Source organism: Lepidochelys kempii, chromosome 4 (genome assembly GCF_965140265.1).
Source record: "Lepidochelys kempii isolate rLepKem1 chromosome 4, rLepKem1.hap2, whole genome shotgun sequence".
In the NCBI taxonomy this organism is placed as follows: Eukaryota; Metazoa; Chordata; order Testudines; family Cheloniidae; genus Lepidochelys; species Lepidochelys kempii.
The window spans coordinates 60273722-60345810 of NC_133259.1; the positions used below are offsets into that span (position 1 = coordinate 60273722).

The following is a 72089-nucleotide window of genomic DNA, read 5'->3' on the forward strand; positions in this document are numbered from 1 at the left end:
AGAAGAAACGAAACACTCTATTCAAGATATTGGATTTCTTTTAAGAATGTTTCTTCTTAGATAACATAAGGCAAGTGTATCTGTTAGGGGTTATATCCTGCCATCAGTCCACACACTGAATTCCCAGGTAGAAAAAAAATGAGTGTTTTGTTGGGGGGAAACACAAACAACCCCACCCTCCAGTGGTGAGAGATGACCCATATATGCAGAACTTAATGTTTTTGTAATTAACGGGGAACAGGAGCAATAAGTGAGGGCTAGCTAGTATTTGTATTGGGTTCTCTTTTCTCTTCATTTTTCATAGGCATTTTAATGTTTCAGGGAATTAAGAAACGACAGTGAAAGACAGGTGCTTGGATACTATAAGGTTGAGCATAGTATACTTTTAAAATAAAATAAACATAAAATCAGTTCTACATCTCTCTCATATTTAGTGTATTATTTTTTGCTTAAAATAGTAAGTTCATTACAAAAAATTAAGATTTCCCGTTTGGCCATCACATTTGCTTAATCACTTATGGAAGGCTTTGCTGCTACATTGTTTGCCAGTTCATTGCAGATGAAGGCCTGATTTAGTAAGTTCTCTGTGTGAAGAATGCCAAATGACTTCACTGGGACCTGATAATGAGGAGGACTAGCAGAACTGGGTCCCGATATTATTGTCACCAGAAGTGTACGTTTTTCATAGCCATCAAATATAGTTATAACCTAGTAATGGAAGGCTGGTCCCTTTGAAAACCAGTTCCCTTACACGTTTTGAGTTGGGTAAGCTTGCAATATCACCTGCTTTACTAGTTATTTAATATGTAGCACACAAGCCAGAGTAATGTTCAGATTTTGGGCTCATTCTTCACTGATCCATTACTAAAAGCTGTACAAGAATGTCCAGGGAGGTGCAGTTTTTGCCTGTTCAGGGACTGCCCAGTTCTCCACCATGAAAATAATGAAGCAGAGGGGTCAAGTGTAAAGATCTTTCTGGTAAGCATTGTTATTAACATACAGAAAAGAGTGAACATACTGGTCCAGATCCTGGTGTGGGACCACTTTCCACCACATTGTTGTCAGACTCCGGATTACAAACTAGCATAGTCAGCTACTGGAGGATGACCCCAGCATTAAAAAAAAATTCCTCCAGTGGCCTACATCACTTCCCCTAGCTGTTGGCATAGGGTGTGGCCAGAGGAAAGAAGACATGGTTGGAGGATCCCTGGGTGCTGTAGTGATTCCTTGGCTCACTGGTAGTTGATGTAATTTAAGGTAGCCTTCAACTTGCTTTAAGGTATACGGGATGGGGGGGGGGGGGGAAAGAAGAGAGAATGGGTCAGCAGTACAGCTGTGTGAAGTACAAAATTTCCATCCTGTGGGAAACTCTGACACGTCAACATTTTTCATCACAAATTGTGATAAGTTGAAATTTCAAAATTTGTCATGCAATTCCAAAGTTTCAATTTGACATTTTTGATCTAGACAAAACACTGACAGTCCCAAAAATCAAAACATTCCATTTCAGTTGATTGAACTGACCTGAAACTCTTGTTTCGAGTCGATTAATGTGGATTTCCCCTAGTGATACATTCCAAAACAACATCACCCATAAGGCACCCTGCTGTCCCTATTCTCCCCGTTGGACTACAGCTTGGCCAAAAGAAAAAGCCACATTGAATTATGGGAGATGTAGTCCTTCAGGGCAGTCCAGGAGAGAATGGGGGCGTGAACTACCCATAAAGTAACACACCACAAGGGAAAGGCAGTTTAATGTTTTGTTGAACTGATTTGAAAAACAAAACATTTCAGGTCAGTTCAAAAGACAATCATCCCATTTGTGTCAAACCAACCAAAATGAAATATTTTATTTCTGTTTCCTGATGGCGAAACTATACTTTCCATCAAAAATTCACAAACAGCTCTACATGGCACACAACCAGCCCAGCATCAAGGCAGTGCAAAGGACACCTTTGCATAATCCCTCCTGAGCTGTACGCATGGCCTAGGGTCTGGTCCTTCCACCAGGCTGAAACTCAGCTACAACAGGACTTCCCATAGTTATAGTCCAACAGAAACATACATAATTTGGCTTCATTCAGCCAAGGTCAAGTAAAAGGGCAAGAGGATATAACTTCCTTTAGCTAAGCCCCAGACTAAAAGCAACAGGAGTTTCTAATAACCAATCACTCCCCAAATTCAGCCTCAGTGCAGTTTTCCCGGACAATGATGAGATACCTTCCCCATCTCTTCCCCAGCAACTACAGTCAGGACTTTGGATGCAGGAGCCTCCAATTTCCTACCATGTAGGAGGAAGAGAGATTCTCTTTCTACTCTCTGAGACAGATAACATAGGACACCTCCTTTTTTATTTCCTCTAGCTTTAACAGATGTCACAGGACTCTTCCTCCATGACTGGCAGCTCTGGTAAATGGAAAGGGAACCAAGAAAGAGAGGAGGAGGAGGCAGGAACAGGTGGTAGCTGGGAGACAAAAGGATCAGTAAAAAAGCAGTGGATGAAGTAATGGCATTTGGGAGAGCAGACGTAGCAGCAATGGGGAGAGTAGGGCACAGAAGAGGTGCAGATGCAGGTTGGGAAAGAGAAAGTGGGAGGGAAACAGTAGAAAGCATAGGGGAGAGAGAAGAGGAATAGGGAGTGGGAAGGATGCAGCAATGAATAGGTGTAAAGAGGAAGGAGATGTAGCATGGAGGCACCAGTAGATGGGTATGGACAGGGAGTAGGGGAACTGGAGGGTGAGGTGTGTCATATTGCAGGGCTAGCTGCACCTCTGACTCCTGTCTAGCCTAAGTGCACACCTTCAGGTGCCAGACCTTGTGTCTTTACTTCTCCAGGGGCAGAATCACATGATTCTCTCATTCTTAGACTGGGTGCTTGGATACAGTATCCTGTGTATTGTTCCTCCTTACCCCAGCAGGTCCAACTGCATTTGGCACCTGCGGTTCTTCCCTTCAACAGTGACCATACAGCCTTTTTAAATTCAAAGTATTGTTTAATCGTAACAGTAGGAACAAAGCATAAGAGAAAAAGGATTTTAAAACAACAAAGGGACTACACATATCTGGCTTACCTTAGCTCTTCCACCTTGTGATGGGAGCCTAGGAAGGCCTACCTTCCTAGGGGGACATGGTAAAAGTCTTCAGGTACATAAAAGATTGTTATAAAGAATAGCGTGATAAACTGTTCTCCTTATCCACTGAGGCCAGGACAAGAACTAATGGGCTTAAATTGCAGCAAGGGAGATTTAGATTAGACGTGAGGGAAATTTCTGAACTGTAAGTGTAGCTAAGCGCTGGAGCAAATTACCTAGGGAGGTTTTGGGCTCTCTGTCACTGGAGGGTTTTAAGAGCAGGTTGGACAAACACCTGACAGAGGTGGTCTAGATAATACTTAGTCCTACTTCACTGCAGGGGACTGAACATGTTCTACATTTCTGTGATTCTTCAGACCCGCCAGTGAGACTCTGTGTGTGAGGGAACAGCTTCCCTTCTTTCTAGGGAAGGCCATAACTGCCTCCCTTCCCTAGAAAGATACTTTTCATTCAGACAAAAGTCCTTTGTCTTCTCAGTTTCCCAAGGTTGGTCCTCCCCCTTGACAAACTGGTCCAGTGAGCTCAGCAGGAGGCTGGAGGTAGAACATCATCCTTAGGCACCCATCTACCCACCAACAGGATGATATCTGAAGCCATTGTACTTTTCCCTGACTATGTGCAGTCAGCTTCTTCTTGAATTAAACCGATAAAACTCCTTACAACAATCAGACAAGTCTATAATACTCATAAAACATACACAGCAGTCCCATTTCTGTCCCATGCTGCCTGGAACCAGGTAAGGTGAGGGAAAGGGGAAGGAACAGGATAGGAGAACAACGGCTGGCTATTGGTAGGGAGGAGGATGGCTAGGGCCTGGAATGGGGGCTGGAAGGAAAGTGGCAGCAGAGTATTTGCAGTGCATCCTACTTCAGCAGTAGAGATCTAACAAGTAAAACATGTATTGTGGAGAAAGGTTAAAATGGTATATAATCTGGTTCCATTTATAACCCTTTCCCTTCCAGATCATTTTAACATAAACCCAGTGCTTGGATGAAGAATCTTTTCCTAGCAACCTGTCCATTGGATGGCACATGGAAGGCTTCATAGGAAGCATTGGAACATAAATCTTTTCTTGACAGAGCTATTAAAAGCAATGCAGGTTTTAACTGTGGAAGCTCTTCCAGGGTAATTTTTCTTCATTGGAGGGACCTTGGCATTCAATAGCAGGAAAACATTGCACATAAATAAGCTCAGAAGGTGTCCTACTTGTCAGAGCTTCCTGAGTAATGGACTTTAAAAGAAAATATGTTCAGGAGTGTTCAGATACAGAGGACATGTGCTTACCTATAACTTTTGGTGTCTCTCAGACAATTGTCTGCTTCTCTCTAATCTCGGTACTCCATTGTTTTGCCCAGTTTACTCTGTTGCTTCTCTAGTTTAGCCCTTTTCTGGGATAGACTAAAAATACTTCCCTTTGCTGTCTCTTCCCTTCACTTCCAGTACTCACCTGTCCAGCTAGCCACATCCGGCCTGATTCAAAGCCCCTGAATTTAATGGAGTCTTTCCAATGGGCATTATATCAGGCCCTTTATCTCCTGTCTCCTGCTCAGGGACCCAATGCTGCAAACACATATAAATATGTTTAACTTGATAAATTTATGAACAGGAGTATATGACATGGGTGCCTGTGGTAGCAGGGGACTGGACTTAATGACCCAGAGGTCCCTTTCAGCACTATGTTCTTATGTTTTCAATGAATCCCATTAGTTCTTTCCCCATTTTTAATCATCTATATAAAAAAGACTCAAAACAAATTATGCTGATATAATATATTACATCATTTTGCTATTCCACTCCTTTCAAATAGTTTATATTCCCACATGTGGGTTATGTGAAGTTAGAAGAAAAGGTTAGTGAATTTAACTTCTCCTAGGGCATATCATTAGGCCCCATACCTATCCCTTGATTATCTATGAAATTAACATATTTTCTTTAATTATTCTTATTCTTGATTTTCCTTATTTGCAAGTTTCATAATGAACTCTACAAAATACCGTGTAGCCAAAAATGCACTGACAAAAGATTTTATCATATAAATCATATAATTAATTTATAATATAAAAACCAGTCCAAAATGATTTTCAACCAAGTAAAACATGATGCTGCATGTTCCAAGCTTATTTTTCCATGTGAGAAGCAATGGAGTATCCACTGTCGTTCACTAGATTGGTTTCATTGGGGTCTTGCGCCAGTTTCTCAAGTAGGATGCACATTTATAACAATTCATAACACATAAACTATTTATTTTGTTCTTTAGAATTTTACTCTGTCTCATTTCAGGTTTGTTTTCTGCTGCAGAGGCCCACAAGCTGTGTCGGCTAGGGCTAGGGAAGAGGTTCTCAATCCATGGCCCGGGGGCTGCATGTGGTCAATTTAGCACAGAGCTGTGTGCTAAAGGCTGTCGGGCCACACGGGGTTCGGGTTCCTGGATGCTTGGCCACCCAGCATGGTGGGAGTCTGGCACTGCCGGCTGGCCCCATGTGGCAGGGGTCTGGAGCTGCCAGCCAGCCCTTTGAGGTCCAGTTGCCACCCAGCCCCACAAACTCCAGGACTACTGCCTGGTCCTGCAAGGTCTGGGGTCTGGGCTTCCACCCAGCTGCCCTACCACCCAGCCCCAAGTGGCCGGGTCCAGGATCCAGGCTGCTGCCTGGCCCCACACAGCAGGGTCTGGGGTCCCTGCTGCCCAGCCCCCCCCCCCCCAGGGCTCCACTCCTGGCCCCACTCTGTGGAGGGGTCTCTTGGCAGGAGGCGCTAGGAGGGCACTCTGTGGTTCTCAACCTGCAGCATATACAGCCCACAGTGATAAATAGGTTGAGAACCACTGGGCTAGGGGAATCTAATGGACTCAACTAGGGCACGAACTAACTCCTCAGGGGGATTAGGAAGAAATTTTTCCTGGTGTCAGTTTATCCCATAACTGTCCACTGCAGGACATCTTTCATCTTCCTCTGAAGCAGCTGGTGCTTGCCATTCTCAGAGACAGGATATTGGATTAGATCTGATGCAGTGTTACAATTCCTGTTTCCCATATGCATGAGCAGAAGTCCATGTAGATGGCTTCTGCTTATACAGATTATGGATGCCTTCCCAGCAGATTGCCAGGTTCTGTAGAGTTGGGAGGAACTGCCTACTGCGAACCTTGCAACCTCTTAAGCCCTCCTGTTGAAGAGGGTACGCTGTGGGAAGCTCAGCAGGGTGGAGCTCAGGTTTCTCAGGGCAGGAAGAATTTGGCCCTGAGCTATTTAACTTTCAAATGCAGCTACAACCATAAATCCTGCTTTTTCCCAAGCATTTGTGATAATATTCAGTAGCATGTTTAAGCAGTTTGATATAAGAATGGGTGAACCAGTGTGGGCTAATTCATGCTGCAGGTATTGTCCATGCACTAGGCATGAGTAATGCACAGTTATTGCCTGTAGAGCATTTTATTGTGACAACAAAATATTCCCTTTTGTAAAATATTAATGTTCATTAAAGGCAAACCCCAACCACTTCTCTCCACAGACAAGGAGGATTCTGCTCTCAGGGAAACCAGTGTAGTTTTACAGCAGGAGGGCAGCATTTCAGGACCCCAGAATGCTGTAGCACTGAGTTCCGCAACATGCAGGGGGTCTTGGAGAATAACAGATAGGCAGAGGGACCACATTCAAATCCACTGGTCATTTTCTTTTTCTCCTCTCCCTGCCCTGCCGTGCCCCACCCCAGCAGAGGGGAAACATGCTGGCTGTGCATGTTATTCCAACCCTGTAACCTCCACCTGAGCAGGACACCCTTGCACAATATGGAGTGGTGCAGAAGTAGTGGTATGGAATTGTATTCCTGTGTGATACAGCTACGAGGTTCCAAGCAGTGACTGTAAACAGTCCAGTGCATTGTTCTGAACTTCCTAAGTTCAAGACAATGATTTTTGAGTATTATAGTCATAGCTCAGAATTCTTTTATCAGCCAGTGAAATTCCATATTCATTTTTCCTGCCCATTTAATGGTCTTTTTTATATATGTAGGTTGTAGATAGCAGAGGTCACAGAAATGATTGTCTTATAGCACTGAGGATATTTCTTAAATACATACCTACTGCTGGACCAACAAGAATTCACTATATATCACAGATCTTTATACTCTGACTATTCTAACCAGTACATACAACTGTTGAAGATCTGGGGTGGAAAGATGAAAGTGAATCATAAAAAACTGAGAGTTTGTAACATGAAATAAATTTAACTTGCAAATGTGTGTGTTGGCTTTCTGAAAACACTTAACATGCACTTTGCTACGTTTAGCACTGTACTATTAATCCTGATGTTTCCACTTACTGTTGGCATGGTGTTGTTTGCACATAATCTCACCTTTGAAATGCTACTTGTCAAGCAAGCCAAATTTTATAGATTGCTAGTCTTGCTCTGAGCAGGTTACAAGTTCACAGCCATTTGCAAACCGTAGTTCTTTAATGAGAGATTCCAACGTTTTTGTTGATGCACAAGAACAAGACAAACTTTTCCCGAGCAGAAGCTAATCTTTGCTGCCAGAGAAAGGTAACAAATTGTTTCACCTACCACCACTGTAAAAAAAAAAAAGCCTACATAATTAATTGATGTTGCATAACTATTTAATACTATTTGCAATATAATACCTAAGACAGATACTAGGCCTCCTTGAATAGAAGGCTCTAATATGAAGTTGTTGGATAATACTGATGAATAAGAATGGGCAGAATTTTTCTAAGTTAGAGGAAAGGATAAGAATCTTGTGGCACTAGAGAAGGGGAAACCAGTAGAGGTATTGAAAAAGGGAGCTTGGGAACACAGTCAGAACAAGGGGCAGGGAAGGTGATCTCAGAGGCTGTGTTTTGTGGGGGTGGTACGATGGTAGTCAAGAAGACTAATTGCTGTGACCACTTAAACCAAGATGGAGAGAGCTTCCTGTGCAACAGATCTGCAGATGCGGTGCTAAGACCACTGCCTATCATGCAACCCAATATCACCTCATTGTTTCCTTATGCTCCCCTATCTCTCTGTCTATCCAGTACTTGACTTATACTTAGATTGCAATCTCTTTGGGGAAGTGACTTTCTTTTTGTTCGTTTGTACAGCACCTAGCTCCAGGACTCGGCCTCTTAGGCTATACTGCAATACAACTATAATACTAGTATTACTGATCAACTTGTAAGGGCATCCATGCATTTAAACTTGCCTCACCCTCTTAGACTAGGACAGCTTCAACCTAACCTAATAGGTTTCAGAGTAACAGCCGTGTTAGTCTGTATTCGCAAAAAGAAAAGGAGTACTTGTGGCACCTTAGAGACTAACCAATTTATTTGAGCATAAGCTTTCGTGAGCTTATGCTCAAATAAATTGGTTAGTGTCTAACCTAACCTGAGACACTGGAAGTATTTTCATTTTGCTCCCTGGACTTCTACAATTGAGGTCCTAGCTAGCTCCCATTAAAACCAATGGCAAAACTCCCCTAGTGCTGCTAGATCAAGTCCTTGCTGAGCAGCAAATATCATCTCAGCAGTGCTATACCGAGATAAAAAACATGGGGAGAAGTGAGGTGTCCATGACATAGAGTAGTTGGTTGAAAATAAGTCTTTCCACTGTTTTGCCCACAATCGTCAGTGAAGAGATGCTTCTGCTTTGGAGAAGAAGTAGTCAGTGTGGCTGCACCAGGGTAACAGAATGGAATTTGGATCCCCTGTGTCTCCTAAAGCCACTTCAAAATGGAACTAATCATTCTATCGAACTGCAGAGATTTATGTCCAGACATATATAAATGGGTTCTAAATAGCCTTCTGTGCATTATCTGCAATTACACTTTCCATTTTGACAGGGTACCCATTAAGAAACTTACAGGTACTCAGTGCAGCTAAGGAAGCTTGTTCCAAAGAGACAATTCAAAATCCTGTAATATTTACTTGTAGAGGATGAAATTGATTGGACGATATTTTGGAATATTTTTATATCCTTTAACAAGTTAGTTCTTCCTGTTTTTCTCATGACCCCTTTTATCAAAAGAAACACATAGTCCAGGGCCTCTTTCTGTAATGCCGTGGTACAGATCTGAATGGAAAAGAGAAATGTAATCCCACATGGTAGTAATGGTGAATGTTGACAGCATACCAAGGTCCTGAAACAGTTAAGCAATGCAATGATCTATTTGTAGTCAGAGCAGGCTTCTGGAGAGCAGTGGTGCTTGGAAGTAACTTCAGCATCCAAGTCATGTGTTGTCATCCAAAGGCCGGACAGGTAAGTTTATTTTAATGAAAAATGTGATTAGCCTATAATGGGAATGTGATGGAAAAGCAAGGTACCACACATGGCATTTCTTTTCTAAAGAGCAGAGGAAATTTATAGACTTGGCTGTGTTTTAAACATTCCAGTCAGAATCTACCCAGAAATAAAGGATCACACAAGCAACTCATTCATCAATGAGCAAGTCGCAATGAAGAAATATACCTTGCAATACTAGGATGTTTCAATACTTATTCTTCCCTGCTGCAAGAGCATGACCCAAAACCTGTAACCATTGGTGCTATACAGCAAATATATTGTACTCATTTGAATTCACTGGTACTATAAGCAAGCAAACAGTGACTTGAATTAACTGGTAATATGATGCTGAATCAGCAAGAGAACAGTTAGGCAATCACTAGCACTCAGCACCCATTTAAGAAAAACGTGGGCACCAAAATCTTACTAACCCCTTCCCCCCCAATTTATAAATTGTTTTTTTTAAAGCTAGTATAGACTCCATGAAAATAAAAATCGACCAAAAATGTGCGGTTGTTCATAATGAAGACAGAGTTTGAAAAGGATGACCCTGGATAAATTGATTTGGGATACTGAACTTCAAAAGATTTGACCCATAATATTTGCTCTTTGGTGGTCTTAAAAGAAAAGCCTTCCGCCAGGTTTGCCAGATCTCTGTTCTTTAAATTGAGGTCTATTATCTCAAGCAATTTCAGATGATCAAAGATGCCTCAGGTATCCTACAGGGAAAGGGGTGGTCACTCAGTCAGACAAGATCCAGACTATTTAGGATTTCGCAGATCAAAACGAATATTTTAAAATCAGAACTCAATTGGTAGCCAATACATGGAGCATAGGTCTCTTCATCCCACCATTCTTAAAAAACACAGGCACTTGCATTCTGCACTATCTGCAATTTTCAGCTAGTTTGAAAGTAGAGATTGTACAGGAAAAATAAGACCTAGAAAGGTTAACAGTTCAGAGAGATGTGCATGTACATCTTATTTACTTTTTACATGTTTATTACCAACCCTCTAAAAACTTAAAACTTAATCTTTTCAAGTCAATTTTTTTCTTTTGTATTATGTAAATGGTGCTTGTTAGCTAACATCCATCATTATGGCAACCTCTCGTGCTCTAGCTCTAGAAGACTTTCATGAACACTTTCTTCTACTCCTTGAAGAAATAAGATTGTATTTAAACTGTTAAGTCCTCAAAGGTGGAGATGTTGCTGCACCAAAAGTATTTGATGGAAGGCCAAAGTCAGCATTCCATCACCAGCTGAAGGTAGCTCTCGGGGATCTGTTGCTCCTAAGCAAACCACCAGATGTCCATCCTAACAGCCCGCATTCATCCTAGCAGCAATTAATAAAGGTTTTACTACCATCTGTTTTGCCTCTTTGGTAAGCTGATCCTGCCACCAGCCACTGAAGCCCTGATTAAAAATATAAGAACCACCCCCTGAACTACTCATATGATCCTCCCCAACTGAGAAGAGCACAAACGGATGCCCCCCAGTAGCCCTCACTCTTCTGTTCACCAGCATTTGAAACATTATTGTGGTACTTAGGAGACCCAAGAAATCACATTTTATGGATTATATATCATTTGTGAGCCTACAAAGATGGCACAGCTTTATTAGTACTAGTTGCAGTTTGCTCTGCCATACTTGCTGAGGCTAATCATAGATTTGTCTAGAAAAACACATCACACCAGTGTAGCTAGAGCGATTTCTTGGCAGAATAGTGAAGGGAACAAATGTGCTTTAGTCAAACACAAGTTACTGGGCTCAAAACGGGTAGACTGAAATTTAATGGGCTTTAATATACAGAAGGCCAGAGTAGATGGGTTTCTGGCCTCAAATGCAATGAAATCTTTGAAGAGTTCAGGGGAAAGATGGAAAAGTATCAGTATAGTATCTTTCTTACTCAGAATGGGGGTGTTGGATAAACATGCATGTTTAGAATCCATGGTCTTAAACAAAAAAGTAGATTGTCCCAGGCACTCCTCTATCCTACATTGCACTTGTTGATTTACTTAAACTTTCCTTTGCTGAGCAGATCCCCAGTTCTGGAGCAAAAGGGGTGGGGAATATCTGTCCTTCCCTTTGCACTGGTAGGGACACAGAGCCAGCATACCATGATGTTCTTTGGTTGCTATGGCTTGGAAAGCATTTATAGTTTAACTTGGTCATTCATTTCTACTTTTAATGCATCAACTTAGAAGCTTGACTGATGAATAATATACCTGGGGGGAAATATAAATCAGATGCTGCTCATATGTCAGGTACATAACTTTGAAACACTGGTGTTTCACAGTGGTTTCTTTGTATTGGAACGGAAGTAACAGAAAGTAGAGTCAATGAGCCAAACAACCCTAGACTCCTAGCATGAAGGATGGAATGAAAGGGGAGTTCTGCCTCCAAATCTGAGGCCTGGATTTGTCCCTCTGTTCTATTTATAATATTAGCAATCATGAAAGAATGGTTTGTGTTCATTGAAACTGATTAGGTGATTTAAATACATAGAAAGTTTCTAGTAAGATTTCATAAATTAATTTAAAATGAAACCACTGATTTCACTATATCAAAACAAAATTTAATATCAAAATATTTTCCCTTATGTACAACAATATATTTACAATATTTGCCTAATTAAGGTAAAATGAGAAGATTTTATACAAGTTAAAGTACATTTATTTATGCTTTTATCAGATTTTTCTTGCCAAGTACGTGTCAACCTGTAATTTGACTTAGCACTTAGAAGATAAATTATACAGAAGTCTCACAACTGTTCACCATAATATTTGAAACACTGAATTTGACACACTATAGATGCCTTTGCATGTCTATAATACTTCTTTCATCAATGGTAGAAGTATGCTCTTTGTAGCTGATACCAGTGAAATTCCCCAGATTCCACTTTGTATTCCTAATCTCCATTTTGTATCCCTAGCTTCCTTCTTGAATAAGCAGGAGTCACTTCACCACTGAGAAGCTGCAGATCACATACCACTGGATGCTTTAGGTCACAAGACTGGTGCTGCAAGTAGAATGAGGTATGGCCACAAAGTATTTCTGGGCTGAGCATGCCCAGTAGAATGTAGGTTACTTAATGTTGCATCTGAAGAAGTGGGCTTTTCCCACAAAAGCTTATGCCCAAATAAATCTGTTAGTCTTTAAGGTGCCACCAGACCCACTCATTGTTTTTGTGGTTACTAAGGTATGGCCACAAAGTAATGGTGATCTGGAGCATGGGAAGTAAGGTCAGATGAGATAATCATGGCTCCGAGGAAAAGCAACACAAGTTAGTATGTTCAGAATGAGAAAATGCTTGGGAATGAGCACCTGCAGTATAAGGGTAGAGAGAGGTCAAACAGCTCCAGCCTGGGATGGTTTGGAGCAGCTTTGTCCAGTAGCTAAGAATGAGGTAATGTTTAGTAGTGAGCATGCTCAATAAACAGGAATGAGACAATGTTAGATTGTGAGCACGCTCAATAGAGGTCTGACAGTATCCAAAGCAGTTGTACGGTCATGTCTATAATAAAAAAAAATAAGATATATGGGGCAGGGAGCTATCTTTCTTACTTTGTTAAATGCCCAGCATGCTTCTGAACTCTACAAAACTATTTAGGTAAAACAGCATCCCAAATGTCATGTAGCTAGTCTGCATTATTTACTTCAAATTCTTCTGATCTTGATGTGCTCATATATCAACCCCGCTCCCTGTATATTTTCCATTTTCCTAAATGTTGCTCACTGTGAAGTTTATTCCCAAGATCAGCAAATCTTGTTATTGAGGGAATCAATAGGTCATTATACATACATAAAATTCACCTCAGTATATTCTCCCGGACAGCATATAAACTTCTCCATGTTTTACTTCCCTAATTAGTCAGTTAAAAAATAAAATAAAAAATGGGTATTACTGTTAAACATCTCCCCATATTTCCATATGTAATCACAACTAACGGTAGCCAGAGATTTATTGGCCAAATTCCCAGAGGGGAGGAAACCACACATGGATTTTGAACCTATGGACTGCAAAACATAATCTTTTAATACATTTAGAAAATTATAACACACAAAATATGTAGAGGAAGGGAAAAATAGACACAGTGTATAATCTAATACGAGAGATAATTATCCTTCCTTTCCATAGTGTCTGTATTTTAAAACTGTCCTCCAAAATAAAAATTAGCAAACAAAACTATATTTAGTGACAATTAAGGATGTAACACGACACACTCCATCCAACCAAAACATAAGCAAGGAAATAAAAAGTTAACAAGATAGTCCTTTCCACCTTCATATTACCTCCAAAGCTATTGACAATGCACTCCAATATTCCATGAGGCTTTTACTTCCATCTCCAGCAGATACCCAAAAGCAAGACATACACCCCTTCTAATATAAACTCTTAACAGTGTCCTCCTATGCTTTTACAGAAACAGATCAGCACATCTGATCGTTACATATTCCACACATTTATAAAGTTATTCTGCCTTAACACTGCTGAGGTCACTGTTAAGATTTTTTATTAGAGTGAAAGTCTAATGAAGCTGGGGTATGCATTGCTTTTTGGTATCTGTGGAGGATGGAAGAAAAAAAATTTATGGAGTGCTAAAGTGCATTATCAACAGTATGTGTCTCTCTCTCTCTCTCTCAAATACAGCCTATGTATTATGTATGTATTCTGGAGTCAGCCCATGAGGAGCAACAATGTAGCCAAAGGGCATGGCCCAGAGTATTTCAGATTTCTTGTAAAAAGGGGTACAAAAAAAAGAGAATTCAGCAGGGAGGGGAAAATCACCAAGAGGGAAGAATTTTAAACTCTTAAATCTTTCCTTATCAATTCATTTCCATCAAACCACCATGAAAAATTAAAACAGTGCTCAAAGCTTATATTTTATGTTCTGGTTTTTGCTATTTCAATAAGATTTTTACAAAATAAAGGTTTAATGTCAACCCGTTTTAAATTGAACTCTGCAGTGCAACCTTCACTATTACTGCTGCACCATAATCTCTCCAAGACTAACATGAAAGAACACTTCTATTTAAAGCTCTTTAAAATCTTTGATCATCTCTTTAAAACATTTTATATAGAAGACAGTAATTTTAACAGATATCAGCTCCTTAATTTTGAAGGGTTTACAAATTAGTCAAGACTAATCAAGCAAAAGGCATTAGAACTCTTTTCTCGTTGAAATTCTGCTCATACAGATTAGATTATACTTTTAGGTACAGTCTTGAGGAAGTGGCGAGACCATAAGATGCACCATCAAGAATTAGACAAAGAGGCACTGTACCTCAGGGACATCCCTCCAAAAGTACAGTTGCCTCCTTACTCTGGGATGAGAGGCAGTAATTTCCTGCTACTCTATACCAGCGTAGGATGATAATGCCCCAACAACAGCTCAGCTGTGCTAGCCAGAGTGTTCCCTTACCTCCCCAGCCACTTGATGCAGTACGGGGAGTAGTGGATGTAATATTGTCCACTTACTCCTGTGTGCTCCACATAGTCCAAATCACAACATGACCATATTATTTAGGCCACTGCTCTTCACTATTTTTGAAGTGGAGGCCACTTTGGCAAAAAACCTTCAATGTGAGAGCCATATCAACCCGACACAGATGGTTGAACAAATACCCGGCACAGACGGTTGAACACTCTGAGTTCTTTGTTGGTTGATAGGGTAATATTACCGTTATTGGTAATATTTCTTGGGGTGCAGGAGGGGGTATTGAGGGCTGGCTCTGGGAGAGGGCTCAGGGCTGGGGTGCAAGAGGGGGTATTACCATTACTAAGTTGTCATTCTGAGTCTGCTGACAGTCTAAAACAGCTATGAGGTCACAAATTCTGTTCTCATATTCTCTGGAATAATTCCAGTTATACTGACAGTTAATGAAATTACTGTGCACATACTTGAGTGTATCTGAGAATGGAATTTGGCCTTTAAAAGTTTCATTAGTACAAAAGGCTCATATCTTAGCATCAATCTTTGCACATCAATAGGAGCTCTACTGAGGCTCAAGGTAGCATATAACCAGAGGTGAAAGTAAGCCAGTCGGGTCCGGCGTACCAGCAAGAACCAGTATGCCGTTCCGGACCGGACCAGCTTCCCCAGGCTGGTGCTTTAAAGGACCTGGGGCTCCCCACAGTGGCCGGAGCCCTGGGCTCTTTAAAGCACCACCAGAGCCCTGCCGCCGCTACCCCAGCGGTATTTAAAGGCCCCACCTCTTCTGGTCGAGGCCACACGCTCAGGACTTCGGAGTACCGGTAAGTCCTTTAAGTTACTTTCCCCGCTGCACATAGCCCTATTATTATAGGCTAGGCCCATGGATCATAAAAATATACTTTGGCCCTCTTCACAGAATAAACCTAGCACCATTGATTCAACACGGACAAAGATATTTGTCCTGTTGCGAAACCTAAGTTATCCTTACATTCTGCACAACTGCACATTGCAAGTCTCATCATACAGTAAAAACCTCAGGACTGTTTTTTTTTACTTCCTTTTGCTTAATGTATTTATTCCCCCTGCCAATCTTCAGGGATTGTTTACCGGTTTATAAATAATGTAGCTCTGAAGCTATGCTTGAATGATGGTTTCAAATATTTTCTACTTCTTCACCCTGCACTTTGTATGGGAACATATCTAGCACTTGCTTGACCACTCATTTTGGGCCAGATTCTGACATCCTTACTCAGGCTGAATCCACAGGCAGGCCCACTGACTTCAATGGCATCATTTGTGGGCTAAAGCGCTACTCGTATGAGGAAGGGTTTGTTAGAGTCCGGCCCTGCGTGTCCCGAACATGAATTTTCACCAAAAGGGGCCAAATGACACAAAGTTTAACCAAGAAATTAATTGCAAAAAAAAAAAAAAATCACACAAGTTAATCTTTTGGTGAAATGTAATGGAAAAGAACAATTGAGCTATTTAGCACATACACCCAGTTGTTCCAACTGAGGAGTCTAAAAATAATCACCCTAAAAAAGAAAGGATGCAAGAGCCAGTATCAATTCACTTTAAAGTCAGTTGTTGTGAAATATTGATGATTAGCCAGTGTCAGAACTTTGGACATGAACTTTCCTCACAAAGGGTAATGGACATCTCAGTAGTTCCTTGACGAAACAGCTTTGCCAGGCGGGCTCCATGGAGGAGGGGTTTCATCCTCAAGGATAACCTGGAGCTTCTTTTGTTTTTTCTCAATCTGGTCTCTCCTCTCTTTCGTTTCCTGAAATTAGAGGAGGTTGTGTCAGAGAAGTACTGTGTCAAAGGAAAATTAAATAATTACTATTTTACAAAAAATATTAGTTGAAAGTCCATGATGTTTCATTGGTGCAATTCATAAAATGTAAAAAAAGATGAAAATGGCTGAGAACTTGATCGAAACTGACGACAAATCCCAGCGATGATTGAACCTCGAGATATTTTAAACAAAAAGTGCTCTCTTCACCCTGACTCAGACCATCTACACTTCATAGTGACACAAAGTCTGAGTGACAAGCCTGGCATCGTATTATAGAGAAGATATAGAGGTAACGTTAATGTGCAATGGTGAGTTGTGCTTGGAAGCTCATCCTAGCATCCCTTATAGAAATACAGCTACACAGCATGAGCAGTGCAACATCCATGCTACAGACTTATATTTCTCCAAGGTTCGGGTGGATGCTTGGAGCTGAGCTATGCTGTGTACTACCCAAACACGGAGCATGACATACAAGGCATAGCAAGCTAATTTCTGTATTTATCTTCAATTGCCTATTCACATCCTAATGCATCAAATATAGGACTCTTGAACTCCAATATTAAATATTGTTTTCAATAAAAAAGGATGGCATTTGATGTCTATACCTTTCAGTGCTTTCTAAATTACTCCGGCACTATGCTGTAATAAAACAGGTTTTTAACAGTTTAGCTATAACAAATCTCTGTTGTTTTAATGTCATGCTAACAGTGTCATAAGGTTCTAATGACTTTTTTATAGTTTTAGACATACCATTGGGAAATTAGAACAATGATATTGAGCAGAAAGTTTGCAAAAATATTTTCACGTTACGTGAAATTTTTAGTTTGTTCCTTTGTAAAATATTTATAATTCATTCTGTAGAGAACCTTGGTTTTCAACAGAAATTTCAAAGTGGGCAGTCAGTGAATTCCCAAACTCTGACTCCTTCTAAAATGCTTCTTGAATTAGGGATAGGCAGTCTGGTTTGGTCAAATTCACATCTAACTGTTCCACCGAAATCAATGGAGAGATGCGAGGAATATCTTGGGCCCAAATGATAATATAAGCTTTGAGGTTCCAGACTAATTGACTTAACTTTTGCCTCTACAAGCTGCCATTGCTCTTTTCTCCACACTCCAACACAAACCTTCATTTGACTGACAAAGCCTGAGCTTTTTGACCTTCAGTCAAGCTGCAAGTTACTTCTTTAGGATTTTCTAAGGGAACACTGTAGTGGTTTGCGGAGGAAAGAGTTTGTACTGTCAAGGCAAAATTTTATATTGTTGAAATACTGAGCTGCATATGAGTTTAGGACAGATACATACTCTAAAAAGGAATAAATATATGATTAGTGCACACTGTTTGGAATAAATTCACACATACTGCGGATGTATTTCAGAATTAACTTAATTACAGTCACTCTGGAATCTGTATTGAGTACAGAAATAAATTTTAGGACTGGTATTTGATATGTAATGATTAAAAAAATAGCATTTATCGTATCACTAGTAGCCCGTACTTAACAAATAATATCTTACTAAGGAATTGCACCTTGCTATATGTAACACTGTATTACTGACTACATGCTGCATAGTATGCTTGTTTAAGGAAAAACCTAATTTCACAGCATATATTCCAAGATGAGCATTAAAGCTGGTCTGGGCAGCTTAATTAAGAATTTCTTGATTTCTTGAGATTTCAGTTCCTAACCTTAATTTGCATTAATGAAAGGTTTTTGTTTTTTTTTAAATCATTTGAGTGTTCTTGTTTTGGTTTTGCTGGTTTTTAACATTTGATAAGCAAGTCCTGCCAACAGAGCGCTTCTGCTATTATCTCTCCCACCCCTTCAACACAGCCTTTTGTACAAATAGTCCTCACCACTACTCACAACCCCATGAGAAATAAATTTACCAAAAACCTTCCTCCTCCCCAAATAATAAAGAAGAAGGTTGTGTGCACACAGGTGTTGAGGGAAGCACAATCAGAATTATGAAAGAGAGATACAGTAAGAAACAAAATAGCAGCAGCAGTCTGTCATACATTAAATAATGTTTGTTTCAGAGACCCTGTGTTGGGGTATGTTTACACTGCAGCTGCGAGTGAGCCTCCCAGCCTGGCAGACAGACGTGCGTGCTAGCAGGGCTCAAGTTAGCATGCTAAAAATAGCAGCAGGGATACTGTGTGTCCAGAGGAGACTTGCCCTAGTCACCCAAGCTCAGGCACGGAGGTCTGACTGGACTTGAGAACCTGAGGCTCAACGTTCACACTGCTGTTTTTGCACACTTGCTTCAACAGACCTAATGAGTCAGTGCAACTTTTCTTCATTTACAACATCTGATAAGACCATACCCCATGGCAGTGTGGCTGCAACGTAACGATTTTGTTTTACGCAGTTAATGAAGCATTAGGGAGAAAGATAAAAGGAACAGTAGCAAAGCCCATGTTTCAACACTGCTGAGCACTACTACACCACTACTGAGCTAGATTTCCAATATATAAATTTTTTCAAAATAAGCCTTAACAACATATATCTGTAAAATCATCCGAGTTATTTCCAACATAGAAAAATAACAAATCTGTAAAACCCATCTAATTCAACTAACCACAACTCCTAGCGTGTACAAATGTACAAGGTGCATCATGAGATGAATACTGTTAAAAACTGGGTGTTGAGCAGTGCTAAGCCTCAGAATAAGGGCCAAGCTTCTTAGAGGGTACATAAACTTGCTATACTATACAAATCTCCAAGATCTGTAGTTTTGAAAGAGTGCTTACTTGAAATCTCACTACTCACCAGCTAGAACCAGGTGTGGTGTCAGTATATATGCTGGCAAACATTATAATGTGCCTACATGCATCTGTTCATCTATTTTAGGTATTTATATGACTCCATGGTATCACAAAATGGAAATTGAACCAATATTGCTATTAAATTGAGTAGCTAAGAGGTAAATAATATCACAAAAGCGGAATTTCCCCTAACTGTAGGGGAAACAAAGTTATCTTTTTCACGTTAAGAGTTTTGGAAGTCTTAACAACAAAAACTCTGTCTCCATTTCTAGGGTTTTAAATTTCAAGATGGAAAAAGTCCTGTCCATGCCCTTCCCTTCAGATAAGCATTCCTTGAGATAATCAGTGAACTCTATGCCACACTATGACACTTCAGTAACAACAGAATTCCCTGTTCTATTGTATTTTTATGTTTTAGAAGTATTTAGGGAGGATTTTTAAATTCCTATTTTTGCTATCCATAAATGCTGCCATTTGCTCCATGAGCTGAAAGATTTAATTAATTCTCAAAACTAGTTTTCCCTACTGATTGCTAGGGGAAGAATTAACAGATTTTCATTAAGTTACTTGTCTTTTAATAGAACACTTATTTATCTTCTTAGAACTACTGACACCAATAATCTGGGTACATACAAAAATCCTCCTAGTTACCTAGATAATAAATTGACAACTTGAGTCACACAAGTGTTCTTTCCCTAAATTTATAAAAAGTGAGTTTTACATTCTCATTGTTTTTATATAAGCCTAAATACTGCTCTGGCCAGCAGAGCAAGGATGAACAGAAACATTGGCTGATGTGACCTCCAAAATACAGAGACTTGAGCCACAGCCAAGGCCTAGATTTTAGAAAATGGACAGAGGAGATGTGATGTGGGGTACAATCTGCTCCTGTTCAGAAGAGCAGCAACAAGCATGCCAGTTAGGCCCTGATCCTGCAAACACTTTTGCACATACCCAGCTTTAAGCACGTAAGTAGGTGCTTCGCTTTAGTGGGACTATCTGTTTACAGGATTGATGCCTCAGCGTGCTGCCAACAGCATCACGACAAGTGCTGGTAGGGATGGGGCAGAAGAAGCTAGACATTCTCCTAAAATCATACCCTTTGAGAGCACAGTATATGTTCCTGTGCATTAGCTGTCTGTCTCCTAGGGTTCCCCTGAGCGGTGGTAAAGAAATCTTGACTTATTGGTTTTTGTGGGACTGGAAAGGCTCCTAATGACTTCTTCCCAAAATAGCACACCAGAGGTCACCCCTTCCTATCAAATGGAGGTAATCTCAAACCTCAATGTAATCGTTCTTATTTATATTGATTTATACAACTCGCCATATTTAAAACTGTTTCCTTGAATCTAAATGCACTCACTTTTGCAGCTGGTGCTGCTTCTAGCCTTTGCTGGTTCTGTGCTGTGCTGAGTTGGCCCTTCAGAGGTGGCTCTTCCTGACATTGAATGGGAGAAGAGAAGACTGTACTTTCACTGACTGTAAAATGCAAAGAACTCAATGGCATACAGATAGGGAGAATATATTGCATGTATGCCAGATGCTGTATACACTGCACTATTAAGTGATTTGCTAAAATAACCCTCAGAGGAACTGTATGAAAAGGTATATACTACTGCCATCACCTGGCCATTTTCATAACATGATGAAAAGCATTGAAAATTATAATTCAAAAGTTATTCACACGCATTATTTGTTAAAAAACACAAGGATAAATGTAGTAAAGTGTGAACAAATATGTTTACCAGCCATCTTTCATATTCCTCCATAGCCCTTTTATCTTTTTCTCCCCTCTCAAATTGTTCTATTTCTTGCCGTCTTTTCTCTTGGATTTTTTCTGTCTTCTTTTGTTTTACAAATTCTTCCTTTTTTTCATTCCTAAATATGGAGAGAAATATAACATACTATTCACTGAATTAAAAAAATGCTGCAAATGTGATTGGTTAACCAAACATCATGGACACTGCCAGGAACTGACATTTATGTCTACTGACAAATTTGATAACATGTAGTTGTAGTGCTTGCTTTTTTAATCCTGGGTTACTAATTAAGCATGGGATTGGTAGTAGAAGGTTCCATGCTACCCAATGTACCTCACTTTTGATTTGCAGCGTTTTCAAATCATTGGCCTTTCTTGAGAAGAGACTTTCAATTCAGCAGATTGACTAGAAGCTGTATGGCAAGTTTTATAAGGTGGACAAATGGGAACGAAAATAAAGCTACCACACTCACATTTGGGAACAACAGGCCTGACCCTGTGAGGTGCTAAGCACCCTTCCCTCCCACTGATTTCCGTGAGAATTGAGGATCCTCAGCCCCCTGCAGGTTCAGGCCCTCAGGCCAAATATTCCCTGCAAAATGGTAAGACAAAGGTGCTGGCCCGTACACAGTTATGTAACTAAATCCTCTGTAGCAGTACCATTTATCAACAGCAGACATGCTGTCTCGTTTCTTTTCTGCAATAACTTCCTCTTCTTTCTTCTTCTTGATTCTTTCAGCTTGTTTTTCCTTTCTACTTTGCTCTCTTAAATACTCTGCTTTCTTTTCTTTCCATTTTTCAAATGCCTAAAGAAGACCTCAAGTCCATTAGCAAAGTTGCATAACATCTTTGTTCCAAACCTTCCATTACATTATAGATATTTTTTCTTTCCTACCCATCTCCCTTTGGATTGCGCATTCACAGGGTTGTAGCTTAGCAAAGGATACTGCTACAAGGAGCAAGAATTTACTACTCCCAGCTCATTAGAAAAGCCTCTCTGCTGCCAACACGTTATTCTGTGTTACGTATATGGAACAAAGTATTTCACATTAAAAAAACCCTAAATGTCAATAGAAAAAATGTGTGTATGTGCATAGGTTGAGAGATTAGCCCCTGCTACAAAGATAACAATCTAGACATGAATTCTCCCAAAGATCAGGGTATCCAGCTCTAGGGGTATGGTTTGGGTCCCTCTTTTGTTGTTAACAACTACATTTTTACTAAGGACTCTCTTGAGTTAAGTGTCTGTCAGGTATAGATTTCTCACTGCCTTTTGAGCTGCTTCTTTTTTCTCTTCATTCTGTTCTGCTGCTCTCCGTTTCTTCAACTCCTCAAGCTTCTTTTTTTCAGCTAGTTTCTTTTTTGCTTCTCTTTCTTTCATTGCCTTCCAGGCTTCAAAAGATGCAATTGCTTCTTCTTTCTTAGTAGCTTCTTTCTACATAAGAAAAGTTTATACTTCAGAAAACACTGCATTTTCTAAACTCTCAAATGTAGCATTAGCCAAAGAAAAAAATGAAAGAAAATTGACTTGTAGAAAACATTCTAAAATCAATGGTTCAGCTGTGATTTGAACTACTGCTTGAGCATGACCAACTTTTTTGACCTACAGTATGAGGCTGTTTTCTACAAGATTGGGAGATATAGAAACTACTATGACTCACTTCTGAAGACTGTGTATAAAAAAACATTAGTTCTTAAATAGGAAAAATTAAGAGAATTTATGAAGAAAGATTAATATAATATAATTGCGTACATGTTGCTTTAAATGTAGATTACTTATGAGGAGAGACTGAGGAACTGGAATTGCAGAAGAAAAGAATGAGGGGGGATTTGATAGTTGCTTTCAACTACCTGAAGGGAGGTTCCAAAGAGGATGGATCTAGACTGTTCTCAGTGGTACCAGATGACAGAACAAGGAGTAATAGTCTCAAGTTGCAGGGTGGGTTAGGTTGGATGTTAGGAAAAACTTTTTCACAAGGAGGGTGGTGAAACACTGGAATGGGTTACCTAGGGAGGTGGTGGAATCTCCTTCCTTAGAGGTTTTCAAGGTCAGGCTTGACAAAGCCCTGGCTGGATGATTTAGTTGGGGATTGGTCCTCCTTTGAGCAAGGGGTTGGACTAGATGACCTCCCAAGGTCCCTTCCAACCCTGATATTCTATGATTCTATGATTATATACCGCTGAATATAGAAGAGCCAAGACAAGAGCATGAAAATCTTCAGATACATGACTTCTTTAAATTTCATTGCTGAAATACAGACTATCCCATAATCATCATAATAAAAATACAAAGATGGACCCAGACTGCTGGCTGTAATCAAGATGCACAAAGTGAAACAAGAAGGGAGCTGCAAAGGTAGCTTTAATTTATATGGCATCCAAGGATTCTAAGGGTGCAGGGAAGCACCAGCTACACTCCTCTTTTCCCTAGCCATATTCCCTGTGGCAGCCACAAGGATTAGGACATATAACAGCTATTACATCAGCTCCATTCCACATAAACTGGAGTAATCTTCTTGTGGCTCTCTATGATGGATTTAGAGATGCTTGTTGATGGCAGAGTGGTTGCAAAGTAGCCCCAATGAAGGGGATAACAACAGTTTTCACTATTTCATTTCTGTGTTTCTTTCCTTTTTTAAATACACCACAACAAATATTGTAATGACATTACTCTATAGAGTGGCAGTTGGCTAGCTCCCATTTAATCAAATATTTTAAACAAACCTTTTCATTTGCGTTCTTTAAATGTTCTGCTTTGTTCCTTTTAATTCTTTGCAGTTCTAGTAGAAAGACTCTTTTCTTTTCCAACCAATCCTAAAAGATTAAGGAAAAAGCTGTAGCTGAAGAGTTTTAAACAATAACTAGATCTTGTACCAAAGTAACTTAGTATTATTGATAAAGCAACATCTGATGTAATGACCACAAGCAATACTGACAGTATTTCTGTTTTCATATATAACCACCACCACCATCACCACCATCATCATTTTATGTATGCAAACTACTTCTATAGCAATAAGCCCATCTGGATTAGTGAGGTGTCATTTAAACCACATTCTGAGGATCTGCAGCACAAAAAACATTCTGATCAAAAGTTTCAACTTTTAAGACTAAAACCTAAGAAATTAATAACTTTATTTTAACAAAAAGATTTCAGTATGGAAATAAAAAAGAGAATGTGAGCATGGAAGGGCAGGAAAGAAGAAGGAGCATCATGGTGGATTTACCTCCAGTGTTACAATCCTGGGGGGTTGAGGGAAGGGAGAGCAGAGCGATACAAATGACATAATACTACTTCTCAAAATCTTCAATAGGGCCTCAGAAAAATAGTTGTTGGGGAGCGAAGGAAGCATCCCCATGTACACATGTACAAGAATGAGCTGCAGCTATTAAACCTTTTAATACAAAATATTTACAACCACTATTTTAAGTTTCCCCTGGATAATTTTTGTTTTAAAAGTACAGAATACATTTTATCCATTTAGGATCTATAGGACTACAAAATTTAGTAAAAAACCTCTAACCTATTATATGTTTAATTCAGAAATATCTACAGTGAAAAGTCCTCAACCCATTGACTTCAAAGGCAATACACACCCACAAAGTTTTATAAGTGTATGAGTGTTTTCAGGATCAGGGTCAAATTTTGTACATTTGTTCATGTGTTTAGTATGTTGTACTGAGAAGCTAAAATATCTTAATGAAGACTATTTGACTTTAGAAAGTGGCTATGAGTCAATGCACACATACTTGAGACAGCATGATATTTAGAACCATTAAACTGTTAAGTGAATATGATTTTCCTTATGCGGAAACAATTTATGATCAATAAACAGATATGACCACAGTTGAGATTTATGCTAATTTTTACTACAGAGGGCAGAATTCAGATAGATTATGCTGCTTTAGGGAAAAATTTAAGATCTGACATCAAGTTCTTTTTACCTTTCCCATGAAAGGTAGCTTTGGAACAGAAAATACAGAGAAAAGAAACTATAGGATACACATTAAAAATAAAAAACAACAAATACAATAAAGGAGATAATCTATTGTGTTTGAAAACATTTTGCCACAATAGTAAAATATAGATAAGTATGTTTCTTTCTCATCTGAATCTACCCTTCTTGGCTCATATGCTTTGTAGTGAAGCATAATTTTTTAAAAATAAAAAAAAGTCTCAATTTAAGAAAGGTGCATACAGATATCGAGTATAATTAACAGGCTTTTATTCTTATTGGCAGGATCTTTTCATGCAGGCTTTGGATATGCCAAAATTTACCTGATAAACAGCTGCTCGTAAACTATCTGCTTTGTCAAGCTCAGCACTATATTTTTGCAAGTGTTTATTGTCTAAGACCTTTAATGTTCCCAAGTATTGAGAAGATGTAGTTGTAGATGGAGGGATGGTTTTCCCAGCTTTCTTCAAGTATGTAGAAGACAGAGACCTGTGAAGCATCAATTCATAAACATATCAAAATAAGCTTTGAGTTTCTTATAGTGGATGCCAGGTAGAGTACCTTCTCATTGCAGTTACATCCAGATATTGCTTATAATCCCGTTTTCACAAGCTTATATCTTTTTTTTTTTTTTTGGGGGGGGGGGGGGGAAGGGGGATAGAGGGAAAGAGAAAGAGGAGGAGACAGCCTGAATTGTCCATTTCTGTTTTTACATGGATTTTATCACTACTAAAAGAACCTGCAGGGCCTACAAAAATTCTGCTAGTCGACCCAATAGAGAATGTGAACTCCACAAACAAAATAATTTCAGTTCAAAAGTATTAAAAGCCCTATATGCTTTAACCTAACAAGAACATGTTGAGACAGGTACAAACTGTTATTCCTGAGGGCATTCTGCACCAAAAATTACAAATTCTGCACACAATATTTTAAAATTCTGCAAATTTTATTTATCAAATGAATGTGGAGGCTTCAGCGTGGCTTTGGGGAGCACAGGCCACTGGCTGCACAGGGGTGGGAGATCACTGTGCAGCTCCCCACTGGAACGTGGACTCAGTGGAGAGGCTGCACCCAACCCTGACAGAGCGCAAGGATCAGACCTGCCCCAGAAACACCCCAGGGCTCTGTTCCTCCATGCCAGGTGCACCAGGTGCGGGCAGGCAGGCTCAGCAAGACAGGATCCAAGTGTGGAGGGGTTTAGTGTCGGTGGATCCAGGTGTGGGTTGAGAGGGTTGTGTGTGGGGCAATCTGGGTGTGGATGGCTCAGTGGGGGATCGGGGGTGGGGGGGAATCTGGATGTACAGGGGCTTGTTCGGGGTGTTCTGGGTGCAATGGTAATGGGAGTCTGCACAGGTGTGCAGGTGAAGTGGTTGGGGCTCAGCGAGGGGAGGGGTCTGGATGGCTCAGTGGGGAGTTTACATGCTGGGGAAGTGGGGCTCAGTGGGGTGGGGATCCAGGTGCAGCTGGTCGGGGCTCGGTGGGATGGGGATACAGGTGGCTCATCGGGGTGGTTCAGGTGCAGGGGGAGTGGGGCTCATCAGGGGTGTTCTGAGTGCAGGGGTGCAGAAGGCTCGATGAGAGGAACTGGGTATGAGGGGGTCTGGATGTATGGGGGTTGGGTGGATGGAGGAGTAGCTCCCTGTACAGGGATCCCTCTCCCTGCAGCTGAGAAGTGATGGGTGCAGGAAGCAGAGGGGTTGAAGAGTTTGCAGAGATTCCTGCAGCTGGTGGAGAAATCTGGGGGCTCCGGATGCTGTGTAGGGGAAGAGGAAGTCCTGTCCTCCCCAGCCTAGCTGGGGCTAGCAGCTGAGCCCAACGCAGGGTAGGAGCCACTAGCCAGGTCTTCCCCAGTCCTGCCCCCTGCCCCACAGTGATTTACCTCTCTGCTGGCTGCCCTGGGCACCCAAAACATACTGCTGGGGAGGGTCATGTGACCACTCTTGTGGCTTCCCTATCAGAAAGTCATTTTTCTGCACAGAAGCAAAGAAATCTGTGGGGAACATAAATTCTACACATGTGCAGTGGCGCAGAATTCCCCCCAGGAGTAAAACTGTGGGCTAGAGTCATTTGTGGGTCCCATGGCACAAAGAGATGAAGATTTTGATAAAGGCCCTTGGTGGGTCTGATCTGCCAGTGGAGATGTGAAGGGTTGTCACCCTGCAAAAAAGCTGCACTCTCCTCCTCCAGCACCCTTTCAAAAGGCCAAATGTTGGCGACAGGGTGATGATGGGCATGAATGAGTGGCCAGTGTGTGTCGATCATGTGGATCTTACCTTTCTGCAGAAATCACATCAGGTGGGACCAGATTGTAAACACTGACATATCTGTATAGTTTACTTACCTGCTTGATGAAGAAGGTCTCACTTTTTCTGAAAGTGTTTCCTTATATTGAAATTCTTTCTAACAAATGGAAAAGGAAAAATAAAAATATTACACTTACTGTCAAATAACAAAACCTGTTCTGCAGCATATAGCCGCAAATGCTGTATCAGAGGCTTTATAAAATACAGGAATGCAAAATATGAATGCAAGGACGGTGAACAAGTATTTTCTGCCATTCTTTGTGCTTATTATAATCAACAAAACATAGCCTAGATGAAGTCCAGCATGATCTTATAAATAAAGACCAAAATAAAGTATACCATAATCTCCATTGTAAGTCTTTACCCAGAAACATCACTATTTAGTCAGGATTACATTTTAAAAGTCTCAATATAGAATGAGAAAATAGATAGTATACAGTTATTATTCATTATTTGTATTACCAAAGTGCTGAACAGTCCTAGTTATGGACCAGGATACCAGCATGCTGGGCTCAGACAGAACAAAAAGATAGTCCCAGCCCTAAAAAGCTTACAATCTAAATGTAAGTATATTCTCTTTTTGCCTTGTACTATAGCTAACAATTACCATATGCATTACACAAATCACTGGTGTGAACAGCACTTAAAACATAGTAAGTTAGATCCTCCACTGGTCTATTCACCTAAACTGATCTAAGCCAGTTTATACCTCCTAAAGATCTGACTTAGTTTATTTTAAATTCTAGACATGGATTTAAATAAGGCCAGCAAGCACAAAGTTTGATACGTTTTATTTGTTTTTAAATATTCATTGAATGTATGTTCCCCTCATCTTCTCAAAATTGATGCTATTTTATAACAGAATCAATACCAGAAACCAGGCAGGAATGGGTGGCTTCTAATGTTGATTCTATTATAAAATAATATCTGTACGTATACAGGATGGAACCAACAAGTTTCGTATGATAACTTTTCATTGAAGCTTCCAAGACGTTATTATAAATTATGATATAAATTATATGTTTAAAAGATACCTTGTCCGAGTCCTCTGAAGTGCTCACTTCCGCCATGTCTTCAGATTTATCATTCAGTAACATTTCCTTTATGCCATCAGCAATGAATTTCTCTTCCAATGTTTGCAAATTTTCTTCAAGCTTGTCATCAGTAGATTTCTGTAGTTTCTTAGTTTTCTCATACACTGTAGTCATCATTAGTTCTATCACAGATGGGGATTTTCTGCCATTATTCTCCAGTTTCAAATCCCTGCTGTCATCATATTCTGTTTGATCCTGCCCTAAAGCAAGTCAAAAAACCAATTCGGGAGATGAGACATCAAGAGACGTAATTTTTAAGAAAAAGTGTGGTTCATTAATTCAGATATTTCTATACCGTACCTAGAATATTCATGTATGAAAAAGCTTATTAAGCTTGATACAAGACATTATCTTCTGTATACTTTAATGACTTACAAAAGTATACATAAAAATCATATTACAAGTTAATATTACTGCTGCAATAAATGTATTTTTTATTTTAAGGCAAGTAGCAGCAGTTTTGAGATAAAACAGATCAGCAAAACTGTAAACTATTAGTCACCTGATCATATCCAGACAAGTTTCTAACATATGAAGTAACAGCAAGAAACATTTGGATCACATCAAGAGCTACTCTGGCGTTCACTAAAGTATTACAGAGGTTTTTGCAAAACAATGGCAGAAAACACTTTGTATGCTATTTCTGACTCTCAAACATTTTCCCCTTTGAAAGAAAAAAATTTTGCTAAGAAGCAAAAATGTATGCCTAACTGGAATAGTTAGTAATTATCACTCATTTTAAAAAGGCTTTAAAAACCGGTATTCCTAATGTAATTTACACTGTGATAAATATAGGATTTCTATTCTATACCTGAAAAACATAAAGACAAAAATAAAGAGGAGCCATAGTAACTCTCTAGTTGCATTCCTGTGCACATTTTTGGTGGAATTCTGAAAGGAGGAAGTGGCAGGGAATTAGCTAGGAGATCACTGCAGCTATGGAAGGTGGGCTGGGCCTACAATTTGGAGAGTGTAATCTAAAGACAAAGAATTGGAGAACTCTGTATCCTATAAGGCTTCTATAGGGTGACATTTGGACACGTTCTAATTTGAAGGTGTGAAAGCTAAGTCACTGGAAAGTCCAGCATACTAATGAGAACTCTAATTGTGCACAATTTCTGCATTACCATATAAACAAGTTTCTGTCTCCTGTGGATAAGTAAAGTTTGCATATTTTACTTGCATATCACTTTCCAAATACAGGTATTAGAGGACTTTACAAAAATTAATTAAACTGCGACACTTGCCATTGTCCTATGGAGTTAGTGGACAAGGCACTGGACTGCAAGTTGGGAAACCTGGGTTCTATTGCTAGCTATGCCACTGATTTACTGTGTGACTTTGGACAAATCACTTTATTTCTGTGCCTCAGTTTGGAAGTTAGAGATTATAGTACTATCCTCCCATAGTACTTTGAGATCTCCAGTTGAAAAATGCTATAAGACAACCATTATAATTGTGATATCTTCCTTGCCAGATCAGACTATAGTACTCCCTCTTAGAACCATTCCACTTGTTCCCCCATCTACAGTATCAAGTTTACATTTTCTCATTTTCTCTTTCAATGAACAAATCTACCCCAGACTACATCTCAGTATTGTTTGTCTATCGTATTTGTCCTTCTTCCTTTGCTCCATAGATGTCCTCATCTTCACTACCTCATCTCTTCCTTCCATGCATGGAAAACCTCTCCAATCAAGTACAACAGGGATCACTATCCTCTACGTGTTCAAAGCTGTCCAAAAGACTTGCTTCATCCATAATGCCCACAAGCATTAACCTACATCAAATGTATTCTTCAACCCAAGAGTACAAATTAAATATAGATATTACATGACACTTTCCAGTCATCCCTCTGTTTATATGTTACACACTTTTTCCCACCCTTTGTCTATCTTGTCTACATTGTAAACTATTCAGGGCAAGGACTACTACCTTTTATATATATATTCTATAGCACATAGCACAGCGGGGCCCCATTTAAACACTATTAATTTCTTCTATGAGTCTGCCTGTGCTTCTTATCTATCTGTGTCAGTCTTAAATATCGTAAACTCTTTGGGGCATGGATTCTCAGTATGTTTGTGTCTTGTACAATGCAGAAACAAAGTAATATTTATCATCCCCATTTAAGCAATAGTTAAACAGAATATAGAGAGGATAAGTAACTTGAGCAAGTTCACACAGCCAGGAACAGAACGCAGGCATTGTAATTTCCACAAGACCATCCTCCCATTATACATAAAATGGTGACCAACAGTTTGTCTACTCAGTTGATCTGTGCCTAGAAGGGATGAAGGAAGATAAGGGAGAGGCAGGCAGATGGAGATTATTAATTGAAGAAAGTGACTAGGTTGGAATGGAGAGGGAAATTCAGGAGCAGTGGTTTAAGCAAGTCTCAAAGATGTTTAGACAGTGTTAAGTACACAGAATATGAGCAAAGGATGTTTCTGCATTTCTCAAACTTTAGCCTGTCTCCCTAAAAAGAATGTTTATCTGGTTCTTATGTATCATGCTTTGTGACGCTATTCAGAACTGTTTCTAACAAAGAACCTGAAAACAACATCAGTTATGATTTCAATTTGTTAATGTAAGTATAGTAAACTTCCAGAAGCTACCTTAGGTTGGGTCAATACTACACACCAGCACTTTCAGCAGTGTGAAGCGTACATGTAGCTACACACCCTGGGGAAAAGTAGGCTGTATCCACACTGAGGTATGTAGCTACACAGGTCAGTGAAAGGCTCTGGCAAGAGGGAGTCAGCTGGTAAACCCTGATGCCTCCCCGCTGCCAGAACCTTCCCCCCACTGGGGGACGCTTTCCTTGGAGGGGAAAGGCTCCAAAGTCGGAAGGCAGCAGGACACTACGCTGCTAAAAATAGCAGTGTAGATAGGAAGGCTTGGCTTGGGCAAGTAGAAAAAGTGTAGGTTGTTTTCACATACCTACCCACATCCTTTAGGTATGTATTTACTCACCTACGTCATGCCCCACTGGCTACACTACTATTTATATTAGGGGGGCTACATGGGTATGCATATTATAGGCCACCAAAAGTGGTGTATAGCATAGATGTAACCTTATTGATTACTCCTCTGCAACAAATTGACACCAATAATACACAGCTGATGCATATTGTAGCTAGTCTCAGATTTCTAAAGTAAACTTAGTGGTTGGATCCACCTCTATCAATGGAAACAGACTACATTGACATCATGGACACTAGCATCAGACCCTTAAAAGTTGCTTATACAAAGCAATTCTATTATTTCACTGGTTGCACATATTCAAGTATAATGGTTCTATATGAAGTATATTGATTTCTACCTTTTGAAGGAGAGCCTTCTCCACACATTAACAAATCCGAGTCTCCAGACATTTCATCAGCTGAATGAAAATGAATAGGGAATGGTGGTGAAGAGCTTGTTAGCCATGGACCCTTAAAGCAGAAAGTGACAGCATAAGCAACAACATGAACAATTCACACCAAATCAAAATCAGTTAACTTGCTTCTAAACCATAGTTTTCTATGCAATATTTATTTAGAGTTCCTTAAGAAAAATATGGCTACGGTTTAAATTAAAGGAGATGTAAAGATAAACAGATTTTAAAAACGGTGTAAACTCACCACAGATTAAGGTCAAATCCTACCCTTAGTAATGAAGCAGATGGCTGGTCTATACTGCCCCACAGTTTGGATTATAGGGGTGTGAAAAGAAGTGATGTTAACGCAAACTAGGAACCTTTTAGTTCGCACCTGCAGCATCCACACAGGGGAGATACAGCTCAGGACTTTGGGTCGCATTGCTAGTCACACCCCCTTAGTGCCAAATGTGGGGCAGCAGACATGGCCAAAGAAGAGCTAAGATGCTGTCAGCTGTACCTTCTGCTATAAGAATCCTGCAGGCACACAGTTAGGCACTTTCCCCATGGCAGGACACAGCAACAAGGAGTAGGGTTCAATCTGCCGCTGCTCTTCTGAACTATTATATACTGCTGATAAGTAGCATATATGCTAGTCAGTTTGAGACTCAACATAGGCAACTACCCTTCCTTTGTAGAAAGGTTCTGCATTTTGACATACTAACTAGGTGTACTGCCTAGAGCATTTTTCTATCTTATGGAGGGAGGATCCAGTCCCCCATGACCTTCTTTACACACCATCATCCACCACTTTTGAGAAAACAAAACAAATCCAGTCATCTTTAGGTCTCTGTTCACAGCATAAAGAAATCTTTACATACAACTTATTTGTCATGTTACATTGATGAAGAAAATGTGTATGCAAAGGAATAGAACTTTTTTATAACATACTTCTAGGCTTGGATGGATTAGATTTTTACTGATAAATGTCAATTTCACTGTGCACACAAATTCACTAAAAATATTTCTGTCAATAATAATAAAAATGTACAGATAAGTAAAAAAAATACTGCTTGTTATTTGTTTTGTACATTTAGATATATGATGTTTACAATTTATGTTTTAATGGTTATAAAGCTTTAACTTTCTGAACCTTAATGTCTACTGTCAAATAATTACTGTTTGACCCACCACCATCCTGACTCCATCCATAATTTCCTTCAACAGTGAAAATTTAAATAGCTAAATACAAAAAAATGCTTAAAACCCATAATTTTGCACATCTATGAAAAACTAAATCAATAAAAAATAGGGAAAAATGCTTTAAAATAAACACTGATACTATCCATTGAAATTATAAAAAATAAAGATCAAATTCTGCCAATACTACGTATCTCCCAGAGTTAATGACCTATAGTTGAGAACTACTTCCTTGTATATCAATAAAGAGATATAGCAAGGCAACAGAACGCTCAAAGCTGCAGATATAGGAGACTATTTCCTATAGAAGCTCCACTTTTTCAATCCAAGTAGCAATGCTCTTTGAAAACCTGATTAAATGTACCTCTTTCACCCTCCAATCCCTCTTTTTTTGTGTTATGAAAAATGGTATCACAATCACAGATGAATAAAAAGAGTGTTTGGATGATGTTATTCCAGTGTAGAACAGGCAAAACATATATAGAAGGGAAAAAAATAGATAACTGTGCACATATATAATAAATACTACAGTAATGCTCTTACCTCGGGACTAGGGCTTTCAGCAAGTGCCCTTTTCTCGGATGTTGTTATTTTGTCACTCAGCCTAGTTAGGGAGGATGGTGCAGAAAATGAAGGTAATCTGTAACTAGAAGAAGCAGTCTTATCTTCTGCCCTGGCAACTTCTTTGTCTTCTACATGGCTGGTCTTTCTTAACACATTTCTTGGTTGAGGTGATGGTTTATAACGATCATCCAGTGCAGAAATGCTGACATTCTCAGCTGACAATAAATATTATTATTTCATCATCATCCACTAAAGATACTTTATTCAGTTTGGAATATTATTTTATCAATTTAGGATCGACTAACATTTTCGGATGAATCCCTTTCTTCTGTAAATAAGCAGCAGTCACAGCAGGTCAATGACCATGATATATTATTTAAAAAAATGAAGTGTCCTGAGGCTCTTACTACAATGAAGATGAAAACAATCAAACCAGAACAAATGCAGCCAAGTATATGAGAGAGAGAGATAAAAATTGTACCTTCAGAAATTTTAACCAAAGTTTTGAAGCTCTGAATGTAATGTAAAGACACAGGTCAGAAGTTCATCTTTCAATTTACTTTGTTCTCTGTATAGTACAGATCAAATTCTTTATATTCTATATATTTAGATATACACTTTGAGTATTACACTTGGGTGTTTATCTGAGGCCAGGAAGACAAACCTAATAGACTGTAAAGGCAGGAAAAACAGAATGTGTCTAATGTAGCACTGCAGTGGGAAGACTTTCCATTGTGATCCTACTCTATTTTTTTTTAATAGGCCCACTGAACTCATTACATAAATCCATGTGCTTCCCTCTGCGCAGGGCAGAATAAACCAAATTTGTGGGGAAAAAATAAATGCAGTGAGAAGGGTGGAGGAAGAGACCAGGTGACTACTGGGATATTTGCCCCCTTGTATGCATAAATCTCTGTCCCTTTTATAAAAAGTTAAGGGCTCAGCAGTCACAAAGAAATAAAGTGTGCTGTCAGGAATGGGGTGGAGGAACCTAGGAACAGCCAGTACATTCAACATTTTCCCAGACAAGTTGCAGAGCCTTCAGAGCAGTGCTAAATTAGTGCCCCTTTTCAAGCAAAATCTCATTTTCCCCAATCCACAGCTGTCCCCAGGCAGCCAGTGGCAGTACAGCTATCCTGCCTGACATCTTTCACAAGGACTAGATTTATTCAGAAGAGAGGGAACAGTGAAATGTGTTGCTTGGTGTGCTCCTCTGCATGCTAACCCACATCCAAAATGAACTTCCAAAGCTAGCCATGGAAGTATTGGTGTATGAGCATTAGGAAGTAACAGTACAATGTGTGTGCTTAGTGCCATTTTCTAAAATATCATTTCATAAAGTGCAAACAAGAGTGAAATTCATCCCAGTGCACAGGGCTCATCAATAAGCCATTAGAATATCAAAAGAGGCCAGGCTTATCCTTCATTAAAGGAAGTCACTGACCAGAGATTAGATCAAATTTTCTAAACTTGAGATAATTTAAAATTAGTTGCCTGTTGGAGAAGAGAAGCAGGTGTCTGTGTACTTGCTTTTTTGATAAAAAGAAAAGGAGTACTTGTGGCACCTTAGAGACTAACCAATTTATCTGAGCATAAGCTTTCGTGAGCTACAGCTCACTTCATCGGTTGCATACTGTGGAAAGTACAGAAGATCTTTTTATACACACAAACCATGAAAAAATGGGTGTTTACCACTACAGAAGGTTTTCTCTCCCCCACCCTACTCTCCTGCTGGTAACAGCTTATCTAAAGCGATCACTCTCCTTACAATGTGTATGATAATCAAGTTGGGCCATTGTGCTGGAAATGGCCCACCTTGATTATCATACACATTGTAAGGAGAGTGATCACTTTAGATAAGCTATTACCAGCAGGAGAGTGGGGTGGGGGAGAGAAAACCTTCTGTAGTGGTAAACACCCATTTTTTCATGGTTTGTGTGTATAAAAAGATCTTCTGTACTTTCCACAGTATGCATCTGATGAAGTGAGCTGTAGCTCACGAAAGCTTATGCTCAAATAAATTGGTTAGTCTCTAAGGTGACACAAGTACTCCTTTTCTTTTTGCGAATACAGACTAACACGGCTGTTACTCTGAAACCTGTTTTTTGATAAAGGACGTCTGAACTTTTGTCTGTCCAAAGTAAGATTTTCAAATTAAAGTACCTGAAGCTTTACTGCCACCATGTGTATGGAAGTGGGGAATTACAAAGTGTTTGCTATTGTTCATTATGCACCACTCATTGCAGTTTGTGTTTTCCCATCATTAATAGTAAATGGGCCATGGATTTATCTCAAGATAAAATATCATTGCTAAGTGGCAAGTTACTGCATGGCAAACAAAGGTCTGAATAAACAGTGCACAAGCTTGCCACGCAGTAATGTCCCTTGTGGACACTGCTACAGTGTAAAGTCCCAGAGCGTAGATTACCATATACTACTCTCTATTCCCTCTTTCTCACATAGTCTATCATGTGATTTCAGCAATCCTCTAATTTGCCTATAATTTGTTTGTTTATCTAGTTACTTGTGGCAGCCAGTTGCAGAATATTAAAAGGAGCACTTAAAAATTAGTTAAAAACTGTGATCCTCTTTGATATTAAAGATATTGAAACCACACCCTATACTGAAGTCTAAAAATAATTCTAACATTTTCATTTCCAACATTGGATTAATTTTAAAATATTACAATATGAATATACAAATAGCAACAACAATATTCAAGTGCCTTCTTTTTACCTGATGATATATTCTTGATTCTGTGCTCCCTTAGCTTTGGTACTGGTTTGTTTTCAAATTCATGTTGAGTAATTTCTTTCCTTTCATTCTGCAGTACAGCCATATGTGATTCATTACAGTGGTCACCTTCATTACCATGACAAGTTGATTTTTCAATGAATGACCATTCTGTTTCATCTTCTCTGTCACCAGTCAAGTTTTGGCTATTCAAAATTGTCATCTGTTGATGTTTCTCTTCATCTAATAGTGAAGACAAGTCATCAGCCATTTCACTTTTGAAAAGGGCCTTTTTCTGAGTAGTCTCATCATCTGAGAGGGTAATATCAAAGGCAACTGATTTCTTATTTGTGTTTTCAACAGCTGAATTATTTTCAGGAAGTTCTTCTAGAATACCCCAAAACAATGTATTTTCATCTACTTCTATATTAGATTTGTATTTCATATATAAAAGGAATACAGCAATCTCATATTTTATACCATAAGAAAATTCTTTGTACAGCTCTGCTCTGGCCAATATCTCTGATCTTAACTTTTATTATGTTGCCCCCAATTCCACTAATCTTAATTTACTTTGCTTCCTTTTCCCACTCCCTGTTCTCCTGCCTTTTTCAATTCTAAACCCTATGCATAGAATGCTCTCCCAGTCTTCATTAGTTAATTCCTACCAATCACCAGATTCAAGTTCCTTCTAAAAACCCACTTAACTCACTTCTTGTAGTCGTGGAGAAGTTAAAAAAAACACAACATATTTCAAGCAGAATCATAAAGATGGACACATACTATAAAATGAGCAACCTTAGGATCTTATTAATGGAACCTTTGTGATACCTCATGCCCTTCTATTGTTACACTCACTGGTTGTGTCCAATAGAAATTTACATTATAAACTTCACAAATAAGACACGGTCCTTGCCCTGTTCTATACAACACCCCGAAGCAGGGGCGGTCTTAGGGGTGGACCACCTCAGCAACCGCTAAGACGTGCCATGGTCCAGGGGGGCACCACACAGCAGCGCAGAACTGTGCACTGCTGGCATAAAGTCAGAAACCGCTCCTGGCTGGCAGGAGAGCGTGGCATGGCGGTGGGGGGGACGCACCCTGATTTTTCCCTGCTTCCTCCTGGCATAGGAAGCTGGTGGGGGGAAGAGGGAGCGGTGATGCACAGATACTGCTTTCCCTCTCAATGTTCCTCTGCGTCCCCCTAAGGGGCTGTGATGGGGGGAGCGAGGAGCAATACCAAGCGGTCCGTGCATACAGGTCACTTTCCCCACCTGTTTCAGAGTAACAGCCGTGTTAGTCTGTATTCGCAAAAAGAAAAAAAAGAGTACTTGTGGCACCTTAGAGATTAACCAATTTATTTGAGCATAAGCTTTCATGAGCTACAGCTCACTTCATCGGATGCATAAAGTGGAAAATACAGTGAGGATGTTTTTATACACACAGACTGTGAAAAAATGGGTGTTTATCACTACAAAAGGTTTTCTCTCCCCCCACCCCACTCTCCTGCTGGTAATAGCTTATCTAAAGTGATCAATCTCCTTACAATGTGTATGATAATCAAGGTGGGCCATTTCCAGCACAAATCCAGGGTTTAACAAGAACGTCTGAGGAAACGGGGGGGGGGGGGGGGGGGGAGAGGGGGAAATAAATAAGGGGAAATAGGTTACTTTTTATAATGACTCAACCACTCCCAGTCTCTATTCAAGCCTAAGTTAATTGTATCCAATTTGCAAATTAATTCCAATTCAGCAGTCTCTCGTTGGAGTCTGTTTTCAAAGTTTTTTTGTTAAAGGATAGTCACTTTGAGATCAGAAATCGAGTGACCAGAGAGATTGAAGTGTTCTCCGACTGGTTTATGAATGTTATAATTCTTGACATCTGATTTGTGTCCATTTATTCTTTTACGTAGAGACTGTCCAGTCTGACCAATGTACATGGCAGAGGGGCATTGCTGGCACATGATGGCATATATCACATTGGTAGATGTGCAGGTGAACGAGCCTCTGATAGTGTGGCTGATGTTATTAGGCCCTGTGATGGTGTCCCCTGAATAGATATGTGGGCACATCTGGCAACGGGCTTTGCTGCAAGGATAGGTTCCTGGGTTAGTGGTTCTGTTGTGTGGTATGTGGTTGCTGGTGAGTATTTGCTTCAGGGTGGGGGGCTGTCTGTGGGCAAGGACTGGCCTGTCTCCCAAGATTTGTGAGAGTGATGGGTCATCCTTCAGGATAGGTTGTAGATCCTTGATTATGCGTTGAAGGGGTTTTAGTTGGGGGCTGAAGGTGATGGCTAATGGCGTTCTGTTATTTTCTTTGTTAGGCCTGTCCTGTCACCTACTACTGTTCCTCAGACGTTCTTGTTAAACCCTGGATTTGTGCTGGAAATGGCCCATCTTGATTATCATACACATTGTAAGGAGAGTGATCACTTTAGATAAGCTATTACCAGCAGGAGTGTGGGGTGGGGGGAGAGAAAACCTTTTGTAGTGATAAACACCCATTTTTTCATGGTCTATGCGTATAAAAACATCCTCACTGTATTTTCCACTTTATGCATCCGATGAAGTGAGCTGTAGCTCACGAAAGCTCATGCTCAAATAAATTGGTTAGTCTTTAAGGTGCCACAAGTACACCTTTTCTTTTTCCCCACCTGGGCTGTGCTGTGAAGGAAGCATCAGGAGCTGCTGTTCTCCTGCCCTCTCCTTACTCAGCCCAGGTGGGGAAAGTGAGCTGGATGCACGGAGCCCTGACATCGCTCCTTGCTCCCCACCTCACAAACCTTTAGGAGTACACAGAGGAGCAGCATTTGGGGGAGCAAGCATCAATGCCAGCTGCTCCATGCATCCAGCTCAGTTTCTCCACATGGGTCTAGGAGGGGAGTGCAGAGCTTAGGGGCACAGGAAAGGAGTGCAACGGTTAGCGGCAAAGGGTGCACAGTGCAGGGGTTAAGGGTGCATATGGGGCACAGTGCAGGGGTTAGAGGTGTAGAGGGTGGTGGGGAGCCTAGGGACCCAGGGGGCCCGTGTCAATGGGGGGCACTCGCAGGGGCCAGGGCAATGGGAGGTCACCATGCCCACGGGGGCCAGGAGTACCAAAATACAAGTTTGCCCAGAGTGCCATTTTCCCTAAGGCAGGCCCTGCCCCAAAGTATAGTTTTGATTAAGAAAGCTGTTTTATAAACCCTTGTCCCTGTTATTACTAATTGCTCGGAGTTGTTTCAGGTAAAAAAAAAAAAAAAAAAAAAAAAGGCCCACTAAAGAACACAGAAGTATCAAAGATTTCAGAGCAGGAGCCCTGTAAGTCTGTATTCGCAAAAAGAAAAGGAATACTTGTGGCACCTTAGAGACTAATAAATTTATTTCAGCATAAGCTTTCGTGAGCTACAAGTCACTTCATCGGATGCATTCAGACATGTAACGTGTCAAATTCAGGAAGGAAGGGACTTGCTGTGTAGTCTGTATTTAAAGAAATGTCTGGGCCTTTGCACATCAGTGTAATATAAAAGATCTGGCAGATATGGTGAGTAAAACCAGGTATCACATGGATGAAGTGTCTTAAAATTACAATGTAATATAATGTAATTTATGACATTTAAAAGGCCAAACTTCCTTTAAAGAGATAGGGAGGGAACTGATTCATTAGGGCTTCGGCTGCATAAAAAAAGTAAAAAATCCTTTAAAATTATATAGACCCTGGACTGAGGAAAAACAATGGCCCAATCTTGCACCTACTGATGTCAATAGGAATTCTGGTCCTAACTTTATTGAGCAGGACAGGGTACATAATTTAGGAATAGTTGTAATGTGGAATCTTAGTACATTAAACCATTTGGCTCCAAAGGATCTTTAGTGATCTATCAGCGAAAGGTGGGAGGGGGAGAACACAAACAAAACTGCTGCTATTTAACATACCATCCTCATCACTGTCAAAGTCATCTGAGTATTCAGCAGTTTGCTGTCTTGCTGCACGAGCAGAAATTGCTTCTTGTAGCTCATCCTGAAATATTTTAATAGATTCCTTTTGAATAAAAGTTAAGATCCATTACTTCAAGTTCAACTCTCATTCTTCCCACTACCAAAAAGTGTTTTGGGACAGTAACAGATATGAATCTTTGGGGGCGAGAGGGAGTGGGTGAGCAAACTGGTGTAGTATAGTGTTTCCCAAAATTTTGAAAGCTGATGCACCTTTCAGGAAAACAACACCAATTGGACCCCCCTCTCCATCCTTGCCACATACTGCTAAAAGTCTATGCATCTTAGTTTATATATCTTTTGAGTAAAACCCCCAACCCCTTACAACTTTGTGCTCCCTCTTCCCGGTGGGCTTGCCCACTCTTTGGAAAATATTTGCCTAGTTAACAAATTGCTTGACTGGGAGTCAGAAGACATGGCCTGTTTCCGATAGCGCCTGCTGTGTGACATTGGGTATGCCACTTCAGCCCAGATCCAAAGGGACTTAGGAGCTACACTGCTGTCACAAGGCCTTACTTTTAGGTGCCTTGGAGAGCACTGAAAACCACAAAGCCTGAGTTAGGTATCTAGGCTCCCTATACAATGAATGGGGAGAGATAAGCATTTAAGAATGGGATCCACAAAAGCAAGCATATTAGACAGCTCCCCTCCTAAGCTAGTCAATAGTAGGGAGTGTTTTCTTGTTCAAAAATTACCAGCCACTAGCAACCTGGAAGCAGAGAGACCCTCCAGTAAAGTGCATATAATCTTCGTTAATGTGCTTTCACAAAGAGGCCACACAGATCTTTTCAGGTCCTATAGAATCTACCACCAAAAATAAAGGATCTGACAATGGGTAAGTGAGGAACTATGAATTAATTAAATTAATAAATTAATAATATACCTAACAGGATATCTTAGAAGCACCACAAAAATCTTCAAGACAAAGTTTTTCTTTTCCTCAGTCACCTCCTGTGTAGTTTATTACTAGACAGGAGACATCTTCTATAAACATCACCTGCAACCTTCAAAACTTAAACCCTGATCATGCAAAGATTTATGCATGTGCTTATCTTCAAGCATATAACAAATCCCATTGACTTAGAAGTTAAGCATATACTAAAATCTTTTCATGACCAACACCAAAGCTACTGTAACAAACTGGCTGCATGCAAAAGTTACCCACCCAGGATTTGTAGTCCAAAGTTCCTTGCTTTTATTGGTTTAAACTAGATGTTTTACTTTAAACTAGGACAATTATTGTGTACATTTAGGAGATCAAGAAAACCTCAGTATGATTTTTCTAAAGAAGCACACCGAAACTAAATGAGAATGTCAATTCTACTTTTAAGATAGGAAAGTTTTTGCTTTTCTCGTATATTGACAGCAGAGTTGTTTTCGTCGCTAACCTTAGTAACACAAAGGCCAGGTCTACAATAGAAACTTTAGCCAGTATAGCAATGTCGTTTAGGGGTGTGATTTTGGTGACATTTCTAAACTGGCGAAAACTCCACTGTACACGTACCTGCATAAAAAAGTGCTTTTATTTCACTTGCCAAACGGGTACAGATTATCCTGGCAAGAACACGTTTTTACTAGGATAAGCTGTACCTGCACTAGGAGGGTTTGCCAGTTTAGCTAGCCTAGAGATGACCGATTTTTTAATCGGACAACGTGGGGTAAAATAGTTTACCTGAAAAGTGGTTCTCCTGGAGACCTTGGGGCTCTTGGTATAGGCTAAAGTGGTGCCAATATCTTCATCAGACATGGTGGGGGAAAAGGCTGGAGAAATGACTCTTATGCAGGTTCTTCGTGTTTTCACGCCCTCAGCACTGGGCTCCAGTGAACTCAAATCTCTCCTGCGGGTTTAAACAACGGATCAGACAGCGCGATTGAAGCAAGGCTCTGCCCGCCCCTAAAGGGAACGCATCTGGCCGGCTCCGCTCGGGCTGGCCCGGGGCGCTGCAGGAGGCGCCGGCGTGCGGCGGATTCCCCCCGCCCCGGGCAGGTCTGCGCTGCAGGGCGCACACGAGCTCTGACCCACTGAACCCCAGCCCCGGGCCCGGACGGCGCCCCCCTACCCCACGAGCCGGGCCCTGCACGGACGGGTCCCACCTCCCGTGGCTGCCTGTCGCGGGCCCGTCCGAGAGAAGCTCGCCCTAGGCGCTGCGCAGCAGCCGCTCCGCTCCTGCCGTCGCAGCTGCATTGACCGGAGGGGTGGAAACTGAGCCCCCGCTGGCCCGCGCGGCCATACACGTTACCTAGCAACCCACCAACACCGGAAGTGACCGCATAGACCGAGCCCCCGCTACTCGGGGGACCGAGCCCCGCCCCCTCCCCTGCCAGTTGGGGAGGGGATACGGTCACGTGTCTGGCTCCGTCTCCTGGAGTCCGGGACATGGCGCTTCTTCGCCCCCGCGCTTAGAACCGAACCAGAGCCGAGCGGGCGCGGGCTGGTGGGGGGAGGATGCGCGGGGAGTGGGGCAGCCCCAGGGCCCCGCCTCTGCGGCCGATTTGCCGGCTAATAGCGTTTTCAGGGCCGCAGAGCACGGAGGCGATCCGGACGTGTCCGGCCCCGGGCTGGGTTGTTTCAGATGCTGGCCTTGAACGTACCTGAGCAGAATGGCTGGCTGCGCCTTTCACACGCTCCATTGTGCGTCGCTCTTAAGTCTTACCCATTAACGCTCACCCAGTGCGTTTCCTCTTCTCCCAGTGGGTCCTGACACCTCACCCCTTCTGCCAGGCCCCTCTGCTCCCACCGCCCCGTGCAACTTCGTTAAACGGCGCTGCAACTTCTGTTACTTACAACGAACCTGCGTATATCTCAAAACCCAAACTTCCCGTAGGAGACCCCCAGCGCTTGTACGGAAAAACGTGTGAACAGTTGTGTCTCTGGTTGCACTGGCAGTTATCACTGTTGTAGGGGCAGAGTGGGTGTTCGTGCATGCAAGTGCCATTGAAACACCTAGCTGTTCGCACGTGACTTCTATAATCGTTCACACAATAGTCAAAACGCAGTTGCAGATACATTTGTGCCCATGAAACTTGGGCCTCTGGTTTTGAACATTTGGTTTTCAAGCTGTATGAGCTGCTGGGCACAGGTCTTGCTTGGACCAAACTCCACCCTGCTTGATGCTTTATACAAGCTGAGGGAAGTCAATGGGATTTGTCAGGATTGACTTTAAGGCAGAACCTAACTCCTCCCTTTCTTAGGGCTGAGGGAAAACATAGGTACATGTAATTGAATTATTTGGGACTCATACCCCTAAGTATTCAGCTTCCATTTTCTCTAAAATGGGAGGTAGCAGTGCAACCTTTGCTAAAAATAATTCATGCTTGAATGAGTGGTCAATTTGCAAAGGAGTATTAATTCTTTTGGGACTGTCTGTTGTGAGTGTCGCTAATCTCCTCTGTGAGCAGGTTAATGATTGCAAGCAGACAAATCCTCAGAACATTGCAGCAATACTTAAGTCATCTATATTTGAAAAAACTTAACTTTAAACCATTTAATTTAAAACTCCACAAACACATGGATAATGATCGTTCTCTTTTTTATTAAATCTAGTATACTCACATTCTCTCACTCCAGATTAAATGCTTGTGATTTCTTCTTTCTGTAGAATAAGACTGTCTTTAATCATTCCAGAGCTTCAGTCATCTTAATAACAATGAACCTTACATATTTTTAATATTGTTAAAAGACATTTTTATTAGATTTGCATATATTAATCTTCCCTAAACAAACTGCATATACATATTTTGTAGGAAGAAAATCCGATTAAATAATAAATTGGACACCCACAGCTTTAGGTTTTTTTTCTTGTTTATTAATATAGAGTGGAGTTTTGAGAGCAACTCTATTGTGCTAGTGCGTGACTGCCAAGGAAAAGGTTTGGAACTGAAATGGTACTCTCAAGATTAATATTAGATTTGAACATAAAATACATTGTGAGTAATTTAATCTATGTTTGTGAATTGTCTGTGAGCAGTTTACAATGTTGCCAAGTTTAGTTATTTGAAATCATAGAATAATTTTTGTGAATAATTCTTGGTCTATAGATTACTCATAAACAGTGTAGGTAATAAATGCTGGATACTCAAAACTCTGTTGTTACATTTTGATTGGTTCTTTTCCTTGCATTAGAATAACAATTGGAAGGAGGTTTCTAGTGCAGACAATCATATATACCAGTTCAACATTTGGTTTCTGCCAGTGTACTTCTGTATTCACTTAAAATGTAATTCAGGTGACCAGACAGCAAGTGTGAAAAATCGGGACAGGAAGTGGGGGGTAATAGGAGCCTATATAAGAAAAAGACCCAACAATCGGGATTGTCCCTATAAAATCGGTACATCTAGTCACCCTAAATGTAATGCTTCTGCAAACATTCCTGTCAGTAAACTAATTTTCTAGAATATTCACAGAAAGTGAACAACAAGGGGCTCAACAAAGTCTAAGGTTTCAAAATAATAGCCCTGTTAGTAGCTCACGAAAGCTTATGCTCAAATAAATTGGTTAGTCTCTAAGGTGCCACAAGTACTCCTTTTCTACAAAGCCTAAGTAACTTCCATCTTTAATTTAAATCAATATTTGCAGGTAATTCTGAAGAATTTACACTGCTCTACTTAACATAATATGATGATAACATGCAGATTTCTGTATCTTATGCCCTGTCTGCTCTTGGAATTCGTCCCAATTTCAGTCTTTGATATAGCTGAATGAGCATAAACCCATAATATAAAAATGGAAAGCTGCCTTTTGCACCAGTAGAAGCAGGGGTAAATTCTACTAGTGCAAATTGTTGCTTTGGTTGTCTACATTAGAGTTTTGCATCAATGCACTTAAGTTGCTATGTGAAATCAGGGCTAATTCCAAGTGCAGACCAGGGTGGATAAAAATCAGTGATTAAAAAAAAAATCAGATTTTTTTATTTTGAAAGCAATTCTATTGTGCTAGTGCGTGATTTAAAAAAAAATCAGATTTTTTTATTTAAATCGGATTTTTTTTGAATAAAATGCTTTTTGAGGAAAAAACCTAACCTCAAGTTAGTTTTAATTAAGATACTTTATAGCTCAAAGATTTCTGATCAGGGATTATAAATTCTAATTCTATAGTATGAGACCATATATTCATGTAATGTTTAAGAAAAGTTTTGTAAATGAGTTCCAAAAGTTCATGGCTTAGGGACCCAATCTTATGGAGTTCCAGGGTCTTCTGTATAGATTATTAGGTTAAATCTTTCTATCTACCCACTGGGACTCAGTGCTCAGTCTAGAAGATACCATCAGAGATGCTTAGTTTTGCAGTTCTCAAACTGTGGATTTGTCTCTCCGGAGATAACGTGCTTGTTAACAGCAAAAATGTTTTTAAATAAAAAAATATATAATATAGAGAGGTGAGAAATAACAGACCTCAACCGTATTGTCCCTCTGCACATTTGTGTACACAGAGTCAATCTCTCGCTAAAAGTGAAAAGTTTCAAAAAAGTTCAATGAATAGAAGATTGTTGGGGGCGGAATAGAGCTGGACAAGGAGAAGTCTGGAGATAAATGTGAGAAGGAAGGGACAGGCAGTAGAAACAAAAGTGAAACTGTTTGAACAGCATATTCCAGAAGTCTTGAGATCTTTCTGAGTGTAGTCTTCATTGATTTGAGATCTACCATACAATTCTCTCACTAAAAGGGAAAACCTATAATGGCAGCAGGTAAAAGGTTTATCGTAAAAGAGACCCAGTTTTGGAATATTTTAATGAAGTTCCTCTACCTGTGGGTAAGACAGGTATGCGTGCAAAATGCAAACAGTGCAACAAAGAAATGCAAGGCTTGGTCGCCCGAATGAAACAAGTTCATGAGAAGTGTTACTTCTCAGGAGGAAGATGCATTGAAGATGATGAAAGGAACATGTCTGAACATGCAGGACCTTCAGGTTAGTAAACTTTTATTTCATACTTCTTTCTTAAGGACTTTCTGTCTTCCTTCTGGACCATTCTTGAATTCTCATGTTTGAACAAAAAATATAGTTGTTACTCTTTGGTACTATCATTTTAGATGGAGTTGTGATAAAAAATAAATAGCTGAAATAGGCAGATCTTCCTTTTACAATTTCATCTTTAAAGTAGTACGGCCTGTCAGTGAATGCAATGAGTAATACTAAATGAGCAGTATCGTAACAATAATTAAATAACTGCATTGACTTATTTTGTTTAGAAGAATTCTGGATTCTGAAGACTATTCACCCTCAAGATCACCATCATTTTCTATAGTTTCAGAGTTATCTGCCAGGGATAGTGTTTCAGTCACATCATGTATGTCACATAGCCACAGTAGCAAAAAGGAAAAAAAAATTCCACCATCCAGAAACAACCATAGTTAAGTTTGTGATAAGAACCAGCAGATTACAAAAGGAGGTAATTGATTAAAAAATTGCCCAGTTTGTTTATGCAACAAACTCTCCTTTCCATATGATTGAGAACCTACACTTCATTAACCTGGTTCAGTCATTAAGACCAGGATACAGTCCAGCCAACAGAGCAGATGTCACATGCAAATCGCTGGATAAAGTGTATGAAAGAGAAATTGACCAGTGTGCGAAAGATCTAGAGGGTAAAATTGTTAACCTGAGTCTTGATGGGTGGAGCAATGTCCACGGTGATCTTCTTGTATGTACTTGTGTGACAACAGAAGAAGGGACTGCCTTCCTTACAGAAACAATTGATACATCAGGAAATGTACACACAGTAGAATACGTTCAAGAAGCAGCAGTAAAAGCTATAATGAACTGTGAAAAAAAATTCAAATGTCTAGTACGCAGCTTGGTCACAGACAATGCTGCAAATGTATCCAAGATGAGAAGAAATTATTTAGAATAGAGTCCTAAGCTAATAACATATGGTTGCAGTGCTCATTTGATGCTCCTCCTAGCCAAAGACTTCAGTGTTCCAGAAATAAAGGCTAATGTTGTTGAAATTGCAAAATACTTCCGTAACTACCACTTTGCAGCAGCTGCTCTGAAAAAAGTGGGAGGAGCCAAGCTAACTCTCCCACAAGACGTGCGGTGGAACTCAGCAGTGGACTGTTTTGAGCACTATATCAAGAACTGGCCTAATCTGACGACAGTTTGTGAACAAAATTGTGAAAAAATAGATGGCACTGCCACAGCCAAAGTTCTCAACATTGGATTTAAGAGAAATCTTGAACACATGCTGAGTGCCCCGAAGCCTATTTCTGTAACCTTGAACAAAATGCAGGGAAATAGCTGTTTTATTGCTGACGCTGTTGAAATTTGGAAGGAACTGAGTGAGATCTTAAAAAGAGAAATATGCAACGACAGAGTTAAATTACAAGCATAAAAAAAAGAATGGGACAAGCACTATCTCCAGCTCATTTTCTTGCAGATATTCTCAATACTCAGTACCAGGGTCAAATCTTAACTGCTGAAGAGGAGTTGGCTATGACATGGACATCCAGCAATCATCCCTCCATAATGCCAGTTATAATAAACTTCAGAGGTAAGGGTGAACCATTCAAGAAATATATGTTTGCTGATGTTTTAAAGAAAATCACACCAGTGAATTGATGTAAGTCACTTAAGCACTTGGATTCAGAGACTGTTGAAGTAATAATCTCACTTTTAAGACCAGTAGCTTCTTCTGCCGGTGTAGAAAGAATATTTTCTTCCTTTGGACTAATTCATTCCAAATTGAGAAATTCTTTGGGACCTGAAAAAGCAGGAAAGCTTGTTTTTCTTTTCCAGATTAAGAACAAACAAGAAAATGAAGGTGAAGACGACTGAGTTAGCTGCAGAAGCCAAAATTTTATGTTTCTCATGTTGACCTGGCTGACACAGTAGATTTAATTTTTTTTTAAATATTTCATTTAACTATTTTAGTTAAAAACAATTTTAACAAAAACAAACCTGATTTTAAAAAAACTTAAATGTTTAACTAAATTCAAAAATTCATATGCTTATTTTGTTAAAATATTATGTTTGCTGTTGCAGTAAAATATCCAGAATACATGAAGTTGTTGTTTTAGATAAATAAAACAATTTAGATGTCTGTCTGGTGATGTTCTCCTCCTAATACAGCATGGCAAGAAAACCCTCCAAATATTAATGAACTGGAGATAGTTCACCTCCCAATGACTTCATAAATATTTGCTTCAATTACCTTTGGTAAATGAAATAATCAAACAATCATTCATTTTCTGATAGAGCTGTAAAACTAATCTGCCTTTGTCTGCCTCTTCCCCCAAGCCCCACCCCCAAGGTCAGACCCCCCGTTTGCTCCTCCCCTCTCCCAGGACTTGCTGCTTTCCCCTTCACCCCCCGCATCGCCTCTGCCCGGGTCAGGCGGGGCTTGCCTGCCAAGCTGGGGCTGGAAGCTGTAGCCACCTGAGATAGGTAGGAGGCGGCCTTGGCTGAGTAGGGGCTGGTGTGAGTGATGAGCTAGCGTTTCCCTGCCTCCTCCACCTGCAATAACCGGATTTTGGGTGTCAGTAGATCTGACCAGACACTGTCAGGTCCCCTTATCAACCAGACACCTGGCACTCTGCTTGCTATATGCTGGGTTTTTTCTTATCAAAATTACAGGTATATCCAAATCCTGAATATTAATCCTTAATGGGCATTCCAATATGGGCAGATTAGCATTTTCTCCCAGAATTTGTGATTGCTTATCCAAATCTGGAATGGTCACATTTTATTTGAGTTGTTTATATGAAATCTGGCTTAGCTCTTCTTTAATAAGCAAAGCTAGCACTTTGAGATCAGAAACTTCCTGGTTTACTTTTTAACCTGGATGGAGTCTTACAAATTCAGAATCATTTCAAAAGGCAATCCTGTAGAAACTATACTCAACCTGTGCTACTGCATAGCCATAGAAAGTCACAGATGCTAGCTTCCCAGCAGGCTTACCTATGCAGTATACTGGCTATTGTGCAGCAGAAGCAAACATAAAACAAACCCTCCAGCTGTGTGGCTAGCAGTTATGGAGTTGCCGGGGAGAGAAAAGCTTATGTAAATGAGCTTCCTAGTGCTTGTGCTCCAAAAAGACTGATTGTTTTGACAGTTTGCTCACCTCCCTAGGCCACAGAGCTGTCTGGAATGACTTCCCTGTGTAGACCCCCCTGGGAGCAATGGAACAATTCCAGGACTAGGCTCTGAATGATAGGCTACAAATCTCTGTCATGTATGAATGGTAAAGCATTTCAGAAAGAAAAGGAGTACTTGTGGCACCTTAGAGACTAACCAATTTATTTGAGCATGAGCTTTCGTGAGCTACAGCTCACTTCATCCGAAGAAGTGAGCTGTAGCTCACGAAAGCTCATGCTCAAATAAATTGGTTAGTCTCTAAGGTGCCACAAGTACTCCTTTTCTTTTTGCGAATACAGACTAACACGGCTGCTACTCTGAAACATTTCAGAAAGGATTGCTTTCCTGGGGTAGTGAACAAGAATTTCTTTTTAGAATAAGAAAAAGATATTATCTCTTTATCTCCTCTCCCTCTGCTTCACTGTGGAGCATCTGCCTGGGCTTGAAGTACAGTTTTAATGAAACAGTGTGTGCTGTAAAAAGAAAAGGAGTACTTGTGGCACCTTAGAGACTAACCAATTTATTAGAGCATAAGCTTTCGTGAGCTACAGCTCACTTCATCAGATGCATATCGTGGAAACTGCAGCAGACTTTATATATACACAGAGAATATGAACCAATACCTCCTCCCACCCCACTGTCCTGCTGGTAATAGCTTATCTAAAGTGATAATCAGGTGGGCCATTTCCAGCACAAATCCAGGTTCTCTCACCCTCCACCCCCCGCACACAAATTCACGCTCCTGCTGGTGATAGCCCATCCAAAGTGACAACTCTTTACACAATGTGCATGACAATCAAGTTGGGCTATTTCCTGCACAAATCCAGGTTCTCACATTCCCCCCACCCCCATACACACACAAACTCACTCTCCTGCTGGTAATAGCTCATCCAAACTGACCACTCTTCAAGTTTAAATCCAAGTTAAACCAGAACATCTGGGGGGGGGGGGTAGGAAAAAACAAGAGGAAACAGGCTACCTTGCATAATGACTTAGCCACTCCAAGTCTCTATTTAAGCCTAAATTAATAGTATCCAATTTGCAAATGAATTCCAATTCAGCAGTTTCTCGCTGGAGTCTGGATTTGAAGTTTTTTTGTTTTAAGATAGCGACCTTCATGTCTGTGATTGCGTGACCAGAGAGATTGAAGTGTTCTCCGACTGGTTTATGAATGTTATAATTCTTGACATCTGATTTGTGTCCATTTATTCTTTTACGTAGAGACTGTCCAGTTTGACCAATGTACATGGCAGAGGGGCATTGCTGGCACATGATGGCATATATCACATTGGTGGATGTGCAGGTGAACGAGCCTCTGATAGTGTGGCTGATGTTATTAGGCCCTGTGATGGTGTCCCCTGAATAGATATGTGGGCACAATTGGCAACGGGCTTTGTTGCAAGGATAAGTTCCTGGGCTAGTGGTTCTGTTGTGTGGTATGTGGTTGTTGGTGAGTATTTGCTTCAGGTTGCGGGGCTGTCTGTAGGCAAGGACTGGCCTGTCTCCCAAGATTTGTGAGAGTGTTGGGTCATCCTTTAGGATAGGTTGTAGATCCTTAATAATGCGTTGGAGGGGTTTTAGTTGGGGGCTGAAGGTGACGGCTAGTGGCGTTCTGTTATTTTCTTTGTTAGGCCTGTCCTGTAGTAGGTAACTTCTGGGAACTCTTCTGGCTCTATCAATCTGTTTCTTTACTTCTGCAGGTGGGTATTGTAGTTGTAAGAAAGCTTGACAGAGATCTTGTAGGTGTTTGTCTCTGTCTGAGGGGTTGGAGCAAATGCGGTTGTATCGCAGAGCTTGGCTGTAGACGATGGATCGTGTGGTGTGGTCAGGGTGAAAGCTGGAGGCATGCAGGTAGGAATAGCGGTCAGTAGGTTTCCGGTATAGGGTGGTGTTTATGTGACCATTGTTTATTAGCACTGTAGTGTCCAGGAAGTGGATCTCTTGTGTGGACTGGACCAGGCTGAGGTTGGTGGTGGGATGGAAATTGTTGAAATCATGGTGGAATTCCTCAAGGGCTTCTTTTCCATGGGTCCAGATGATGAAGATGTCATCAATATAGCGCAAGTAGAGTAGGGGCTTTAGGGGACGAGAGCTGAGGAAGCGTTGTTCTAAATCAGCCATAAAAATGTTGGCATACTGTGGGGCCATGCGGGTACCCATAGCAGTACCGCTGATCTGAAGGTATATACATTGTCCCCAAATGTGAAGTAGTTATGGGTAAGGACAAAGTCACATAGTTCAGCCACCAGGTTAGCCGTGACATTATCGGGGATAGTGTTCTTGACGGCTTGTAGTCCATCTTTGTGTGGAATGTTGGTGTAGAGGGCTTCTACATCCATAGTGGCCAGGATGGTGTTATCAGGAAGATCACCGATGGATTGAAGTTTCCTCAGGAAGTCAGTGGTGTCTCGAAGGTAGCTGGGAGTGCTGGTAGCGTAGGGCCTGAGGAGGGAGTCTACATAGCCAGACAATCCTGCTGTCAGGGTGCCAATGCCTGAGATGATGGGGCGCCCAGGATTTCCAGGTTTATGGATCTTGGGTAGTAGATAGAATATCCCAGGTCGGGGTTCCAGGGGTGTGTCTGTGCAGATTTGATCTTGTGCTTTTTCAGGAGGTTTCTTGAGCAAATGCTGTAGTTGCTTTTGGTAACTCTCAGTGGGATCAGAGGGTAATGGCTTGTAGAAACTCGTGTTGGAGAGGTGCTGAGCAGCCTCTTGTTCATATTCCGACCTATTCATGATGACAACAGCACCTCCTTTGTCAGCCTTTTTGATTATGATGTCAGAGTTGTTTCTGAGGCTGTGGATGGCATTGCGTTCCGCATGGCTGAGGTTATGGGGCAAGTGATGCTGCTTTTCCACAATTTCAGCCCGTGCACATTGGCGGAAGCACTCTATGTAGAAGTCCAGTCTGCTGTTTCGACCTTCAGGAGGAGTCCACCTAGAATCCCTCTTTCTGTAGTGTTGGTAGGGAGACCTCTGTGGATTAGTATGCTGTTCAGAGGTATTTTGGAAATATTCCTGGAGTCGGAGACGTCGAAAATAGGATTCTAGGTCACCACAGAACTGTATCATGTTCGTGGGGGTGGAGGGGCAGAAGGAGAGGCCCCGAGATAGAACAGCTGCTTCTGCTGGGCTGAGAGTATAGTTGGATAGGTTAACAATATTGCTAGGTGGGTTGAGGGAACCATTGCTGTGGCCCCTTGTAGCATGCATATCACTGAACTGCTGCAATAGAAAACCCCCATTCAATTTACAAGTCTGAGGCCGTGGAAGACAGGCTCAGATAAGCAATGATGAGCATTCCTTCCATCAATCTGGACTCCAGCTTGAAGGGTTCTTTGTTCAATGTTTTTTGGGTCTGAGGGAGAAAATCTACCAGCTTGTTTTTTGTTTTTTTTTTTTTAATCTGCAGCACTGTTTTCTTTGTCAGTCTGAGTTGCCTGTTGACTATAAGAGCTCTAAACCAGCTGTGCTTCAGGAATCCTCAACCTCCCTATTAGGACAGTTTTTCAGCCCCTTGGCATACCCAGAGTGGCACAAAAGGTCCAGGACACAGGCTGGGCTCTTGCCCCTAAATGTACTTCTGTTGAGTTGACACAGCTCTTATTTTAACTCCTGGGAAAATGTTTTTTCACAGTGCTGCATTTAGTAGTTTAATTTCTCAAATCTATTTAGCACAGTAATAGACATTCATATCCAGTTATTTGAATTAAGGGTAGGTCATTATCTGGTTGCAAACAGATACTGGAGCAAAAGTACCTGAGAAAGTGACTTTTTGAACACAGCACAAACTTGATTAGGAAAAAAAAAAAAAAAAGCTTTAATGAGAAACATTTTGAGCCCAGTGCTGCATTTACTAGCCACCTTGAACCTCTTGAAAGTAATGGGCCTTGAGGCAGACAGAGAACAGACGGGGACATAAGAAATGAGGTTGGGGCACTGTGCATTTTAATTTTAAGATGCAAAATCAGTGATGTCATGAATATCTAATAAAAAGTTATCTTGCACTAATCTCTTTAGTTCCAGTATTAAACTTTTTGAAGGCAATGGGAGGCTTGCCTGAATGGGGACTGCAGGACTGTGTTTATACTGTAGTAAAATATTGGTACAATTCATATCCATCTGAATCTTCAGTGAGATGATGAGTTATATTTCATATGTTATTCAAATGTTGACAGAATCCTTACAAGATTTAAAAGCCCATAGTTCCAAACCGTCTCAGAGATAATATTGCTTTTGTATTTCAATTATGTGAGCTGACAATCTTCAGTTTCTACCTATACAGAGGAAATCAATTATATTGATAAAGGTTAGTTAGTGCTCCCTACTCAAATACACTGGAATAGTATTGCCTTCAAAATGGATGGTATTAGCACAAGGCTCTAAATTGACAGCAGTCAATGCTGTAGAGCAGTGATGAGGAGAGAATTCTGATGCCTTATGTACTCAGTCTGTTTTAATTGATAAAGATAAATCTCTACATTTCATTATTTTATAAACATAACACAACCTAAAATCCTGGGTTTGCACTATCCCATCTCTCAGTGGAACATAAAATCTGTGCATGCATTTTTAAAATGGCAAACATATTGAAGTAGAGAATGTATGTATTGTTTGTCTGTACTAATGCCAGCAATTGTTACTGAAGACAAAAATATGTCATAGCGCTAAAAAAAATATATATATATATATACACACACACACACACACACACACACACACACACACACAACCTCCACACAAAGCCCGACAATCAAACTGTTCTTAAACTCCAGAAGGTGGCAGCAAAAGATTTGAAAGGGACAAAATCATTGCCTTGCTGGCCAATTGTCCATATTGTTCATGTTTCTTTTACATTATCACTGCTGTCAAAGCTTTACCTTTGTGGAAGTAGATAAAGGGAATTTGGATGCAGGCCTCTGAAATGAGCAGGAGTCAGGCTAACTCTAGCTTTAATAACGCGAGATTTGTAGAAGCAGGGATAGTGCAAAGCGAGTGGAAAAGAACTGTGAAAGAGGCTGTTGTGACCTTGTATTAGATAAGAATAGAATGTAGACGAGGGGTCGGCAACCTTTCAGAGATGGTGTGCTGAGTCTTCATTTATACACTCTAATTTAAGGCTTCGCATGCCATTAATACATTTTAATTTTTTTAGACGTCTATATAGTATATAATCCAACTACTGTTATATGTAAAGTAAACAAGGTTTTCAAAATGTTTCAGAAGCTTTATTTAAAATTAAATTAAAATGCAGATCTTATCAGTTTAGTGTGATTCTTGCCCTTGCTTTTCCTTGCTGAGTTTTCCAGTGTCTAGCACGTATTTGGATACTTTAAGCTTCACACAGGCTTCTGAGTGATCAGTTGTTAACCGGCTGCGAGAGGGACAGAGGACAGATTTCATGTGTAAAAATACCTGTTCACATAGGTATGTGGATCCAAATGCTGAAAGCATTTTCTTCAAACAGTTAAATTTCACTGGCAGGGACATCCAGCAGGTCAGAATAGGGGCCCCATGATCTTTCTTGGTAGCTTCAGGTGCACTCCGCAGATCCACAAACTTTGATGTCCACAATTCTGAGCTTTTTAACTGAATGAGTTGCATTTCGAAATCTTCAACACCCATCCACTGAAATACAGACACGTCCAAGTCGCTTTCTTTGAACTTTTCAGGTTTAATTAGAAAAGAAAGCATTGGGCCAAATTACTGGAAATCTTGAAATCTGTCAGAAAATTCTGATTCCAGTTCTTGCATGTACTTTCCAATCTCATCGACATTGACAGTGCAACGTGTCGATAACTCTTTTATGAGTTGGAAGTAGCGGAAAGAAGAAGTTTGAATATCCCTGGAAAAAACTGCTAGTTTCATAACAAATGCTTTCCAGGCTTCATAAAGATCCAGAACTGTTTGCCCTGCACCCTGGAGACAGAGGTTGAGTTCGTTTAGGTGAGCAGTGATATCAGTTAGAAACATGAGCTTACACAGCCATTTGTCATCATCCAGTTCAGGGTAGTTTTGTTCTTTTTCTGACAAAAAAGCCTTGATTGCATCAAAACTGTTTTCAAAGCGCAACAAAACCTTGCCACGACTTAGCCACTGAATGTTGCTGTAAAGTGGGATGTCGTTATAAGCACTGTCCATCTCTTCTAGCAGTGCTTGAAATTGTCGGTGAGTCAAAGCAGATTGAGCAACAAGGAAATTCACAGTTTGCACCACTGTATTCATCACATTATTAAGCTCTGAATTAGAAATTTTAGCACACAGGTTTTCTTGATGGATGATGCAGTGAAATTTGCCTGTCAGACGGCCAATTTGATCTCCAAGTAACTTTACAAATCCCTTCTGTTTTCTGACCATGGCAAGAGCACCATCTGTTGTCACACAAAATATTTTTCTGATGTCAACTCCTCGTTCTTCAAAATGGTTTACAAAACTTTCCAGTATATCTTCTCCCTTTGTTGTGCCATGCAGGGGTTTTAGGCAACAAAGTTCCTCTTGGATTTCATCGGAAGCACAATATCTTGCAACAACTGCCAAACATGGAACGTCGTTTATATCCACGCTCTCATCAATTGCAACACTAAACACTGCTGTGTCTTTCAATGCAGTTGTCTGCATTTCTTAATGTTTTCTGCCATTTCACTTATGCGTCTCTCAACTGTTCTGGCAGAGATGGGCAGTTTTTATTCTAGATATGATTGTATCTTTATTTGGCAAATCATTGAACAAAATCTCCGAACTGCTGAGAAAAATTTTTTATATATTCCCCATCTGTAAACGTCTTTCCGTTTTTTGCAATGCACTGTGCAATTTTGTAACTTCCTTCTATAGCTTGATTTTTACTTACACTTAAGCTTTTAAAAACACTGCTTTGCTTCTCATAGGCTGCTACTGCCTTTTTAATCGATTCAGTCTTGTCTGCTTCATCAAGAAAGGTTCTCATGCTTCGTTTCAAAACGTTGAACACTTGATGTGCAACAAACACCACTTTCGTAACAGAAAGCAGAAATAGCACTGTCCTTTTCAATAAATCCAAATGCGTCTGTCCAAGCAGGCTGAAATGATCGGACATCTAGATTCACTTTCTTCACTTTGCCATTTTGTTAAATGTTCCCTTCAACTCTCAGTGGGGAAAAAAATGGCGATAGAAGGCAGGCAAGAGGTCAAATGCAGCGTGGTCTGATCTAAGCAATTTTAAGATGGGGTGCTGAGCTGCACCATCTCTTGCCTCGTGTGCAACCCTCACTGTCCCAGGCTGGGGACGGTGTGCCACAGCAGGGAGGCTGCAGAGCACTGATCCAAGGCCCGGAGCAGAGCCCAGGGTGGCCTGCTGGGACTCCAGAACGGAAAGCAGGCTGAGCAAGGCTGGAGATCCAGACCCCGGCTGGCAGGAGGTCAGCAGCTGGAACCCCAGATTGGCAGCTGAGGTGAGTGGAGCTGGCTGCTGGTACCCCAGACCAGCAGCAGGCTGAGCAGGGCCGGAGGCCTGGACCCTGTCTGAGAAGGGCCCTGAACTCCAGCCGGAAGCAAGGAGAGTGGGGCTGCAGCCGGGGACCCCTGCTGACAAGGGGCCAGCAGCCGGAACCCCAGAGCTGCGACTGAGCAGCTCAGCACGCCCCTGCTCTGGGGTTCCAGCCCCCGGCTCCTGCCAGCCTGGGGTTCCTTCACCCAGGCCAGCAGCAGGCGCTGAGTGGGACCGGCGGGGGACCCTGGCTGGCAGGAGCCAGCAGCGGAAACCCCAGAGCGGCGGCGGCTCAGCCCACCGCTGCGTGTCATCAGAAATCGGCTCACATTGCAGCTTTGGCACGTGTGCCATAGGTTGCCGACCTCTGATGTAGACTATAAGAGAAATTGGTGAGAAAAATAAGATATCATGCAGGAATACGTATGAACAATATGCAGCTGTTGCTTATTATTGTCTGTAAAAAAAGATATAAATGCTTGCTCTAATTGTTTATCTTTAGAGAGACCTGCCTAGGTGGGGGAAACCCTGTGTTCTCGTGCACTCTCTCCCTCTGTGCAATTGCTTGAGATAATAAAGTGTATCTGACTTGCTGCACCCAACCTGAGATTGAGGACTGTGTTTTTCTCTGACACCTGAAATGCATGTTAGTATCAGTCGTCAGTGTTTTCACAGTCTAAAAAGAGAGAAGACTTGTTTTTTTAATACTAATCACACAAAGAGGCCTGAAATCAGAAGTATTTTTAAAAAAATAATCTATATAACTTATGTAGGCGATATTTGAATAAAAAGTTGAGACTTCCCAGTAGTGAGGGACTGAAAATGTGTGAATGTGTCTGTCAAAGCATAAAATAGTAGTTAGTTCCAGAACTTGCATTCCTTACTCAGGCAAAACTCCCATTGATATATGTAAATTACATTGAGATGAATGGGATTTTTGCCTAAAGAATGCAGGATCCAAACACAAATATAAATGTATTTTAAAGGTCTTGCTTATTTTTAAATGACACTGATGAAACTAAAATAAACAGACCTGAGGTATTTAGGAATTCTGTTGCTCAAACGTTTGTGAAGCACCATCGACGTCTGATAGCAGAAAAAGAGAACCTTTTAAGGACAGAAAAAATAATACAGAGACACACATCATAAATACAATATAATTCAAAGAGTGTTACAACCAGAATGCAATCTGCTGTGATGCTTATTTTTAGGTATTTATTGACTACTTAAAGACTCTGATCCTATAACTCTTACTCATGTAATTAAATACAGCTACTTGTGAAAGAGTTACTTATGTGAGTAAGGATTGCAGAATCAGATCCAGTATTTCATCAGAACAATGATACACAGATTCTTATATCTGAAGTCAAATACTATATAACTGTGTTGGACAGAGCAGTGTTTAATTTGCTTTGATATATTATTTCCTTATGGTGAAAGTTAACCTGAAATGAGATTTTTAGCTACATAAACTGCTTAAGTAGCTGCAAGTATCAGAGGGGTAGCCGTGTTAGTCTGTATCCACAAAAACAACGAGGAGTCCAGTGGCATCTTAAAGACTAAGATTTATTTGGGCATAAGTTTTTGTGGGTAAAAACCCACTTCTTCAGATGCAAGTATAAAGTGATTTTTGTTGTTGCATGACTTGAATCTTAAAGATATACTGATTTAACTTTGTAATTCCATACCCAATTGTCCAACTATTTTTTTCAAATATAAATAAATTTAAAAAATCCCTAAATCCTACTCAATCTCTCAGTAATTTTTTTCTTGACAATCAAATATACAGCATTACACTCTCTTTCTGCATCATATAAAATAACCCTTCCTCTATAACACATCCGATTTTGGAAATCCATTCTTGCAGAATATATATATATATAACCTTGATATATTACACTTAGATACTTTTTGTTACCCTCCTTTTCATTTGGTGTATAAAAACATTGTAGCATCCTTCCTGAAGACAAGTATTTGTGTACTATAATAAATAGAACTGCACATAGTCTCATGTCTGTGTTATTATAATACTTTGTGTTTGTATAGAAACTTGTATCTTAGTGTTTTAAGCTTTATAATTAATGAGGTAGCATTACTGGCTTGATCCAAAACCCATTGAACTCAATGGAAAGATTCCTACTGAGTTCAAAGACTTTGGGTCAAGCCCTATTATTGTATCTAATTTGTAGATGGATAAATTGAGGCACATAGAGGTTAAGTGACTAGCATGAGATGATACATATGAATCAGTGGCAAATATGGGAATATAACTCAGAAGTTCTATCTGTCACTAAACCTTATTAATTGAGATTCCACCTATTTATTTTAGTATTTAAAGGTGTGAGCACTTCCTAACATTTCAGCAGTGTGATCTCTTTAAAAAAAAACGGCAGGAAAAGAATTGCTCTATTAATGTCTTTGCAGCCTATACAAAACTTGTAATGGGTTCTTTTCACTAGAAAAAACCACAACAACAGTGTCTACGGTCTTGATTCTGATTCTTTAGGCATTTATTTACTTGAGTGGGAGTTCGGGTGTGAAAAAATAACAGAAGGGTCTCGAGTATGAAACAGGATCCAGTCTCCATTTGAACCAGTAATGAAGTCCCTTCAGCGATACATAGCTGTTAACTCCCTGCTCTGGGGTTCTCTGTTCGGTGAACCCTTCTGGATCCCTGATTTTCACCCTGTGACCCTCACACCCATCTCTGTTTTCTCATTAGTTGTCCCCTAGAATTGTTTGGGATCTGGGTCAGGGAGCTTTTAGCTGTGGGCAGGCTTGTGCCCACCCATCCCTGGCTTCCCAATAGGTGCTAACTCCCTGCACTTTGTCATAGCTTCCTTAATAATCATTTTCTGAGATCTATGTCAAACTTTAGCTGAATTACAAAATGGCATTTTGAGTGAATTATAATCTCTTCATTTTTCTATCACAGAATTCCAGAAGCAATAATACTGTATCCTTTTATTCTTCACAGTTATTTTGAGTAAACTTCATTCATTCTCAGAGAAAGGTTTGTCCAGACTGTGAGTGGTATTTAATGACTGACCTAGATAACTATACTAATGGGCTTCTATGTGCATACCTTGATCAAATCTGCAACTACATTTTCAAAAGCAGAAACACTTTGGGGCCAACCCTTCTAAACATCAATTTTGGCTCCTCCAAACTTGGTTCTAGGAAGACAGTTTTATTGTCTTCTTTGGACACCTAAACTATTCTAAACAAAAAATGATGTTAAGAAATGTGAATGTTGCACAACTATGAGTACAAAAGTTAGGAAATGTCAACTGCAAGGTTGCCCAAACAACTTTGCCTCTGTCATCTTGTGCATATTCATTGTGATCTAGTCTATTATATGATACATAATCATTTTAATTTAGTTTAATTACAAAAACCTCAGAACAAAACTACTTCAAAGCCAAATACACATAGCTCCTTTTTTTAGTTTTCATTAAAAGAAAGTGTCATCATCTGATGAGAAATACCCTAGCTGAGTCTCCACCGTGTGTAGAAAAATGCTTGTGTTTCAATAGGGCACAAATGACATTTTTCAGGCATATCTGAAAACAAAACTAAGGAAAGGTGTCAAATTCAAAACCAACAACTTTAAATTGAACTTTATCTTCAGTCATTCCTGTAGTGAGTCTGTCAGTGGAAAAACATAATTCCTGACTTTTGTATGTGACAGACACCATGTTTCTAATGCAGAGCAGCAAAATCAGTGAATGTATGCACAAATTAATTAGCCATGATATCAGCATGATAATGTGGTATCATGGGGATCTGTGGAGAAGGGTCTACATGCATCAAATACAATAGCTGTGCTAGCATCAGGATGGTCTTCCTACTCTTACATATTTATCCTCATTTGTAAACGGGTAAAAAAAATCTGAGTAAGGATTTTGAGAAATGGAAGTTTTTATGAACCAGATCATTAAACTAGAATTGTATATACTGCTTTCAAGGTCAGCAGTCACAGATACATTGAAGGAAAGAACTGGGAGGTTTTTCATGTTTGTCTAATTTAGGGGTTTTTCCCCATACTTTAAGGCTGTATTTCTTTAGGCTGCAGTTTGTTAAGAATACATGATGTGATTTATGTAATGCAATTTATAAGAAATGAGACAATTTTAACACTTCCATCAGTCACAGTAATAGGCACTTTTAAACTAGACAAAGTTTGTTTGTGACAGGAGAAAAGACTTTCTGTAAGAGTAGCTAAAGTGTCCAGTCCTGCAAACCCTTGCTCATCTATGGAGTCCCTTTATAGACAAGTGTTGCATGTGAATAGTACCATTTATATATAAAGACTTTCCTCTCATGAGTAAAGGGTTACAGAATTGGACTTAAGATGGGCCAGTACCTTTTGGCCAGCATGGAAACCACAGTCAAGCCTAACCGTTTCATAAACATCTTGCATACTCAAAGCATCTCTAAGTGCACTGTCAAATAATGAGCAAATAATACTGCTGGGAAAACACATCAGCCATTAAATGTTGAGCAATAAATCTTAACATTACAGCATGTTTCACTCAGAGAGGGAGAATGTCAGTGAGGTTATCACCTACACTTTTCAGAAGTGCTGTAGTACCACAAACTGTCACCTGCAGAATCACCAGAGGCACAGACGGGACCTTAGATTAAAGACATGGATGGTATTCCACAACCTTCTAGCTCTAAGGAGAGAGCCATGCTGTCACCATTAAAATTAATCCTAGAAAACACACATTATATGACAAACAAAGCCAAATTAAATGGATTTATGGTCAAAAAGGTTGACTGACTAATGCTCCCTGATGATAGTGATGTTTGCCTCTGCTTGTCATAAAAATCAGTCCTTAACAACCAGTGGGGCCCCTGGACGATCGAGATACAAAAGGAGCACTTAAAGACACTACAGTCATTGCAGAGAAACTAAATGAATTCTTTGCTTCAGTCTTCATGGCTGAGGATGTTAGGGAGATTCCCAAACCTGAGCCATCTTTTGTAGGTGACAAATCTGAGGAATGGTCATAGATTGAAGAGGAGTTTGTGGAATTAATTGAGAAACTTAACAGTAACAAGTCACCAGGACCAGATGGCATTCACCCAAGAGTTCTGAAAGAACTCAAGTATGAAATTGCGGAACTATTAACTATGGTTTTTAACCTGTCCTTTATATCAGCTACTGTACCCAGTGACTGGAGGATAGCTAATGTAATGCCAATATTTAAGAAGGGCTCTAGAGGTGATCCTGGCAATTACAGACCAGTTAGTCTAATGTCAGTACCAGGCAAATTAGTTGAAACAATAGTAAAGAATAAAATTGTCAGACACATAGAAGAGCATAAATTGTTGCGCAAAAGTCAACATGATTTCTGAAAAGGGAGATCATGTCTTACTGATCTATTAGAGTTCTTTGCGGGGGTCAAACAAACATGTGGACAAGGGGGATCCAGTGGACATAGTGTACTTAGATTTCCAGAAAGCCTTTGACAAGGTCCCTCACCAAAGGCTCTTACATAAATTAAGTTGTCATGGGATTAGAGGGAAGTTCCTTTCATGGATTGAGAATTGGTTAAAAGACAGGGAACAAAAGGTAGGAATAAATGGTAAATATTCAGAATGGAGAGGGGTAACTAGTGGTGTTCCCCAAGGGTCAGTCCTAGGACCAATCCTATTCAACTATTTTAGTTAGAAATGATCTGGAGAAAGATGTAAACAGTGCGGTGGCAAAGTTTGCAGATGATACTAAACTGCTCAAGATAGTTAAGACCAGAGCAGACTGAAGAACTTCAAAAAGATCTTGCAAAACTAAGTGATTGGGCAACAAAATGGCAAATTAAATTTAATATGGATAAATGTAAAGTAATGCACATTGGAAAAAATAACCCAAACTATACATACAATATGATGGGGGCTAATTTAGCTACAACTAATCAGGAGAAAGATCTTGGAGTCATCGTAGATAGTTCTCTGAAGACGTCCATGCAGTGTGTACGGCAGTCAAAAAAGCAAACGGGATGTTAGGAATCATTAAAAGAGGGATAGAGAATAAGACAGACAATATCTCATTGCCTTAGATAAATCCATGGTACACCCACATCTTGAATACTGCGTACAGATGTGGTCCCCCATCTCAAAAAAGATATACTGGCATTAGAAAAAGTTCAGAAAAGGGCAACTAAAATGATTAGGAGTTTGGAACGGGTCCCATATGAGGAGAGATTAAAGAGGCTAGGACTTTTCAGCTTGAAAAAGAGGAGACTAAGGGGGGGATCTGATAGAGGTATATAAAATCATGAGTGGTGTGGAGAAAGTGAATAAGGAAAAGTTATTTACTTGTTCCTATAATATAAGAACTAGGGGCCACCAAATGAAATTAATCGGTAGTAGGTTTAAAACAAATAAAAAGAAGTTCTTCTTCACTCAGCGCATGGTCAACCTGTGGAACTCCTTGCCTGAGGAGGTTGTGAAGGCTAGGACTATAACAAGGTTTAAAAGAGAACTGGATAAATTCATGGAGGTTAAGTTCATTAATGGCTATTAGCCAGGACTGGTAAGGAATGGTGTCCCTAGCCTCTGTTTGTCAGAGGGTGGAGATGGATGGCAGGAGAGAGATCACTAGATCATTACCTGTTAAGTTCACTCCCTCTGGGGCACCAGGCATTGGCCACTGTCGGTAGACAGGATACTGGGCTGGATGGACCTTTCGTTTGACCCAGTATGGCCTTTCTTGTGTTCTTATATTCCTTATTTCTCTTTTAAATCTTCCTTGCTATTATGGCTACACTAGAATAGACAATTTAAAAATAGATTTGAATGCAGGATGTGATTCTTGCCACCCTCACTCGTACTGAGTAGTACTTTACATTGCAGATAGTCTCACTGAGTAAGGTACTAACTATTCAACTTGAGTAAAGATGGCACAATTGGGCCTATAGTGTGTAAATCAAGTATTGATCACAAACTTCACTTGTTTGTTGAAGTAACTGATAATAATACTTCTATACCCCCCTTCTCCCCCATATTATTGAGCACCACATGATCTTTATGTATTTAGCCTCACCATACCCCTGTGAAGAGGGGAAGTGCTATTATCCCTGTTTCACAGTTGGGAATTAAAGTACAGAAAGGGTAAGTAACTTGCCCAACGTCACACAGGAAATGTGTGGTAGAGCAGAGACCTGACCCCAGATCTCTCAAGTCATAGACCAACAGCTTAGCCACTGCTCCATCCTTCTCTCTAGCTAGATGGTCTGATAAGTACTTGTGTTGTGACATCACATGGGCAATATAATTAAAATTTGAAAATTAATAGTCTTCTGTAAAATACTATTTTTATAATCTTGAATTATGATTACTTTTAAGATATTTTTAAATACTGTACCTACTGATGTTCCTCTTGGATTTTTAACATAGCTGGGTTTTTTGTTGTTTAGCTATATCATTTTGTGTGTCTCTTTTCCTCTGTTTTCCATTATCACAATGCTACTATGAATGAGATGATGTATGTTTGTACAATGAATAAATAAGCCAGAAATGATGCATGCAGGTTCTTGAAGCTTGAATCCCAGCTGCAAATGTCAATAGGATTTTGTCTGCTGTAGAAATGGCAAGATATCCAACCCTGACCAATCAGATGGACTTATTTTCTTTTGCTTGATTTTTATCTAAGAAAATAAAAGAGTAGACTCAAATTAGAAGGAAATCTTGCTGAAAACTATAAAGATATCTGAGTAGAGCTGCATGGATCTCTGAGTGTTTGATACGTTTGAGTTCCATTTGAAGGGCAAGAGCAAAAACATTTCCCACCAGGAATCTTGTTTTATGGAAACACTTCAATACATGGGTGTCTCGTTCTTAATTAGCTTTCTTAGCTCCTACTATCATGCATCATATCACTGTTGTCTGTGCTTGACACAAACCTGCATGACAAAATTTAAAGTCAAGGAGAAAAAGAACAGGCAAAATGTATTCCTTGTCAGTATGTCTACACTTTTACAATGCTACACAAATATTATTCATATTCATCACCAGGAGTCTGAGGCTGCTGCTACTGATTAAAATGAAGTTGGAAATGCTCAGATAGAACCGTATATGGTGCATAATAAATGCCTAAATGGATCTTTAGGGGTTCAGATGAAAGTTCTCATACTATTCCCATTCACCAATATTTCTGTTGAGCAATTGTACCTCAATATTTTCTTGCTGTGAAGCACTAGACCTATGTACGTGCACGCACGCACACACACACACACAAAAATGTTAGAGTTTGACCATACATTTTTGTTTATGCATGAGGGTGCGTGCACAGATTAGTCCTTCAGAGCAAGAGAATATTGAAGCCAGTTGTAGACCTGGGAATAGAATCAGATTTTCTTAGTCCCTGTGTACCATGCTATTGACTAGGCCACCCTCCCACCCCCTTACTCATTAATACACTACAGCATTCTGTCTGGGCCTGATCTAGCTCCCATTGCAATCACATGTACTTCGATAGGAGCTGGATCATGATGCTATGAGCAGCCACACATGGCATCCCTTTCAGATGCCCAGTACAATCAGTTCTTATTACACCAAATAACCCTTTCTCAGCTTCTGTCATGGAGACTCGTAGTGTGGCAACTAGGCAACATCTTGAAGACGGATTGTGAATGGACGACTTCTGCCCATGTTCCTGATGCCAGCTATTAGTTTTCTGGTGTGCATATATGGAGCACCAGCCAGAACTTGGGTTTTATTTGACAAAGCTTATGATGCACTGATATGATTGAATTTTACATGTATTGTATTCTAGGAATATGAATTGTGTTGTATGTGTGAGGTTCCTAGAATACTACTGTAGACATTAGTTTGATTAACTATTACTGTTTTTTGAAAAGCAGTACATGCAGCCTTTTGACTTTTTGAGCTATTTCAAACAGTAGCATTTTTCAGTGACTAAAAATCACTTTTGATGCCTCCTCCTACACAGCAGAGAAACTATAGAAAAGCTGGAATTTTGAGGCGTTGTCGCCCTTGGCCCAGTGGCTGGTAAGGCTACCACTCACAGGAGCACAACAACAAAAATAATATCTCAAGACATCTCACCAGCCTATTGGGGAGCCAAGGACCTACTAAAGGCCCAAGCATGTAGTGCTTATTCAGGCAATGCTTCTATTAAAGTCAATGGAACTTTTGCTCCGTAAGCCTCAAACACCACACCATTATAACAAATCATTCAGCTGGGGAGAGAGCTTTACAAGCCTGGTTCTAAAGAACCATTTTAATTGATGGTATTTGCAGATCCTTCTCTTTTTTATGGGCTAGCTATTAAAGGGCAACATAACTCACTCTAAGGATTGCAGGATGGTGCTCTAAAATGGTAACACTTGAAAGGCCAGTTACGTGGCCTTGATTTTGTGTAATTTTTTACGAGACTCATCCCATATGATAATATTTTTCTCAGATTGATAAGTATGTTGAGTTCGTCTATTTTTATTATTATCACTGTATTGTCATCACCGCTTAAAAGGTCATGGAAACAAGTTTCCAATCGGATTAATTATAAAAAAGCAATTATCCGCAAGCACTTTGAAAGTAAATAATCTAAGTAAAGAATCTTAAACATTAAGTCTAATTCAGTATTTGCAAAAGAAGCTTAGGAGTTCATCATTCCTGGTCTTCCATGTTTTAATGTGATTCCTTCCTTCCATTTTGTAACTAAGCTTATAGCCCCACTGACTGATCTGAAGTTTTGCAGCTGTCTATTTGGATCGACTTCAGTTTAGATTAAGCTGAAAATGTTATCCTGCCCTTGAAATGAAAGATTCAATTAAACACCTGCTGGTTCTTTCTAGATTATTTGTTTTGAGATTACCAGAGGTTCTCTACAGTCTATATAAGAGGTGAACAACAATGTATATTGTAGGGAAAAAAATCAAAATATAATCTATAAAACAGGTTTTAGAATCAAAATTTCATCTTCTTCATTAATCATCAAAATGCCTAAATGGCAATGCTTAATGATTTGTAGTTCTTACTTATTTAAGTCTCATGGAAAGATTATGCTGATTGTAGTGGCCAAATTGAGCTCTAGTCAATAAACAAAACAGCGTGACATTTTCAACTAACTGCAGTCCAATATGCTAAAGTAGTACGTTCAACAGATAATAAGGGCCTGATCCTATGAGGTTCTGAGTGCGCTCATGAGCGAGCATAGCTCCTTTGAGAATCAGGCCTTAATTCTGAAAACTTCTATAGTTTTGCAACCTGCATATTCTTAATCTTTTGATGCCATATGAGGTCCAGATGATTCTCTCGTTTATAGTGGAGTACATCACGAGTAAGTATGCTGAAGCCACCGGAGTTACACTAGCGTCAATCCAGAGTAACTGAGAGAACAATCTGCTGTGAGGACCAGCCTCTGGACCAAATTTTCCCATGGAGTAGAGCACAATCATACATAAACCATTCATAAATTTAATACAATGGTCCCCAAAGTTACTGTATGAGGTTGCAATATCTGTCACATCTTTCCCATAAAGAAGCCAGAGTCCCTTCACCCCCCACCCCAGTATGATTCCAACTTGCTTGGCTCCTGTCTATGGCAGCCAGGCCCAGGCGGGGAGTGGGGGGCAGTGCTTGCTGCCAGCACCCTGGCCAGGCTCTCTCAAGCAGCTGCTGTACTGCCTAGAGTAGCATCCCAGAGCAGCCAAATTGAGCTGCGTGAGAAGCAGCTCCATTCTGCAACTTCTGCTCCCCACCCAAGCCCAGCTGCTGGGGAGAGCAGCGAAGCATGCTGGGGTGGGAGACACAGTGGGAGAAGGACAGAGTCCCCCTGCAGGGAATATGGGGCGGGGAGAGCGCAGCGGCCCTGAGCTGGCACAGGGTTGGGGGAAGTTGCTGGGCAGAGGAGACATATGGGGTGATCACGTGTCCTCCTTTAGATTGTGCCTTGCAATATGGGAAGGAACAAGTCATCTATGCTGGGTGGTGTGGCAGCCAATACCTTCTATAATTTTAAATTACAATAATTCACATAACAAAAACATTCTTCCCCAAACCCCAGTTCCTTTCTCTGTCCCCATCCTGGGAAGTCAGGGCACAGTATAATCTCAGCTTCTCGGGAGAAGGAGGAAGAATATTGAACCCCTTGTGTTCCTCCTCCTGGGTCCCATGGATGTGACTTGACCCTCTTCTCCTGTTTGAGCTGGTGGCATTTGTCCTGGTCAGCAAACTTCTGTCACTTCAGTGCTGGCTGCAGCTCCAGTCCTCTGTCCTGCACAATCATCCAATTCCACTCCAAACTCTACATCTCAGGATACCCCCAATGACCGGTGATGGGATACTAGATGGGGATGCCTGAGTTACTACAGAGAATTCTTTCCCAGGTGTCTGGCTGGTGGGTCTTGCCAAAATACTCAGGGTCCAACTGATTGCCATATTTGGCATCGAGAAGGAATTTTCCCCTGGGTCAGATTGGCAGAGATCCTGGGTGTGTATGTGTGTTATGCCTTCCTCTGCAGCATGGGTCACGGATCACTGTCAGGTTTAAACTAGTGTAAATGGTGGATTCTCCGAAACTTGAAGCCTTTAAACTATGATTTGAGGACTTCAATAACTTAGCCAGAGGTTAAGGGTCTATTACAGGAGTGGGTGGATGAGGTTCTATGGCCTGCAATGTTCTGGAGGTCAGGCTAGATGATTATGATGGTCCCTTCTGGCCTTAAAGTCCATTTCTTGTCATCACTGCTACCTCTGCTGGACCATCTGTGACACCATCTCCTCCATCCCTGCACACCCAGCAGGAGGAAAAGGGAGCTCTCCTGACCCCATCTGTGGGAGGTACCTCACCCGCCTCAAATCATCTGAGCACAGTGTGGCTACCACTTCCAATTTCTCCTGATTGGCAGCAAACAAATCTTGCTGCTCATACAAGTTCAACAGCTGCTCTTCCTTCAGTGGTCCCTAACTCATGTTCCGGTCTCCCTTTTCACTATTCTGTTCCCAAAAACACTACAAGACCTTTTTTTCTCTGTGCCTTTCCATCTATAATACCTATGTTCACTGCTGTTGACCCTTATGGCAGTCACATTGTCATAGATCCCATACACGTTGCCACCATACTGTCACGTTTTCAGGGTAACTGCACCTGTATTTCCCTCTGTGGTACACTCCCAGAGTGCTCAGTCAGATCTCAGGTCTGCACCCATCACCAGTCTCTGGGCAGGGACCCTTGTCCCAATCCCTTCTGAGCAGGAATCATAAGGCTGCAGAGCCCCACTGCCATGCTCTGCGATATCTCCAGCAAGCCAGTCTATCTAACGACCAGTGCTAACGACCAGTGCTTTCTCTCCAAGGGCTATGAACAGTGTATTGCTGGCAGCTACAAGTTGCCACACAGATTTTTCTAAGCAAGCACAATTATTAAGGTAAAAGCATAACAGAGGAATAAACAGATTTAAACATACTCTAAACATGCCAGACATTGCCCCTCAGTCTTATGGGGCACTACTAGGCCAAAGTTCTTCCAACATATCAGTAGGATTGGGGCCTCTTGTTTGCTGAATCAAAGAAGGCCCTGTGTCAGTTCAAACTCAGAGGGCCTGTTCATACTCAGCCTTTTCATACCAAAAGTGCTTTCTTTTTTTGAGTCTCTGGAAAAAACTCAATTTGAACCAGGCTAGGCAAACCTCTCCAGGGGGTAGTCCCTCTTTGGAGTTAATTTAGTCTCAGTGACTCACCTTAATCACCCCTCCACTATTTTTGGGTTCCTGGAAGTGCTATGGTAACCCTTCCCTATAAACTCTCATTTACAGTGGAGTACATCAAGAGTAGGTCTGGTGAAGTCTCTGAGTTACTCTGAATTGACTCTAGTGTAACAGAGAACAATCTGCCTCACTGTCTCTGGACCAAATTCTCCCATGGAGTAGAACATAATCTATTCATAAATTTAATAAAATGGTTCACAAAGATACTTGGAATTGCAATATATTTCACAATCAGATCTGGGTATTACCTCTGCATAAGGCATTAGTCTGGTGTCCATACTTCCAAAAGGGTGCTGGCAAATCAGAAAGAGTTCAGAGAAGAGCTACAAGAATGATTTGGGGTCTGGAAAACTTGCCTTATAGTGAGACTAAAGAAGCTCACTCTATTAAGAGGTGACTTGATCATAGTCTAAGAGTACTTACATGCAGAAGGGATGTGTGATAGTAGATGGCTCTTTAAATGAGCGAAAAAGGCATAATGTGACCCCATAGTTCAAAGCTAAGGCTAGACAAATTCAGCCTAGAAATAAGGTGCAAATTTTTAATAGTGAGAGTAATTGACAATTGAAACAAATTACCTTGGATTCTTCATCACCTGAAGTTTTTAAATCAAGATTGAATGTCTTTTTACAAGATGCTATATTTCAAACAGGAATTGCTGGGTGACGCTCTTTGGCCTGTGTTATGGAGGTCAGAATGGATGATCATAATGGTCCCTTTCGGTTTTAAAAATCTATAAATCTATGTGCCAGTTTGGTGGCTGGACTGCTAACTGTCCAATATGTTTGCAAACCCCATGTGTTGGGGTATCAAAACAAGGATTTATACTTAAAAACTGGTGCTTATAAATTTAAAGACCAAAATTGATCTCTAGTTTGACCTGAAACTATTATTTTCAGATTCTTTCCACGTTAGAGTAAATCTGCCTTTGAAGTACCTGTGGCAGAAGTTTACTATTTAAAAGGAGACATTTAAAGTTTACTTGCAGCCTGATGTTTAGAGGCAGCAGCCACTCAATTGTAAGTAGATGTAATATTTGATTTTTTAAAGTCACTGGCCTCTTTTTGCCGAGACCAGCTCCAGTGACTATTTCAAGGGTAGGAATGAGCATGGCCTTTCCCATTGCATCTTCTGCCTTTGATTTATCCATAGTATAGCAGCTTCTCTCAACGCAGATGATATTTTTGAGATCTTTACAGAACTATGAAATTGTCAAGGTTTAGATGCTAAAATTACTGCACAGGATAAGCAAAACACCATGCATTTATCCAGCCACTGAGAGTCTATTTCTGCTAGTAGAGCTGGAAGCTCTCACAGCAAAATATAGCTGGGAAATATATTTTGGCTTGTATAAAAACATTCTTTGCTTCGTAAAATAAAAATAATGGAAAGCAGATCGAGATGCGGTAGTAATAACATGCTAATCAATTTTGTGCTACATTTCAAAGTTTCCTAAGAAATCTTTTTGCTCATGGTGCAAGGGACTCATTTGCACCGCAGTAAAATTGCTAAATGGATTATGCACTGTATGTTTTAGATAAAATTACTGGCTCTCTTTCTCCTCAGTTCTTTTGTTACTATTTTCTTCACTGCATACATCTATTTACTGCTTTATTTTAAGTCAATGTGCTGTTTTTGTTTGCTTGGCTGTCTCCTCAGTCATCTGGTGCAAAACTGTACCTGTTAAGTACAGCCAGTAGTAAGAAGCAGAGCCATTCCATACTGTCCTACAGGGCACACTGGGAGGCATTGAGTCTGTGGAACTTTGGATCTTAATAAATCCTCAACAGGTATAAATCAGCAATGTAGTTTTCTCTAATACTCTCTGCAAGTTTCACTAATTTGGCTCCTCCAAACTTCCAGGGTTCTACTGGACATCCATACACTCACTGGATCTATACGGATTTAGGGTACATATACATTGTGTTTTAAAACCTGTGGCAGCAAGCCTCGAAGTCTAGGTCTACGAACTCGGACTCATGTTATGGTGCTAAAAACAGCTATGTAGATGTTTGGGCTCAGGCTGGAGCATGAGCTCTGAAGCCTAGGGAGAAGGGTGGTCTTCGGAGCCTGATTTACAGCCTGAGCCACAATGTCCATACTGCTGTTTTTAAAAGCCATAGCAAAAGGCCTGTAAGCCAGAGTCTGTAGACATGGGCTCTGAGATTCACTGCTGATTCTCTCTACCAAACTAAAAGAAAGAGATAAAGGGTCACAGGCTCCAGTCAGGGTCCATCTTCTTTCAAAAGAGCAGAAAACCCTTCTGTGCCAACAACATTAGGGCTTAAGATACATGCTTAAGAAATTCTAATTCCATCTAGCAAAGTTCAGTGATTCACATATAAACCAGCCAGCACAGTACAGGTGAGATGTTCAAAAGTGCTCAGTATTAGCCTAACTTAGCTCCTATTAAAATCAATGGAATAACTCCAATTAATGCCAGCAGAGTTAGGCCAATGTTGAGAGCTTTTGAAAATCCCACCCTATACATTTATCCCAATGAGGCAATACTAT

The 72089-nt window shown here is 40.4% G+C and overlaps 1 protein-coding gene across 6 annotated transcripts; it reads right to left on the bottom strand.

Moving 5' to 3' along the window:
- Positions 1-12033: 12033 nt before the first annotated feature.
- Positions 12034-42935, bottom strand: MAP9 (microtubule associated protein 9). 6 transcript variants are annotated; one of them, XM_073341427.1, is made up of 14 exons: positions 42897-42935; positions 41977-42142; positions 40245-40329; positions 36335-36643; positions 33578-33813; positions 31799-31910; positions 28414-28673; positions 27418-27476; positions 25400-25565; positions 23845-23934; positions 22388-22555; positions 21781-21926; positions 21107-21239; positions 12034-16577 (listed from the first exon to the last, which is right to left on the bottom strand). In XM_073341427.1, exons 2-14 carry the CDS (start codon positions 42049-42051, stop codon positions 16455-16457), a joined length of 1962 nt encoding a protein of 653 aa, XP_073197528.1. In that variant the 5' UTR covers positions 42052-42142; positions 42897-42935; the 3' UTR covers positions 12034-16454. The 6 variants fall into 6 exon arrangements, with proteins under 6 accessions (XP_073197528.1, XP_073197530.1, XP_073197529.1 ...); XM_073341429.1 differs by lacking the exon at positions 42897-42935 and having other exon boundaries at positions 36335-36574; positions 41977-42391; XM_073341428.1 differs by lacking the exon at positions 42897-42935 and having other exon boundaries at positions 22391-22555; positions 41977-42391.
- Positions 42936-72089: the final 29154 nt, after the last annotated feature.

Coding starts and splice junctions, on each gene's coding strand:
- MAP9 (XM_073341431.1), bottom strand. CDS start 42,051: ATGTCTGATGAAGATATTGGCACCACTTTAGCCTATACCAAGAGCCCC. Junction 36,719..40,244: donor CTTTGACAGTGATGAGGATG/GTATGTTAAATA, acceptor GGGGTATTCTAG/AAGAACTTCCTGAAAATAAT. Junction 23,935..25,399: donor TACGAGCAGCTGTTTATCAG/GTAAATTTTGGC, acceptor TTAATCTTTTAG/GATTGGTTGGAAAAGAAAAG.